The sequence below is a fragment of the Cherax quadricarinatus genome, chromosome 21 (genome assembly GCF_038502225.1).
Source record: "Cherax quadricarinatus isolate ZL_2023a chromosome 21, ASM3850222v1, whole genome shotgun sequence".
NCBI lineage: Eukaryota > Metazoa > Arthropoda > Malacostraca > Decapoda > Parastacidae > Cherax > Cherax quadricarinatus.
In genome coordinates, this window is record NC_091312.1 from 18,036,817 (window position 1) to 18,097,764 (window position 60,948).

The 60,948-nt window shown below is 38.5% G+C and overlaps 2 protein-coding genes across 2 annotated transcripts in view; both read right to left on the bottom strand.

The window, feature by feature from the left end:
- The window catches only part of LOC128689139 (probable cytochrome P450 49a1), a 16,664-nt gene extending 6,553 nt beyond the window's left edge, over positions 1-10,111 (bottom strand). The window contains exons 1-7 of the mRNA XM_053777271.2: positions 10,033-10,111; positions 5,250-5,454; positions 4,347-4,587; positions 4,097-4,213; positions 2,303-2,379; positions 1,651-1,852; positions 598-763 (exon numbers count right to left, since the gene is read on the bottom strand). Coding sequence (XP_053633246.2) covers positions 598-763; positions 1,651-1,852; positions 2,303-2,379; positions 4,097-4,213; positions 4,347-4,587; positions 5,250-5,451 — 1,005 coding nt within the window. The 5' untranslated portion in view covers positions 5,452-5,454; positions 10,033-10,111. The remainder of the gene's footprint in view (positions 1-597; positions 764-1,650; positions 1,853-2,302; positions 2,380-4,096; positions 4,214-4,346; positions 4,588-5,249; positions 5,455-10,032) is intronic.
- Positions 10,112-16,787: 6,676 nt separating this feature from the next.
- On the bottom strand, positions 16,788-52,118 carry LOC128705324 (probable cytochrome P450 49a1). The gene is made up of 11 exons (XM_070087275.1): positions 51,999-52,118; positions 42,920-43,148; positions 42,250-42,490; positions 41,956-42,072; positions 41,241-41,317; positions 40,732-40,933; positions 26,160-26,325; positions 22,728-22,897; positions 22,434-22,512; positions 22,074-22,277; positions 16,788-18,377 (listed from the first exon to the last, which is right to left on the bottom strand). The coding sequence occupies exons 1-11, from the start codon at positions 52,092-52,094 to the stop codon at positions 18,267-18,269; spliced, it is 1,692 nt and encodes a 563-aa protein (XP_069943376.1). The 5' UTR covers positions 52,095-52,118; the 3' UTR covers positions 16,788-18,266.
- Between the last annotated feature and the right edge of the window lie 8,830 nt (positions 52,119-60,948).

The following is a 60,948-nucleotide window of genomic DNA, read 5'->3' on the forward strand; positions in this document are numbered from 1 at the left end:
CATTTCATAAGACGCATTAGCCATGAAAGCTTGATGGTGCTGAAAGCTGTTTTTATTTTTTTTATCAGGGTAAAGCCTTAAATCTGTATAGGTCATATAGCGCCAGCCAAGTGAATGGAAAGCCACTCCAGCGTCGAGGCGCCTGCTCTCCTTTGAGAAGCGATACTCCAGTAATTTAGTGTAAAATAATATAATACATTACAAGACTAAAAGTGGTAAAATGGCACCCACACTCAAGTAACAATACTAGGTTTATGGGGTACAGGAATATCTTTTTCGAAATGAAAGGTGACTGAAATAATTTAGTTCTTATAACATTTATTAAGTAATGCACAGTTATATTAGAGGGAATATATCAAGGGATTGACAATGTTTAAGTGAGAAGAACCCTCCACGAACCTATTAATGGAAGTCATACTGAGTGTGGATCCATTGTGTAGCAAGCTCAGTGTAACACAATTAAGCATAGATTAGTTTAAAAAAAATTATTCGGTAAAGTTTTTCCTCATTAATAATTTGGCCCCATTAGACAGGTGAGCCGGTATTTTGTTCTATTACAGACCCAATAATTAATAAATCCTTGTATGTTTTTCTTACTGTATCAACGCCAGCGAAGAGCATGTCGAGGATGAGGGTGACCACGTCCTTGCGGGAGAGTCCTGGCTTGAGGAGCAGTCCCTCCATCAGTGTCAGTTCCCGGTCATCACTAGGCTCCTGCGCCAGCAACGCCGCCTCCGTCTCTCGGATGTTCTTATCCGCAATTCTGCACATGTCAAGACTTTCACTAATGACGTTTCAGGCAATATTTACTCGACGATGAGATATTAACAAGCAAAGGATATGTTCCATCCATTTATCAGCAGAGTAAACTCATCAGCTATATTAAATCTAACAGATATTTAGTATCACTCTTCAATAAATTCATCGTAACAGTTAATTTATCATAATAGGCAAAATGCTCGCAGAGCTGTTGCTAGCCACAACTCATTATGGTGTCAATTCATTCCTTAAAAAAACTCATTATTATTATTATTATTATTATTATTATTATTATTATTATTGTTATTATTATTATTATTATTATTATTATTATTATTATTATTATTATTATTATTATTATTATTATTATTATTATTATTATTATCAGCTTTCCTTCGCCTAGTGCTAAGTAAGGCATTTAACCTTTTTTCATTCAAAACATTAACAATCGGTTCTTTCTTTTCATCTGTGCTACAAATGGCCGAATTTTACAATTTCCTTCATTGTCTTTTTAACAATTGATTCTTGTCCCTTGCTCCTGGCATTTTAGTTGCATTTTACAAGTATTGCATACAGAGAAAGACCTCTATTTCACATCCCTATGGAATTAAAGGAAATACTATTAAAAAATTAGAAGGAAACTCAGACGAGTGTGCATACTCATAATGCACAGCTAGGCTTGAGGTATACACTCTGAAAATAGTAGTAGCCATTGTGTACAACATTTAATAGGTTTTCGTTTTACACTCATTTGGCAGGACGGTAGCACCTGGTTGATATGGGTGTTTATTATATAAATTTATTAATTTGTGGTTCCTGTTGATGGAGCTTTACCAAGATAGAATCTTCAGAGAACCAAGGAGACGTAAGACTTCGTGGAAGATCACTTACTTAAGAAATTCCTGATGTGTCTTCCTGAGTTTCCTGAAAGCTGGAGTTGGGAATAACTTCCAAATATGAAGAGAAATCTCTACGTCAACCAGAGAAGTAAAGAGTTCATTTACGAGCTTAATCATCCGTATGGGTTCTGAGTCCGGTGCGATGTTTGGATCCAGACACCCCAGCCGACGATTCAGGGCTACACTGCCAACAGCTGATTGAAAAAAAATATAATCTTAAGAAAAAAGTTGTCATAATTACATCAATTTAAGACAAAGTGAATACAAAGTAATTTTTATTAATATTGTTATTATGAGAGAGAAAAGGGATGGTGAAGGAGAGAGAGAGAGGGGGAGAGTGAGGAAAAAGGGGGAGAGAGAATGAGAGAGAGAGAGGGGGGGAGAGAGAGAAGGGAAGGGTAGAAGAAGGGGAGAGTGAGAAGGGAAAATGGGGAAGAGAGAGAGATAGATATTATATTACTGAAAAGCGCTAAACCTGATTATAATGTAAGCATAGACTTCCTCCATTGCCAAATATATTTTTTTTCTACCTGTTTTTTAAATATCTAGTATTACCGCACTAATATCTAATATTACAGAACTAATATCTAGTATTACAGGAATAAAGTAATGTTTAGTAGTTACTGGTTCTAGGAGATACGTACATTCAAGAGCCCACTTGTACATCTCATTTAGGAAGTCACTTGGCATCTCTCCATACTGTGATTGCAGTGAAGCGATTCTGGAGGACGAGAGCCAGAGGAGTTATCCAAAACTTGAGATCATATCATAATTAATTTAGAAATTGCTAAACACCTTAAGTTTCATATAACACCTGGAAAATAGAGGGTATTCAAATTTAATACGAAGTGGGAAAACAGCTGTAATTTCTTGGATCTTGGGCTCTATACCAGCGTCAAGAGACTTAACTAAATTTAAACCCTGAAGACCCCTCTTCAAAGAAGACCAGAAACCTAAAAAAAAGGTGTGATGTTATATAACTTGCTACGAATCAATTCAAACTATCGTCGTTGCCAACGGTTGCGAAGGTGCTTAGAAATTACAGCAAAATAATCTGAGAATGGAATACCCCTATATTAAAAGGGGACGTCATGAACAGCTGACTGCACAGCAGAGTCCTCCCGCTCGTTGCCCCGAACATCTACATGTTCAGGGACCAACAGAAAGCAATGTCTTTGTTTTTACTAGAAGTGCGGGTTCAAACGTGAGCCCTGAAGAGCCTACTTCGAAAACTATTTGATAAATTAACTACTGTTTTGTGGGAACTTTATCTGTCACCTTGCCTAGTGCAGGTGACTCGCATGACTGTCTAATTACGACTCGATTCCTGGATCTCTCTATGAGGAGCCCGTAGTCATTCCTAGACTCAGCTTCACTGAGAGAACAGTTGTGCTCCCTAGGTTGTATGAAGAACATACATCGTGTGCACTGTACATTGTAACATCTGGTTCCTGGATCCATTATCAGAATAACGTTCTAATACACTTCACTTTAAAGAAGAGATGCCCAACACGTAGATAAGACACACTGAGATGCTCTTGACGTAAAGATCACACTTGAGCCTTGTGACCCATCACCACTTTACCTTAAGTCTTTAACTATCCAAACCTTGCACAAACCTCTAGCTGCACGCCTGTCTAATTAGATGCAAGAGAGGTAAGGAGACTTTAACAGCACTCCTGGTGTGGTGCACACCTGAGCTCCGATGGGTGTCTTGGGCCTGTGGTCTCCTGGATAAGTGGTCCAGGAGCTTTCACAAGAGTCGCGTCCCCCAAGGCAGCTAATGAAATAAATGCCCAGTCCTTACGCTGATGCGAGGTTATCGAACATCTTAGTATTCGGTACTATTACGAATGGCTTAAACCCACCGATGCAGGTATTAAACTGTTAACTATAGCGGTCATAAAGAACTGGATGGTGGCAATAGGCTTTTGGCATCCCTCTTGGCTGGAAACGTTGCCTTAGGCCTGTATCTAGGAAAACAATTATCTCCCTTCTCCTTCAGAGAGGAGAAACAGTTACATAAACCTCTGGGAACTTTGTGACAGTCACATAGGCCTTAACAAAGGCCGTTACACTTTCTTAAACATTCTAGTCAAGGAAAACAAGATACTTAACACGTGCTGTTGATTTGTCTTAACATTTACATCACCGATGTTACCTACCCTGGACTTCTCTAGCATATCCAGGACCTACTTATCATATGAAGAACATCTCTAACATAGCCTGCACCGTCTTTTCATATACAATACTTTCCTAACATATCCAGGAATGTCCTAAGACATCCAACATCATTCTGGCATGTTTTGGCTCTTCCTCAACTATATAAGAATTCTCCGATATATCCTGGACATTTATAACTACATAGACCCTCCATCACTTAACCAGGATGTGAGTTACATAGCCAAGACGCGACTCTCCTAACCATGATGCTTTACCTGTCCATGAACTCCAACGAAATCTGATCCATGACAGGCAGGTAGGCCACCACCTCCTTGACCCTCAACATAGAAGACTGAACTCTGCTGCGTACCCTCCACCATTCCTGGCCATTCCTGGAACATGATCACTTAAATAATACTCATCATTGTGATTATGATAATAGAAGTACCTTTAGGAAATCAAATAATGAGAGAGAAAGACAGAGCGAGAGAGAGAGAGTAAAGATACTGATATATGTAAACCTACTCTGTCAATAGGCCAGTTTTGTTTTCAAAATAGTTGTCTGCATCCTCCTGTCTAATCTTCTTGAAGGATTCCAACACATGCCTCACTGGGTTGTCCATGGTGTCTCGTATGAAGGCCTCGACCTCGTTTGGGTCCGTAATGCATACCATCGGCGGATTGAATGGGACTTCCATTTTAATGATGGGGCCGTGTTCCTCTACCATCTTTCGGAAGTAGATGTGAATCTTGTTGTTAGCAAAGGCTGCGAAGAAAATAATGCTATTACAATTCTTTATTATTATCGTTATTATTTTTATTATTATCATTATTAAGAGCAGTCATAATAACGTGGCTGGAATAGTTGTCTTATTAAATAACAACATTTACAAAAAGAAAGCTAAGTCAACGTTTTGATTCGTCCTCGACCATTGTCAAGGACGGATCGAAACGTCGTCTTAAGTACCTTTTTCGCAAGTGTGAGCTATTTGCGAATGATAACGATTATTATTATTATTATAATTGTCAAAACAGCTCAAAAACCAGTGAGGATCATTGAGGGCAGATAGTGTTTTTTATGTTAATTTATAATTCGATAATATCAGTGTAGATTCTAATGGGAACGAGGGGCAGGTAGTGTCCATTTTTTTCCGTTCCTTGTTCATTACATAAACTGCAACCCATAATTTGTGTAAAGTAAGGGCTTAATATAAAGACAGCGGTGGTAGAAATGCTACCAATGAAAAGTCATTAGATTCTGGAGCATGTGAAACTTTTATATCCCCGTGTTATGTATGAACCCTTCGTGTACATGAGCGCTGGATCATTTATCTTGATAATAGACCCAGTAACAACGTAGCAGTGTCCAATGTACAGTGTTTTTAAGGTATCTTTTATTATACAGTCATCAATTGTTCTGTGACATACACTTGTTCAAGATCATGGAGAAAAAAGTGCCTATGAATGGGTAGGAACGCGGTCCTGGGATTTCAGATGCTGGTTTAGGTTCTGAGGTCCGCTGTTCTGCTGCTGCTACTTGATGAGATGCAGCTGTGGTAGTGAAGGCTCGGGACAGTGCCAGTGAGCGCCACGCTGGGCTCATTACCATACACTTCCTCACACCCGACATGACCTGTGAGCAGAGAGACCTTATGTTAGTATGATAAATAATTTTTTGAGTACATACAAAAAAATCGATTAGGAGATATGTTTAAGCCTGAAAAATCAAAGATTCTTCTATTTCATTATTAAAAACATATAATAATAATAATAATAATAATAATAATAATAATAATAATAATAATAATAATAATAATAATAATAATAATAATAATAATAATAAATTAAGCGTTATTAATTTATTTTTTTACATTATGAAGTAGCTTTTTTTTTTTTTTTTAAATTTTATCAATACTCATGGTACCTTGGTGGCGCTCATAACCTGTGTTATGTTCAGCTCTCTCATGTGATCCAATATCTCTACTTTTGCTGTTTTGATGCTTTATTTATTTTAATCAGGAGAAGCGCTAAGCCAACAGGGATCACGCAGAGCTTTGGAAATTAGAGGCATTTAGGTTCGAGTCAAGGAGGGGGAGGATATGTCCGGATCCTTGAATCAGCAGCCCTTTACCGGCATCAGTGGAGGAAAGGGAAGCCAATAAGTCATAGTCCTTTACACAGATTGATTTGACGATTCACTTCTCGGTTCAGGAATTGACCCCTACCTGGAGTCTACCTGGAGGGTATTCCGGGGATCAACGCCACTACGGCCCAGTCCACGACCAGGCCTCCTGGTGGATAAGGGCCTGATCAACCAGGCTGTTACTGCTGGCCTCACATAATCCAACATACGAACCACAGCCCGGCTGATTCGGCACCTACTTTAAGTATCTGTCTAGCTCCCTCTTGCAGGCAGCAGGGGTCTATTGGTAATTCCCCATATGCTTGGTGGGACGCTATTGAGCAGTCTTGAGCCCCGGACACTTATTGTGTTTTCTCTTAGTGTTCCAATGGCGCCCCTACTTTTCATTGGGGGTATTTTGCATGGCCTGCCCAGTCTTCTGCTTTAGTAGAGAGTGATTTCTGTATGCAGGTTAGGGATCATTCTTTCTAGGATTTTCAAAGTGTAGATTATATATATCTCTCGTCTGCGCTCCAGAGAGTACAAGTCAAGTGCTTCCAAGCGTTCCCAGCTTTCGTCTTTGTTCACCAAAACCTTATTCCTGAACAAAATCCATCCTTATCTAACACACAAGGATATATACAAGGAAACGTTTATGTCTGAGCATATGTGTTCAGAGTTAAGAACATAAGAAAGAAGAAACACTGCAGCAGGCCTACTGGCTCATGTGGGGCAGGTCCAAGTCGCCTACGGCTTATGCCACTGACCCAACCTAGTCAGTTCCAGGTCACATCCACTTAAGGAAGGAGCATGGCATCAGACCAACTTGCACAAGCTAGTCAGGTCCACTCACACCCACTCATGTTCCACTCATTCATAACTCTGTTACCAAACTAATGCTTTCTTACATCCTTGCTGAATTTGAATTTTTCGGACTTGACACCATTGCTGCGAGTCCTGTCTTGGATAGATATTTTTAGCACGCTATTTACATCCCCTTTATTTATTCCTGTTTTTCATTTATACACCTTAATCATATCCCCCCTAATTCTACGCCTTTCTAGAGAGTGCTGATTTAGGGCCCTCAGTCTATAAGAACATAAGAAAGAAGGAACATTGCAACAGGCCTACTGGCCCATGCGAGGCAAGTCCAAGTCTCCTACCGGCTTAAGCTAATGCCCTAACCTAATTAGTTCAGGTCACATTCACTTTTAGAAGGAGCGCGGAATCTGTCCTAGTACAACAAGCTAGTCAGGTCCAACTCACACCCACCCGCACCCATTCATGTATTTATCTAACCTATTTTTAAAACTACACAACGTTTTAGCCTCTATAACTGCACTGGGGAGTTTGCTCCACTCATCCACAACTCTATTGCCAAACCAGTGTTTACCTATATTCTTCCTGAATCTGAATTTTTCCAACTTGAAACCATTGCTGCGAGTCCTGTCTTGGCTAGGCATTTATAATACGCTATTTACATCCTCTTTATTTTTTTCTGTTTTCCATTTATACACCTCATCATATCCCCCCTAATTCTACGCCTTTCTAGAGAGTGCAGATTCAGGGTCCTCAGTCTATCCGCATAGGGAAGATTTCTGATACATGGGATCAACTTTGTCACCCTCCTTTGAACGTTTTCCAGAGCATTTATATCCATTCTGTAATACGGTGACCAAAACTGTGCAGCATAATCTAGATGAGGCCTAACCAAGGATATATAGAGTTGAGCAACCTGAGGACTCCTATTATTTATGCTTCTTGATATAAAGCCAAGGATTCTATTCGCTTTAATGCGAACATTTAAGCACTGTTGTCTTGTTTTTAGATTACTGCTAACCACAACTCCCAAATCCTTTTGCAATCAGTAATATTAAGATCTACACTATTTAGTTCATATGTGGCATGGCTATTTTCCTATCCAATGTCTAGAGCTTTGCATCTGTCTATATTAAACTGCATCTGCCACTTCTCCGACCACTGTATCAGTCTATTCAAATCATCCTGGACTGCTCTAATGCCCTCATCAGAATGAACTGGACGGCCTATTTTGGTGTCATCAGCAAATTTTCGTATGTCGCTATTAATTCCTTCATCTATGTCGTTTATGTAAATTGTGAACAACACAGGGCCCAACACTGACCCCTGAGGAACACAGTTTATACACAAAATCATATTCATTACCATGATCTACCTCCTCAAATACCTTAGTGGAAAAAAGTTGGTAAATTCATAAGGCAGGAATGCCCCTTTGTAAAACCATGCTGAGATTCATTAATCAATTTATGCCTTTCAAGATGGCTACGAATTGCCTCGGCAATTATTGATTCCATAAATTTTCCCACTATGGAGGTAAGGTCTACACATCGAAGCTAAGGACCTGTCACCTGCTTTGTAAATAAGTATTACATTTGTCATTTTCCACTTGTCTGGCACTATGCCAGTTTGTAGTGATATGTACTAAGTTCCTCTTTACATTCCTTTAAAACCCTTGCAAACAGTTCATCAGGGCCTAGGGATTCGTTGGGTTTTAATTTCTCTATTTGTTTGAAGATCATGTCACATTTTACCCTAATCGTGCATAGTTTATTATCGTGCATAATTTATTATTTCTGGAATTTTGCTAGTATCTTCCTGAGTAAACACTGAGAGAAAATACGTGTTGAAAATTTCACACATTTCCTTACCACTGTCAGTAATTGACCTGAGTTACTTTTAAATGGGCCTATCTTGTCCCCTATCAACTTCTGTATACCTGAAAGAACCCTTTTGGGTTAGTCTTCGAATCCCTTGCGACTTTAGCCTCAATCTCTTTTTGCTTCTCTTATTCTTTTTTTAATTTTTATCTTTAATTGAATATACTGATTTCTTAAATGCCCATCTACTCTTTTGATATGCCTATATATGCCTCTTTTTTGACTAATGAGATGTTTTCCTCTATTGTTCATCCATTCGGGATCATTTTTGTTAGATCTAATTTCCCTACTCGGAATATAAGTTGTCTGGGCAGCTAGAACTATGATCTGAAAAACTTCGTATTGGTAACCATCACCACCTACCTGACCCATGCTCAGGTCATTCCAATTCAGCCCACCCAGGTAATTTCTCAGTCCCACGAAATCGGCGAATAGGAAGTTTGGAACAGAGACTTGATTGCAGTTATTTGGGTAATTCCATGAATTATTGTCCTTTTAACAAACCTTCCAAGCATCCGTATCTGAACCAATATCTTCACCTTTACCGTAGCTCAGTGGAAATACTTCGGCCCACACTCAGAGAACCAAGGTTCAGTTCTGAACTAGGACCAACACACTTGCTGAACCTGTTTATCTAGCAGTTATTATATTTATTATTCATTTATTATTATAGTTTTGGGAAGCACTAAGTCTGTCAGGGTCATACACTGTTTGGTAGTGAAAGACAATCAGGATCTAACCAAGGCAGGGAAAGGTAGCCCAAGTTCCTCTGATCAAGAGCTTTCCCCTGGCAAGAAGACATCATTCCGAAATAATAAATAATTTGTTAATAATAATAATAATAATAATAATAATAATAATAATAATAATAATAATAATAATAATAATAATAATAATAATAATAAAATAATAATTTTGATTATTATTAGATAGCGTTAAACTCGTAAGGATCATTATTATTATTAGAAAGCATTAAACTCGCAAGGGTCATGCAGCACCTAAGGAATATGATGAGATTAAAATCTTCTAGTTTGGTATGAGGATGGGGATGAAAGCTTCAATTATTTGGATCAAAAGTTTTTCCCTAACTACGACGTACCCATCTAGAATTGAAAAAAAAAATCCTGTTTTTAGTCTAAGAAGATATGAGTAAGATAAGGCTCTATCGTGAATTATCATATAAATAATACCCTTCACGTTTTATCCTCTCAGTTAATACTTTTCAAGTGATTAATATGTGCGAGATAGCATCAATGCCAACATTATCACTAGGCTCTTGTTTACACTTTAGATATTCAACATTCAGTACCAGCTCACTGCCGTATAATGAACGGTCTGTCTGAAGGAAACATTTAGGTACTCTCATTCATACTTAAAACCACTGTTGACTTACTAGTATTCTAAGAGTCACAGGTATCTCGCTGAGACAACCCTCCCTCTCCTTCACACTGCACCAACCCTACTGACAGTAGAGACCTTGAGCAAGATTAAGAGACAATAACAGATATCAACAGATTCTTCACTCTCTCCTTTGGTTTTCGTGCTTTTTCAGTTTCTAAATGAGTGACTGCAAAATGAGAGCTATGACCGAATAATTAAGAGACAAATATAGTGGTGTGTTTATTTATTCAACATATACAGTGTACACACACACACATACACACACACACACACACACACACACACACACACACACACACACACACACACACACACACACACACACACACACACACACACACACACACACACACACACACACACACACACACACACACACACACACACACACACATACACACACACACACACACACACACACACACACACACACACACACACACACACACACACACACACACAGCCAAATGCAAAGTCATGAAGATTGGGGAGGGGCAAAGAAGACCGCAGACAGAGTATAGGCTAGGTGGACAAAGACTACAGACCTCACTCAGGGAGAAAGACCTTGGGGTGACCATAACACCGAGCACATCACCGGAGGCACACATCAACCAAATAACCGCTGCAGCATACGGGCGCCTGGCAAACCTGAGAATAGCGTTCCGATACCTTAATAAGGAATCGTTCAAGACACTGTACACTGTGTATGTTAGGCCCATACTGGAGTATGCAGCACCAGTCTGGAACCCACACCTGGTCAAGCACGTCAAGAAGTTAGAGAAAGTACAAAGGTTTGCAACAAGGCTAGTCCCAGAGCTCAAGGGAATGTCGTACGAGGAAAGGTTAAGGGAAATCGGACTGACGACACTGGAGGACAGAAGGGTCAGGGGAGACATGATAACGACATACAAGATACTGCGGGGAATAGACAAGGTGGACAGAGATAGGATGTTCCAGAGAGGGGACACAGGGACAAGGGGTCACAACTGGAAGCTGAAGACTCAGACGAGTCACAGGGACGTTAGGAAGTATTTCTTCAGTCATAGAGTTGTCAGCAAGTGGAATAGCCTAGCAAGTGAAGTAGTGGAGGCAGGAACCATACATAGTTTTAAGAAGAGGTATGACAAAGCTCAGGAAGCAGAGAGAGAGAGGATCCAGTAGCGATCAGTGAAGAGGCGGGGCCAGGAGCTGAGTCTCGACCCCTGCAACCACAATTAGGTGAGTACAATTAGGTGAGTACACACACTAATCGGCATGTGCCTAGGACAAAATGGTAACTAACACACACACACTCGGCCAGGAGCCGAGTCTCGACCCCTGCAACCACAATTAGGTGACTACACACACACACACACACACACACACACAGATGCACACATGCAGGCGCGCGCGCACACAAAACAGGCCAAGTATCTAAAGACAAGTGCTTTTGACAAATGGTAACTAACACACACACACACACACACACATTATTTTACATGATGGTAGGATTGCTGTTGTCTTTTCTTCTGTCTCTTAAACATGCGGGATACCAGTTATATCTTGCTACTTCTACTTACACTTTGACCACACAACACATGCATGTACACACACAAACATATATGCACTCTTCTGAGTTTTCTTCTATTTACTTCATAGTTCTTGTATTTCTTTAGTCTGTTGAAACAAAGAACATTATCCATGGAAGCTAAGATAGGAAGGTATGAGTGTATAGTGGTACCAATGCTCTTATAAGGGTGTGAAGCATGGGTGTTGAATGTTGCAATAAGTGGGCAGGAGGCAACGGAGATATCGAGATGTCGTGTCTGAGGGCAATGTGCCGTGCGAATATTATCCAGAGAATCCGTAGTTTGGACATTAGGAGGAGGTGTGGGGTTTCTAAGTGTTATTCAGAGGGCTGAGGAGGGGTTGCTGAGGCTGGAACGAAACAGAATGACTTGGAGGGCGTATAAATCTGTAAGGAAGGAAGGCAGAGTAGGAGTCTTTCAAGGAAACGTTGGAGGGACGGGGTAAAGGAGGTTAAGTATGAGAGGAGCAAGGGTGCCTGAGCCTGTTAGATAGAAGCGAGTGGAGGCAAATGACCTGACGAGCTGTTGGAGTGTGAGCAAGGTAACATTTATGAAGGGATTTAGGGACACCGGTTAGCCGGACTTTAGAACATAAGAAAGAAGGAACACTGCAACAGGCCTACTGACCCATGCGGAGCAGGTCCATGTCCCCCCTCCCCGGATTAGACCAATGGCCCACCCCCCGGATTATCCCAATGACCCACCCAGTCTGGTCATCCCCACTCAAGGATGGAGCACTGTACCAGACCCAGCAGCACAAGCTAGTCAGGTCCAACTCACACCCACTCACACCCACTCATGTATTTATCTAACCTATTTTTAAAACTACACAACGTTTTAGCCTCTATAACTGTACTCGGGAGCTTGTTCCACTCATCCACAACTATATTACCAAACCAGTACTTTCCTATATCCTTCCTGAATCTGAATTTTTCCAGCTTGAAACCATTGCTGCGAGTCCTGTCTTGGGTGGAAATTTTCAGCACACTATTTACATTCCCTTTATTTATTCCTGTTTTCCATTTATATACCTCGATCATATCCCCCCTAATTCTACGCCTTTCGAGAGAGTGCAGATTCAGGGCCTTCAGTCTATCCTCATAGGGAAGATTTCTGATACATGGGATCATCTTTGTCATCCTCCTTTGTACGTTTTCCAGAGCATTTATATCCATTCTGTAATACGGTGACCAGAACTGAGCAGCATAGTCTAAATGAGGCCTAATCAAGGATATATAGAGTTGAAGAACAACCTGAGGACTTCTATTATTTATACTTCTAGATATGAAGCCAAGAATTCTGTTAGCTTTATTGCGAACACTAATGCACTGTTGTCTTGGTTTTAGGTTACTGCTAACCAGAACTCCTAAATTCTTTTCGCAATCGGTAGTATTAAGATGTACATTATTTAGTTTATATGTGGCATGGTTATTTAACTGTCCAACATTTAGAACTTTGCATTTGTCAATATTAAACTGCATCTGCCACTTCTCCGACCATTGCGTCAGTCTATTCAAATCATCCTGGAGTGCTCTAATGTCCTCATTAGAATGAATTGGACGGCCTATTTTGGTGTCATCAGCAAATTTGCTTATGTCGCTATTTATTCCCTCATCTATGTCGTTTATGTAAATTATGAATAACAACGGGCCCAACACTGACCCCTGAGGAACACCGCTTGTGACGTGCCCCCATTCTGATTTCTCCCCATTTATGCAAACTCTCTGCTGTCTGTCAGCCATGCCTCTACCCAGGAAAAAAATTCTCCTCCTATTCCATGTGCCCTAAGTTTCCTCATTAGCCTCTGGTGTGGAACTCTATCGAAAGCCTTACTGAAGTCCATATACACAATATCATATTCATTACCATGATCTACCTCCTCAAACACCTTAGTGAAAAAAGTTAGTAAATTCGTAAGACAGGAACGCCCCTTTGTAAAACCGTGTTGAGAATCATTAATCAATCTGTGCCTGTCAAGAGGGCTACGAATTGCTTCGGCAATTATTGATTCCATAAATTTTCCCACTATGGAGGTAAGGCTTATTGGTCTATAGTTCGAAGCCAAGGACCTGTCACCTGCCTTGTAAATAGGTATTACATTTGCCATTTTCCACTTATCAGGCACTATGCCAGTTTGTAGTGATATGTTAAAAAGATTAGCCAAAGGTATGCTAAGTTCCTCTTTACATTCCTTTAACACCCTTGCAAACAGTTCATCAGGACCTGGGGATTTGTTAGGTTTTAGTTTCTCTATTTGTCTGAGGACCATGTCACTAGTTACCGCAATCGTACATAGTTTATTATCATCCTGTTCTACGTAATCTATTATTTCAGGAATATCGCTAGTATTTTCCTGGGTGAAAACTGAGAGGAAGTAGGTATTTAGAATTTCACACATATCCTTATCACTGTCAGTGATCTGACCAGAGTTACTCTTAAGTGCACCAATCTTGTCCCTAATCTTACTTCTGTATACCTGAAAGAACCCTTTTGGGTTAGTCTTTGAATCCCTTGCGACCTTAGCCTCATAATCTCTTTTTGCTTTCCTTATTCCTTTCTTTATTTCTCTCTTTAATTGAATATATTGATTTCTTAACTGCCCATCCCCTCTTTTGATACGCCTATATATGCCTCTCTTTTGACCAATGAGATGTTTTAATCTATTGTTCATCCATTTGAGATCATATTTGTTAGATCTAATTTCCCTACTCGGAACAAAAGTTGTCTGGGCAGCTAGAACTATCCTCTGAAAAACGCCATATTGGCAACCAAGATCACCTATCTGACCCATAGTTTGGACAACCCAATTTAGCCCACCCAAGTAAATTTTCAGTCTCATGAAATCGGCCAAGCGAAAATCTGGGACAGAGATTTGATTACAGTTATCTGAGTAATTCCATGATATATTGAAACTAAGTGATTTGTGATCACTTTCCCCAAGCTCATCATTAACCTCAAGATTATTAATTAGTGAATCTTTGTTGGCAAGAACCAAGTCAAGCAGATTTTTTCTCTAGTTGGTTCTGTCACAATCTGTTCTAAAAAGCAATCCTGAACCGTATCAAGAAAGTCACCAGACTCAAGATTTCCTGTCATATTGTTCCAATCAATTTGTCTAAGTTAAAATCTCCCATTATCACAACATTTTCGTATCTAGATGCCTTATGAATTTCGTCCCATAACAGCATACTGCACTCCCTATCAAGGTTTGGGAGCCTATAAATCACACCCAAAATTAATTTGTCACGACCCTCGAGAAACTGAAGCCAAACCAATTCTGTGTTCGATGTTTCTAATCTTATATCATGTTTAAGACAACAATTTAAATTTTCTCTGACATACATCGCCACACCACCACCCTTCCTGTTGACCCTATCAGTGTGGAATAGTTTATAACCCTGTATGTTGCATTCAGAAGGCATTTCTCTATCTTTCCGGTTGAACCAGGTCTCTGTTATACCAATAATATCTATATTACCTACACTTGCAAGTAATTTTAGCTCATCTATCTTATTTCTTAGACTCCTACTATCTGTATAGTAAACCATAAGGGAGCTAGTCACTCGTTGCCCTCTACTATCTCCCTTTGTTTGTTGATCAATTGATTTGCCATTGCTAGCAACTTTATTTTGAATATTGTCTTTTAAACATATCCCTGAGGTATCCCGGTAATAACTGCTGTTTTTAACCCTAATGCTGCAGCCTGATTGTTTCCCACAAACACCCATACCTCTATAATCTATCAGTTTAAATTCCTAGACAAGTCATCAATTACCCTCTCAATTGAATTAGCTAATGCAACCACTCCATCCCCAGAGAGATGAACCCCATCCCTTGCATACATATCACGTTTACCAAAGAAAAGGTCCCAGTTATCAATGAATGGGGTTGCAAGTTCCTTGCAGTACCTGTCTAGCCAGCAATTTATACCAATTGCCCTAGACATCCATTCATTTCCCACTCCCTTTCTAGGCAAGATGCTACATATGACTGGGATCCCTCCCTTAGACCTAACTACTTCTATGGCTGACCTGTACTTATCCAGCAGCTCCTCTCTCCTGCCCTTCCCAATGTCATTACCCCCAGCACTAAGACAGATAATGGGCTTGTTCCCATTACCTGCCATAATATTATCCAACCTGCTGACTATGTCGCCAACACCAGCTACAGGAAGACACACTCTCTGTCCGACCTTTCTGTCTCTGTTACAAAATGCACGGTCCATATATCTTACCTGAGAATCGCCTACTATTAAAATATTCTTACCCTGATTAGCAGAGGAATCAGTGGTACCTTCAACCTCACTAACCACTGAAGTACACTCGTCTTGGAGAACAGAGAATCGATTTCCTACCTTCACATCTTCACTATTAACTCTCCTCATCTTCCTTCTTCCTGAACTGTGAACCACTTGCCACTTAGAGCGGCTGCCACTATCACTGCTGGCGACCATTCCTACCTTACCAGCTAAATCCTTATCACACTCGCTCCCAAACTCATCTATTCGAAGCTTCAGCCTCCTATTTTTCTCCTGAAGAAGTAGAATCTCCTTCTTCAACACTTGAACCTGAGATTCTAAAGCACTACAACAAGCCATGGTATGGGTAACAGCCCACGCTAACTCTGAAGGAGGGGTGGAGATATGTTGCAATTTTTTAACTTTAGCGTAGGCATGCTTCTGGCAAGACAGTGATGGAGTTAATGATGAAAGCGATACTTTTTCGGGTCACCCTACCTCGGAGGGACACGGCCCATGTGTTAATAAGAAACAGTAATATGTATATATACATATATATATATATATATATATATATATATATATATATATATATATATATATATATATATATATATATATATATATATATATATATATATATATATATATATATATATATATATATATATATATATATATATAATTATTATTGTTTTCTGATATTTTTGTATTACTATTATTATTACAGTATTACTTTTTACATATTTTAATTACATTCATAGAAGAAGCGCTAATTAATTCCATCGGAGCCAAACAGTTTGTCAAATAGAAGGCAGTCGAATTTTAAAGACAAGGAAATCAGCTCCAATTCTTTGCATCAAGGGACGTTAACCAGCTTCAAGGAACCCCTATCAAGGTATGCACCATGATATAAGCTGACTCAGAGGGAAATGAACGAAATTTTTTTTTCATGAAATCATTTCCTTTTATTTAACAGAACTTTTTTCAATAAACGTATTTCTGAAAACAATTTATTCTTAAATCATATCCTTATTCTAGTAAATACACGAAAGCAGACCATACAGAGTCTAGACAACGGGAAATAATTTTGTGGTTCATGGCCCATACACGGGCCACTAGGCATCGAACTCCCCCACTCACACTGAAAGAAATAATATGCAGTGAAATGTGGATAATAGGCTTTCTAAAAAGTTTAATAATTTTTGAAATGCATAAGGAATACAAAGGTACAATTTCGTGACTGGATCAATACATAAATAACCCGCACATAGGAGAATGAAACTTCTGAACGACGTTTCTGTCCGACTAAGACCGTTTACTAGTCACACAGAAAAGCGTGTGTTTGATTAGTTAATGGTCCTAGTAGGACCGAAACGTCGTCAAAAGTTTCTCTCTCTTATGGGTTATTTGTGTATTGAAATACATTATTATTTTTATTTAACCATATTTTCTTTTATAATTTTCATTCTATTAACAAGCAAAGTTTTGTTTACAAATACATACATACATACATATATATATATATATATAAACCATACCCCCGGCCGGGATTGAACCCGCGGTCATAGAGTCTCAAAACTCCAGCCCGTCGCGTTAGCCACTAGACCAGCTAGCCACAATAAGATTCATCCAACTAGGTATATTTCTACACCATAGGTCTAGTGGCTAACGCGACGGGCTGGAGTTTTGAGACTCTATGACCGCGGGTTCAATCCCGGCCGGGGGTATGGTTTATTTGCAATCGTGTCATTACGATTTCTTGAGTCATGTTGACGGCAGTGAAGGGACTTGAGCTAGAGTTCGTCACGGCCACGCTAGCTGGAGATTCGTCTGTAAAAACTTGCATTTGTGGTCACAGAGGTGCCTGTGCTAACTTTCCTATGGTGTAGAAATATACCTAGTTGGATGAATCTTATTGTGGCTAGCTGGTCTAGTGGCTAATGCGACGGGCTGGAGTTTTGAGACTCTATGACCGCGGGTTCAATCCCGGCCGGGGGTATGGTTTATTTGCAATCGTGTCATTACGATTTCTTGAGTCATATATATATATATATATATATATATATATATATATATATATATATATATATCTATATATATATATGCAATAATTTTCTTAACAGTTGTGTATTTTTCGTAATGAAACTTTATGTTATATCTGATAATGCCTAATTTGAAATTTATTTATTTTGCAGAGTATTCAGGCTTATACATACATAAAATGATGTTTTTCATATACACATCTACATAAGGTATAATGTATTAAAAAACAAATACATCTTATAAATGCAAAAAAAAAGTACATAGTATTTTTATAAAAAAAAAAATCGAGTAAAAATAACACTTCAAGTTTGAAAATGTCGTAGTTGTTGAATCAGCGTTTCTGACAGCAGTTGGTCAGAGTCTCTTACAGTGGAGTCAGCGCCTCTCCGTGACGCTGAACTTGAGTGGTGTAGCAGAGGAAAACACCAGGCGACACACAACTTCAATGTCTTCATACTTGTAATCAATTGTGAAGCGCTGCATCGCCTGCACGCAAATAATTATTAGAATTTACACACACACACACACACACACACTCACACACACACACACACACACACACACACACACACACACACACACACACACACACACACACACACACACACACACACACACACACACACACACACACACACACACACACACACACACACACACACACACACACACACACACACGCACATACACACACACACACACACACACACACACACACACACACACACACACACACACACACACACACACACACACACACACACACACACACACACACACACACACATATATATATATATATATATATATATATATATATATATATATATATATATATATATATATTATATGAAAAATCGCAAACAAGCGATACAAGATGCAAAACAAGGGGAGTTGAATGATAGCTCTAGGTATTTCGTGTTGCAATCAACACATCAGGAACTTGCAATGTTGCAGAAATGAGTAGGAAGTCCAGGTAGATCCGTTCAAGGGAACGACTAGCTAAAATGAGATGGCATCAAACCGGCCAGTGCCAGGTGCCAAAAAGATGAAGGCATGATAATAAAACAGTAACAGAAGCATATAGAAGCCCATCAACATTAAACATTAAGTAATGATCTAGCAACCACAACATTGGTGAAATGACAACTATCACCAACATGCCGTCAAATGTCATATCGTATCATTATAAAAAACTTTAATATTCTGATCTCAAAGATATCTGGCCCCTATCAGCAGGGAAAATTCCAATGCAGAGAAAATGGGGAAGCAGCAAAAAAAGAAAAACTCTCCTATTTCCAGAGACTGGCCCAATTCACCCTAGGTAAATGCTGTTTTATACATAAGGTTGAGTGGGAGCAGCAAATGTTACACAGTTCGTGAGGGCAGAGCTGCATGTACGACAATCTAACGAATTCTGGTAGGAATTCAGCTTAAGTTTGTGTACTATGACTTTAATTACGAAGTTGTCGAGTATGAATAAGCCGCCCCTATTATTATATAATGAACATTTGTCATGTTTTATAATTGCCGATTCTACAGTATTTCGTTCAAGTCAAGAGGAATAAGGAATGACAACTCTGGCTTCTGACCAATTTGCAAAGTTATTGCAGAGTTTAATGTGGCTGAAAATCGCATTTGATTCTTGTACAGTTCGTACCGAATATTGTTGCTGTAATATCCTAACATCTAGACCTTTGTCGGTCTGCCCCACGTAAGATAAGTGCAGACATTGCAACAGATCCTATAGACACCATCAACAGTGTTGAGGATAATTTTTTTTATCAAAATGTTCTTAACAGACTGAATTCTTAAAAAAAACTGTTAGTATGCTGAATCTTTATATACAATTCTTCGGGGCAGATAATTTTTCATTGTGTGGAAGAACCATCACATTCTTGATCTGAGGTGTTATGATGGGTTCAGGTTCAGCCCTATGATAAGCTTTCCTAGCTGCCAGCAACGCTAATTCTACAAACTACTTAGGGTACCGCAGTTTCGTGGCAATATCAAATATTTTCCTAATTTCTTTATCAAGAAACTCTGGGCTGTACGTTCGATAAGCTCTCAGAAACATAGTGAAAAAAGATACTCCTTTTTCCTCTTATTTCATGGTTGGAATAATAGTGAATGCATGAGGACATAGTGGCCTTCCTATATCTGCAAACTTGAACTTTCTATCAACCCGGTGTATCCCCATATCTAAGAACGAAAGTTTAGATTCCACTTCTTTCTCCACAGTGAATTTAATAGATGGGCCCAGAGCGTTAAATCTCGGTAAAAATGTATCCAGGTTCAAATCATTCGGCTAGACACAAGATGTCATCCACATATCTGAACTATTTAGTTTTACAGGGCAGGATATTTTTCAACATCCTAGCCTCGAAACCCCTATATACAGATAGGGAAGACAATGAATTTCCCATAACCATTCCCTACTTTTGAGCGTAATATTTCCCTTCAAACTGTAACTTGCAATCAACTACACATGCTCTAATCAGCTCAATAATGGTGTTCTTATCGAATGGCATGGGTAAATCACTTTATTCTTCTTCCAGATAAGATAACAGACCGGGAACAGACACTTGGGTGAACAACACCGTGACGTCCAAACTTACTAGTGTAAAATCATGACATGTTAACATTTGCAATTTGTCAATAAGATTAATATTGTTGTTTATATGGACTTCAGAACTGTTGCCAAGCATTTGAGTTAATAAATATTTTTACCATTCTGACAAGTCATAACTCGCCGATCCCACGGAGCTAAGCTGGAAAACCAAGTTTGTGGGTTTTAATCAAACCGTACTTTTAAGGGAGCATAGCCGACCAAGCTGATAACTGTTTAATCAGCTCCTCATTACCTCAGTAAGGTTCTATGTTGCTTATTAAACTTACTATTCCAACTGGTTCTTATTAAAGGACACGTAAGTTTTCGTCTTCTAATAAAGTACTCATTTTTCCACTACGATCTACCTCGTCCATAATTACTATCGTATTTGCTTTGTCTGCTTTCGCAAGTCTAGGAAGGTGAAGTCTAGGATCTTTCCTTAATTCATGGTAAGACTTAACAAAACTTTAAGGACAATTCGGTTCCCATATACCATGGCTTTGCAAATGTTGAACGTTTCAGGGGATAGGTTCCCTTGTTTTTCCAGATTGAAAAAAAGACTTAGCAAGGTCAACATAATTAGTGCCATCATTCGTAAGCGCGAAATTTAACCCATATCTCAGGGCTGTCTGTTGGTCACGGGTAAGTTCAATACTCGACAGGTTAATAGGGAAATCCGAGTTAGCATGTGTATAGGTTATGCATAGTCTTTATTACCCTCGTACAGTTTACACGCATAAAACCCAATATACGAATATGGGTCATCACTTACACAAGAATTTTAAAGAATTACAACCTGAAGTAATTTTGTCTTTATTCAAAGTGTGTTAGGGAATTTGATAATAATTTCAAAAGAGTAGCATACGTGTTCCTAACTGAAGAGCTCTAAGTTTATAATCTTTCCTATTAACATATTTTCAGAGACTCGTATTACAGGTGTTCTGAGTAAACTCTACGATGCAGTCTAATCGTTATTGTAAGCATAATGCTAAAACTTCAAAAAATGGGCTAAATATGGAATAGGTGTAAGAAAATACCATACTGACGTTGTGCTCATTAAAACTATTTCACTTACTCACCACCACTATCCCAGGATGCATTAACCCTTAAAACAGGGATTAAAGTGAACGCTCAGCACTCGTAATACTATAAGATGTTTCAAGTATCAGCGTGATCCTCTAGTGCATAATACTTGAATCAATAAATTGTTCCTGGAGATATTTTCGTAGTGAGAAAGGCATTTATTAGTAAAGTAGGAATAATATTCCTTGTGGATTCATGGAAGTGTGAAAACATCGAAGGTGAATAATGAATAATACCTTAGGGATGGACGGAATTGAGCATTATTCATGGTTAATGAATCAACTCATTACTCTTTTACACAGTATTTCCAACACGCATTCTTCACTACCACATTCTTCACCGTCCTTCATAAAACTGAATAGTAAGTATTGCTGAATTCTCATAACTATATATAATTTCCTTTCAAGTATCTTATTATTCAGTATTAAAACTAGCCGCGGAGTTATAATAGTCAGAACCACCAAGAGGTAAATAAAAGGATTACTTACTCTAGCGAGGAAGGTGTACATTTCTTGCTCAGCGATGCGTCGACCGATACACATCCTAGTGCCAGCGCCGAAGGGAAATGTGGCGTAAGGATGAATGGTGCCGAGAGACTTGTTCCTCAACCACCGCTCAGGCAGGAATTCCTTCGCTTGAGGGAAGAGCGATTCATCCCAACCCATCATCATGCTCAATGTCATAACTGACCACTATGTAAATAATAAAACACGCTTGATGATGTTTTGACCTCTTCTTAATTATCAAAATGCAATTATTGGCAATAACCTGCATTTTTTTGTTGATTAAATGACTTTGTTAAGGAAAACATTACATTTTTAACTGTACATAAAGTGAATATTACGAACCCCTTTAGGAATTAAGTATCCACTGATAACAAGTTCCTTATCCAAAGTTCTTGTTATGCCAAGCACTGTAGGTAGCAGCCTAAAATATAATAAACTGCGTGAGCCACTTGTCAAAAGCTATTATAATGTATATTCATATTTGAATGATGCATAATAGATAATGCACTAAATAATAAACAACTGTACGTACAGCAAGAAATGTTTATAATATCTGCTATTACAATATTGTTGCAAATGTATTTACCAACATAGTGGCAAATTAAAACAATGCCAAAAATAATGAGTAGGTTATACCTCATGGATTCTTTAATGACAGCCTTGAGGTAGTGGAGCTTGGCCAGGTGATGGTGAGTGAGTGGACCCTTGTGGTCCCCGAGCACAGTATCCACCTCCTCTTGCAGTCTAGTCTGCACCTCCGGGTTTCTAGCCAATAAGTACAGTACGAAACCCAGAGTGTGCGATGTCTTCATGTATTTTAGAAACATTCACAGATATAGATGGAGGAATACAGATTATACTGTAAATGTTGTTTCATCAGCAAATAATAAATAAAAGGAAAGAGATAAGCACACATTCTCCCCCGTCTGCCTCCCACCACAAAAAAAAAAAAAGTGGTCCCCTTCAAGGTTTCTTACCCAGAATACAAAGAATCCATAGCTAGGATGTCTTTAGGAAACTTGTCAATTACTTAATCAAGAGCTGTACAAATAAGTGGGAACATTCTAAGTGATACTTTTAACAGAGGAAAGCATTGGACAGATGGGTCATCCTTCAGTTAAATAATTAACACCATCCGTATTATGGCCATCTGCCAGACAACTGAAACAGCTTGAAGCATCACCTGGGCACATACTCAGCAATAATTTTTATTTTAATTTATTCAGGGTGAAGCGCTGAATTCACATGGGTCATTTAGGGCCCATGAAATGGGAGGTACGTATTCAGGTTCAAAGAAGGGAAGTATAAGCCCGGTTCCTTGGATCAAGATCCCATCACCGGATCATGGGGTACTCGCAACAACAGGGATTTCACTGATCTTGAAACATAAAGTTAATCTTTCAGCATTTCATCATAGAAATATTGGAGGGATTTGACCTGACTTGGTTTAACCTGACCTAAGCAGAGAAATAGGCAGCAGAGAGTTTGCATAAATGGGGAGAAATCAGAGTGGGGAAGCGTCACGAGCGGTGTTCCACAGGGGTCAGTGTTGGGCCCCCCGTTGTTCATAATCTACATAAACGACATAGATGAGGGCATAAAGAGCGACATAAGCAAGTTTGTCGATGACACCAAAATAGGCCGTCGAATTCATTCTGACGAGGACATTCGAGCACTCCAGGAAGATTTGAATAGACTGATGCAGTGGTCGGAGAAGTGGCAGATGCAGTTTAATATAGACAAATGCAAAGTTCTGAATGTTGGACAGGACAATAACCATGCCACATAAACTAAATAACGTAGATCTTAATATTACGGATTGCGAAAAAGATTTAGGAGTTCTGGTTAGCAGTAATCTGAAACCAAGACAACAGTGCATAAGTGTTCGCAATAAAGCTAACAGAATTCTTGGCTTTATATCAAGAAGTATAAATAATAGGAATCCTCAGGTTGCTCTTCAACTCTATATATGTATATATATAGAGTTGAATATATACATACATATATATCTATATATGTATGTATATATTCTCTAAACAATAGTTAATTTTTCACACACCATATTATGGTGTATCGCTTCTCAACTCTATATATCCTTGGTTAGGCCTCATTTAGATTATGCTGCACAGTTTTGGTCGCTGTATTACAGAATGGACATAAATGCACTGGAAAACATACAAAGGAGGATGACAAAGTTGATCCCATGTATCAGAAACCTTCCATATGAGGATAGACTGAGGGCCCTGAATCTGCACTCTCTAGAAAGATGTAGAATTAAGGGGGATATGATTGAGGTGTATGAACGGAAGACAGGAATAAATAAAGGGGATATAAATAGCGTGTTGAAAATATCTAACCTAGACAGGACTCGCAGCAATGGTTTTAAGATGGAAAAATTCAGATTCAGGAAGGATATAGGAAAGCACTGGTTTGGTAATAGAGTTGTAGATGAGTGGAACAAACTCCCAAGTACAGTTATAGAGGCTAAAGCGTTGTGTAGTTTTAAAAAATAGGTTAGATAAATACATGAGTGGGTGTGGGTGGGTGTGAGTTGGACCTGATTAGCTTGTGCTACTAGGTCAGTTGCCGTGTTCCTTCCTTAAGTGAATGTGACCTGACCTGACTAGGTTGGGTGCATTGGCTTAAGTCGGTAGGAGACTTCGACCTGCCTCCCATGGGCCAGTAGGCCTGTTGCAGAGTTCCTTCTTTCTTATGTTCTTATATGTTTCTAGTTTGTTATAGATCTTAGTCTAAGACATTTTTAACTATATTTCATAGTTCTCTTTTTTATGAATTGCTGAAAGTGATTCCCAGCAGTCATTATTCCAACTTTCGAGCGACTGAGAGCCACCCGCTCCACGGTCTGGAACTACAAAATTCCACATATCTCCGCACTCCCTTTGAGAAGGAGTTACGACTATCTGACTGGTTACCTGAGCATGACAGTGAGCACTCCTATTAATCAGAGGTAATTTCAACAATTTCATGTGTCAATTTTGGGCACTGGAACTTTTCAGATTAAGAATCAAAAGAAAATAGATGAAGTAAAAAAAATTTTAAAGCCACCTGCAGTTTAAAAATTGGCAACATATAAAACAGCAATGGGGCGTTTAACATAACACTCCCTGTTGTAAAATTACTTGTCATTGTTAAACTACTTTGACCTCACTATCCCGACGAACTCTTTGCTGCCTTAAAAAACTTTCCAAGTGCTTCATTACAAGTAACGGGTCTTGTCCGGAGTGGAACTTCTCTTACCTGAGTCACTGACAGCAAGGCTGTTATAGATAAACACATCTTTGGATAACTTACCAATGTAAGATGGTTTTTATCGTTTTGTTTCTACCAATACCTGCTAAAACCTATGCTATTAAGTATAGTCAAGCCAATTACAAGATAATGTGAGATGAGAGACATACATTTACATTGGCTCTATCCAGGGCCGGATTAAGGCATAGCCTTCAAGAACCTCCAAGGGCCTCCGCCAGCTGGGGGCCTCCAGAGATGTTCTCAACAACTTATAATTTACTGATGTTTTGGAGAACTTTGTTTTCAAGAAATTACACAAAGCAAATGTTTGAATTTTAACATTTCTTTAACATTTTTTCTTTTTGAAAATATCACTTGGAGTCTCAGAGTACGTGTAGTCCAGGGGCTTAAAAAATCTTAATTCGGCTCTGGCACTATCATGGGTGATTTACAATTGTTTCTAGTATTATATTCCAACATAACTACACGTAAGGTTTCCTCTATAATATCTTTATTTCTAGAAGTACATATACAAGGTATACAGGCTTAGCTGATGTCAATGACATACTACTATATAGAAAGCCGCTTGTTTTGCAGAACAAGTTAGTTTAGTTTTGTCCCAGGATGCGACCCACACCAATTGACTAACTCCCAAAGAACCCATTTTACTGATGGGGAACATAGACAACTCGTGTAAAGAAACACGCCCAATGTTTCTACCCTCGCTGGGACTCGAACCCAGACCCTCGCCGTGTGAAGCGAGAGCTTTAGCCACCAGAAGAAAGGAAGAATCAGAGAAATCATTTAAGTTATTCTTACCGTATCAATGCCAGCGAAGAGCATGTCGAGGATGAGGGTGACCACGTCCTTGCGGGAGAGTCCTGGCTTGAGGAGCAGTCCCTCCATCAGTGTCAGTTCCTGGTCATCACTAGGTTCCTGCGCCAGCAACGCCGCCTCAGTCTCTCGGATGTTCTTATCCGCAATTCTGCACGGTATCAACACATTCAGCAACGAAATTCAGGCAGTTTTTTTGATCGATTAAAGTTCATTGTACTTCCGTCTTACTCTAAGATATAAAAAGGCAAACATCACGTACCATTCATCAGTGTACAGGGTAAGCTTATTATCCAACTCATACCTTATAGATATTTATATCTCAAAATACCTTTCAATAAATTCACCATAGCACAACTAAAAAGGAAATGCAAAGTTAAATGAGCGCAGATGTGTTCCTAACTAATTCATACATACTACTAAATAAATCTATCTCTAAACTGTTGATAAACAACTGCCATAAATTATCTTAATTTGTGGATCTAAAATAAAAGCCTACTGGCAAGGCGGCGTGTATCAGCATGTACTCGGAAAAAAATAGGATGGCCTATTCTGAAATAGGGGTAAGAAAAATCAATCGAGCTTCTGGATCATTATCGACTGATTCTACATCATCACTTGCGGAAAATAATTCCACAAAATTATGCTGTATAATGTAAATATACCTGATTAATACATTACTATTGCTCTAAAGTGTATTTTAAGGAAGTGAACTGACAGGGAAGCTCTGCGCCTGCTCTGACGTAACGGTAAAGGCTGTGGAAAAGGCATGTTAGTGAAATGTACATAAATTTTTGTCGCTCTAGGGGTTATATTGGGCTTAAAACCTCTCAAATAGAAGCCGAAATTGTTGGATTTGCAGTCCTACATAACGTGAGCATTAAGCAAATGGACAGGACAGCTTCAGAACAACAGCTAAGTCATGTCTATTTTGTGTTGAAATTCTGGTCAGTATTTTCTTCATAAATTTAGGCAGGGGGTTTTGAGTATGACACACCATAATCTCCAGACTAATTGGTTAGTCTTATTATTATAAATTCTCCTTCAATGTATATGTATTCACATTTTAAATTTAATATACAGTCCACGTATTTATATTAATGTTTTTAGCAGAATTCCTGGTGATGTATATTTCATTTGAAATTAATATAGGTCCAGAGTGACTTGTGGAGAGATAGATTATCGTAGGTATCGAAGGAGGACATTTTTTGCGACCTAGGTGTCCTAAAATTCCTACTTGTCTCTGTATCCCTGATAAAGAATAATTACCTTTGTTACCATTTACTGGTATGTATCTTATGAGTTACATCCAGGTAAATTTAACTTTCCACAAAAGTTGCTCATTGGTCCTTGATCAAACTGGATGTAATTAGTGAAGTCATTAATTAGTGAATTAATTACTTAATAATTATAAGTGAAACGACAGAAGGAGGTGGATGTTAGGTCCACACATTTAATTTATGTGTAGTGGATTATAATTATTACAATACTAAATTTGCTAAGCCAAAATCTGGCTATGATTTATATTAGTGTATTTGTATATTAATTTTGTTAAGCCAAGCCTGGCAAGGATTTATACTAATGTATTTGTATAATATTAATTTTGCTAATCCAAGTCTGGCAAGGATAAGCCAAGTCTGGCTAAGATTTATATTAATGTGTATTTAAAGTTTGTGGTTACAGGAAAGTGGGTGCGGGAGGGAAGAGGAGCGATTGGTGGAATGATGATGTAAAGAGAGTAGTAAGGGAGAAAAAGTTAGCATATGAGAAGTTTTTACAAAGTAGAAGTGATGCAAGGAGGGAAGAGTATATGGAGAAAAAGAGAGAGGTTAAGAGAGTGGTGAAGCAATGTAAAAAGAGAGCAAATGAGAGAGTGGGTGAGATCTTATCAACAAATTTTGTTGAAAATAAGAAAAAGTTTTGGAGTGAGATTAACAAGTTAAGGAAGCCTAGAGAACAAATGGATTTGTCAGTTAAAAATAGGAGAGGAGAGTTATTAAATGGAGAGTTAGAGGTATTGGGAAGATGGAGGGAATATTTTGAGGAATTGCTAAATGTTGATGAAGATAGGGAAGCTGTGATTTCGTGTATAGGGCAATGAGTAATAACATCCTGTAGGAGTGAGGAAGAGCCAGTTGTGAGTGTGGGGGAAGTTCGTGAGGCAGTAGGTAAAATGAAAGGGGGTAAGGCAGCCGGGATTGATGGGATAAAGATAGAAATGTTAAGAGCAGGTGGGGATATAGTTTTGGAGTGGTTGGTGCAATTATTTAATAAATGCATGGAAGACGGTAAGGTACCTAGGGATTGGCAGAGAGCATGCATAGTTCCTTTGTATAAAGGCAAAGGGGACAAAAGAGAGTGCAAAAATTATAGGGGGATAAGTCTGTTGAGTATACCTGGTAAAGTGTATGGTAGAGTTATTATTGAAAGAATTAAGAGTAAGACGGAGAATAGGATAGCAGATGAACAAGGAGGCTTTAGGAAAGGTAGGGGGTGTGTGGACCAGGTGTTTACAGTGAAACATATAAGTGAACAGTATTTAGATAAGGCTAAAGAGGTCTTTGTGGCATTTATGGATTTGGAAAAGGCGTATGACAGGGTGGATAGGGGGGCAATGTGGCAGATGTTGCAGGTGTATGGTGTAGGAGGTAGGTTACTGAAAGGAGTGAAGAGTTTTTACGAGGATAGTGAGGCTCAAGTTAGAGTATGTAGGAAAGAGGGAAATTATTTCCCAGTAAAAGTAGGCCTTAGACAAGGATGAAAAGGGTGAGCGGTGCACTTAGGAGTCTGTGGAGACAAAGAACTTTGTCCTTGGAGGCAAAGAGGGGAATGTATAGTTTTACCAACGCTCTTATATGGGTGTGAAGCATGGGTGATGAATGTTGCAGCGAGGAGAACGCTGGAGGCAGTGGAGATGTCATGTCTGAGAGCAATGTGTAGTGTGAATATAATGCAGAGAATTCGTAGTTTGGAAGTTAGGAGGAGGTGCGGGATTACCAAAACTGTTGTCCAGAGGGCTGAGGAAGGGTTGTTGAGGTGGTTCGGACATGTAGAGAGAATGGAGCGAAACAGAGTGACTTCAAGAGTGTATCAGTCTGTAGTGGAAGGAAGGCGGGGTAGGGGTCGGCCTAGGAAAGGTTGGAGGGAGGGGGTAAAGGAGGTTTTGTGTGCGAGGGGCTTGGACTTCCAGCAGGCATGTGTGAGCGTGTTTAATAGGAGTGAATGGAGACAAATGGTTTTTAATACTTGACGTGCTGTTGGAGTGTGAGCAAAGTAACATTTATGAAGGGGTTCAGGGAAACCGGCAGGCCGGACTTGAGTCCTGGAGATGGGAAGTACAGTGCCTGCACTCTGAAGGAGGGGTGTTAATGTTGCAGTTTAAAAACTGTAGTGTAAAGCACCCTTCTGGCAAGACAGTGATGGAGTGAATGATGGTGAAAGTTTTTCTTTTTCGGGCCATCCTGCCTTGGTGGGAATCGGCCGGTGTGATAATAATAAAAAAATGTCCTTACATGTAATTGCTAAGCTCAAGTGTAGCTAAGATTGTTAATGTATATTTAAAGTTTATAATATAATTTCCTTACATGTAATTGCTAAGCTCAAGTAGCTAGGATTTATTTAAGATAAGTTGTAATATTTACCTTTATAAAGGGCATAATTGGGTACATAATCAATGTTATTAATTAAGTTGAATTTAATACATTGCATCATGGGTGAAAATGAGGAAATTAATGTAGATGACAAACATCTGGAATATAGAGCAAAAAGATCATCATTGCAGGCTAGAAAGGGTCATGTAACAAAGGCATACAATAGATGTTTGGAATTAATGAATCAAGAAACTGTGAATACTGATGATTTAAAACTGTATTTAAATGCTTTAGGGAATAGATATGATTCATACAAATTATATTATAACGAATATGAAGGAGATTTGTTAGTAAATTGTACAGATGAGACAGAAATAGATCTTATGATTAACCAGCATTATGAACTCGAAGAAAAGATTCTTTCTTGTAAAAGTCAGGCCTTGAATAAATTAAAAGGTGTAAACCAGGCAGTTAATCAATCTATTCCAACAAATAATATGTCTTTGCCAAAACTCCCAGAATTATGTTTACCTGTATTTAATCCTGGAGAAAATTGGGAGGTGTTTTGGTAAATTTTTAAAGCAGCTGTGCATGATAGGAGTGACCTAGCCTGTGTAACTAAATTATTTAACCTAAAAGGACAGATAAGAGGAGATGCTCACATACCCATACAAGCCTTTCCCAATGTAGATGATTCTTACAAAGAAGCAATTGACTTGTTGAAGGTCACTTATGGTAATATAGAACAAAGTAGGATGGATCTAGTGACTATCATTGTTAATTTAAAATCTCCATATCACACTTACAAAGGTTTACAGCAGTTTAGAGTTAAACTGGAGAGTACTCTCAAAACTTTAAGTAATAAATATAATCTGAAGGAATCAGATAGGTTATTGAGTGCCATTTTACAGAATAAATTAAACTGTAAAACACTTAAATGGCTCTCGAACAAGTATCACAAAGGTTATTTTGGTCTGGAGGAAATAAGACTAGGTCTACAAGAATTAATTGTTCAGTTGCAGACCAGCCAACCAACTCATTTTAAAGATGCAACACATAATAACTCTGAGGTATCTGTCAAGTTTCACAAAGGGAAAAATTATCTCAATGTTAATAATCAAAATTCATTTCCAAAAAGAGTTGCATATCAATTAGCAGGAATCAGAAATAATGATTCCCCAAAAGGTAAGAAGAATAAGTATCCTCATAAGAGTAGCTCAGTTAATAAGAAACCAGTCAAAGAAAAGAGAGATTGTCTTTTCTGCAAGGGTACTCGTTTTTCTAAGAATTGCAATGCATACAATTCATGGAATGATAAAGTTGAAAGATTGGAAGAACTTGACAGATGTATCAGATGTCTAGATAAGCACAATGTAAAGGATTGTCATGCCAAATTAAACAACTGTTATCAATGTCACAAAGGAAGACACCATATAGTCATTTGTAAGGGTCTATATGATAATGTTGACAATAATGATAATGTTGACAATCCTGACACAACAGTAGCTAATGTAAAAATTACTGCCAATGTTAATAATGATGGTTTTGCTGTAGTAGCCTTACCTGTGTTACAGGTAAAAATTGATGATAAAAGGCATAAATCAAAAAATGTAACTGCATTATTAGACCAGGGATCACAACGTACTTTCATTAAACGAAAATGTCTTAATGGGATGAAAGTACAAATGGGAGATCCTACAATTCTAAAATTATCTGGTTTTCTCTCAGATAAAAGGGCTCAATTGTATGACACTGTTTATGTAACTGTCAGTTTGGGCAATGAGAAAAAACTTGTTAATGCAGTAATTGTAGATAGACTCTCAGAGAAAATATCTACAGTAGGGCTTAGTAAAGCTACATTAAGACTTTTACATAATGTAAATTTAGCACCTTCTGGTGTAAATGATGATTCCGTTGGCCCAGTAAATATTTTGATAGGTAGTGACTATTATGCCTTCTTTGTAAAGGGTATGGTAAAGAAATGTGGTGTCACCCTTTTGAAGACTGCAGGAGGCCATGTAATGTATGGTAGGATTCCTCGTAATAATAATTCATGACTAGAGGAAACTATAAATACTATAAATGTGTGTCTTACTCATGAAATCGTGCCCCAATATAATTCTTCCATAGAGGATGGTGTTGAGCCAGTGCATAAATTGTGGGAATTAGACAGCATTGGAATAAATGTAAATGAAGAAAGTCCAGACGATTCTTTTACTCAGGAACAGTACCTGAGAGATGTAAAATTTGAATTTGTACAATACTGAATACGTCTTCCGTGGAGACTGAACCATCCAGAATTGCCCACTAATTACAGAATGGCATATGGACAATTAAAGGCTCAGCTCCTCGAACTGAGTAAGACACCAGAATTGTTGACTGCCTATAATGATATAATTACTGAACAATTGATTAATAAATTTATAGAAGAGGTACCTCCTGTGCAAGCCAAAATTTATGGACACTATTTGCCACATCACGGAGCGAAGAAGGATGCTAAGACCACTCCTCTGAGGATTGTGTTTAATCGTAGTACCAGGAGTAACAAAAATGTACCTAGTTTAAATGACTGATGACAGGTCCGTCGTTGACGGAAAAATTAGGAGGTATCTTATTAAATTTCAGGGTGAAGAATTATGCCTTTACGGCTGACATAAGTAAAGCTTTCCTAAGAGTGGGTTTACAAGAGGCTGACCGGGATTGTACCCGCTTCTTATGGCCTGAGAATCCTAATGGCCCACTTAGCCCTCTGAAAACCTTCCGCTTTAGGAGCTTATTATTTGGTGCTACATCCAATCCGTTCCTACTTCAAGCAACGATAAATGCACACCTTAAACGTACGGGAAGTCCATTGAGTAAAGTAATGAGCAAACAATTTTATGTGGACAATTTCCTGGGTGTGACGTCAACTGAAGAGGAACTGTTAATGACTTATGGAGATGCTAATAAAATAATGCAAAGTGCAAATATGCCTCTGAGGGAATGGAACAGTAATTCGTCCAAATTAAAGGACAAAATAAGTAAAGATTACCCTGGAGATGAAGTACCAAAATGTAGTAATGTATTGGGTTTAAATTGGGATACTGAGAGAGATTTGTTAATGTTAAAACCTAATAATTACAGTATGCCCAATAAATTAACTAAGAGAGTCTTGCTTGCTGAAGTTTCTAAATGTTTTGATCCACTAGGTTTAGTGTCACCCCTTACTTGGCAGACGATGCACCATCCCCCCAATGAAAAGCAGGGGTGTCACTAGCACGTTAAGAGACCATACAATAAGTGTCAGGGGCCCGAGACTGTTCAACTGCCTCCCAGCACACATAAGGGGGATTACCAACAGACCCCTGGCAGTCTTCAAGCTGGCACTGGACAAGCACCTAAAGTCAGTTCCGGATCAGCCGGGCTGTGGCTCGTATGTTGGTTTGCGTGCAGCCAGCAGCAACAGCCTGGTTGATCAGGCTCTGATCCACCAGGAGGCCTGGTCTCAGACCGGGCCGCGGGGGCGTTGACCCCCGGAACTCTCTCCAGGTAAACTCCAGGTAAACTATAAGAGGGAAATTATTAATACAAGAAACATGGAAGCTTAAATGTGCTTGGGATGAAACTCTACCTGAGGAATTCATTAACAGGTGGGATGAATTAATTGGTGATTATGAAAAAAAATTCAGTCTTGGAGCTCCCACGCCAGGTGGCCAATCCAAATGGGAGAAATATACTCCACATTTTTTGTGATGCTTCAAAATTGGCATATGGAGCAGTTGCTTACATTCAATGTAATAGTGTTATTTCTCTTGTTATGTCTAAGGCTAAAGTGTCTCCAATTAAATCACGTACCTTACCTCAGTTGGAATTAACAGCCACTTATGTAGGTGTCAAATTAGCTAATTATATAAGAAATAAGTTGCAGGAGATAAATATTAGCGACACTGTAATTTTGTATGATAATGAGGTATCCTTACAATGGATTCATAATGGAAACAGAAAGATTGTGTACATACAAAACAGAGTCACTGAAATTAATCAGATGCAAGAGAAGCATAATAGTTTGGGTCAGCATATGTTAACATTTAACCATATACTTGGTGAGGAGAATCAAGCTGATTTCTTGTCTCGAGGTTTACCTTATGCTAAATTCATAAATGCTGTATCATGGTTTAAAGAACCGAGCTGGTTGGTAAATAAAGCTAATTGGCCTGTACAAAAGACGTATATTGCTCCTGTTAAAATTACTGTGGCCACTGGTCCAATAGTTTGTACTTCCTTAGCCATTGATATAAATAGGTATTCTTCTTTACTCAAACTAATCAATGTAACTAAGCTGGTGTTTAAATTTCTAAACAAGATGAATATCTCATATAAGTTTTTACATCCTCTTGAATATTGGATACAGAGGGTACAAGAAGAAATCTATGGAAATGAGATTAAATTGATGATGGAGAGAAAATTTGTGAAAGATTCCAGAATAGAGAAATTGGGGCTGTATTTAGAGAACAATGTAATTAGGTGCAGAGGTAGGTTACAAAATGCTGAATTGGGTGATTATGCTAAACACCCTATCTTGCTGCCCAAAACTCATCATCTAACAAATTTAATTGTTATAAATGCCCATAAAAATGTAATGCATGGTGGGGTACAAGATACCTTAAATTGTATTAGGGAAACTTTCTGGATTCCACAAGGACGGCAAAGTGTAAAAAGGGTGATTAAATCTTGTGTAATATGTTGCCGTGTGGATGCCTGATCCTATATGTACCCAGGTCCTCCACCACTGCCAAAGGAGCGTGTACAATTAGTGAAACCATTTGTTGTAACAGGTGTAGACTATAGTGGCTCAATCATTTTAACATGTATTTCAGATGGTGTTCCACTGAAAGTGTATGTATGCTTGTTTACTTGTACTGCTACTAGGGCAGTTCATTTAGAAGTGGCTCAGGACTTGTCTGCAGAACAGCTTATATAGCTGTTTCGAAAATTTGCAGCTAGAAGACCCTGTCCGAGATTGATGATTTCAGATAATGCCACTAATTTTGTAGCAGGTGCTCAGCACTTGATGGAATTAAATAAGAGTAACGATGTTCAATCTCTGTTAACCCAGCGAGGGTGTACCTGGAAATTTATTACTCCTAGAGCCCCTTGGGAGGGGGAGGGGCTGTACGAAAGACTGATAGGCACAGTGAAGAGGTGTCTCCGTAAAGTACTACACCGGAAGAGAGTTAATTTGGAAGAATTCCGTGCAGTGTTAGTGGAGGCGGAGAATCGTATAAATAATAGGCCTCTCTCGTACATGAGTGATACACCTGATGCAGATGTATTAACACCTTCTCACCTAATATGTGGAAGGAAATTGGAAGCTGCCTCTGTCTATAGAAATAATCCTGAAGAAAGTGATGAAGATTACAATGATGCAGCAGTGTTGTGTGATAAATTTAAAATTTTAAATAAAGTAATTGATTATTGGTCTAATGTGGGGCGTAAGGAATATCTTCTTACACTACCATTGCAGACACTTCCTGTCATCTGTCATTGCAGACACTTCCATTGCAGACACTGCAAGGCTCCAGGCGGACATCAACCAAATCTTTCAGTGGGCTGCAGAAAACAATATGAAGTTCAACGATGAGAAATTTCATTTACTCAGATATGGTAAACATGAGGAAATTAAATCTTCATCAGAGTACAAAACAAATTCTGGCCACAAAATAGAGCGAAACACCAACGTCAAAGACCTGGGAGTGATTAAGTCGGAGGATCTCACCTTCAAGGACCATAACATTGTATCAATCGCATCTGCTAGAAAAATGACAGGATGGATAATGAGAACCTTCAAAACTAGGGAGGCCAAGCCCATGATGACGCTCTTCAGGTCACTTGTTCTATCTAGGCTGGAATATTGCTGCACTCTAACAGCACCTTTCAAGGCAGGTGAAATTGCCGACCTAGAAAATGTACAGAGAACTTTCACGGCGCGCATAACGGAGATAAAACACCTCAATTACTGGGAGCGCTTGAGGTTCCTAAACCTGTATTCCCTGGAACGCAGGAGGGAGAGATACATGATTATATACACCTGGAAAATCCTAGAGGGACTAGTACCGAACTTGCACACGAAAATCACTCACTACGAAAGCAAAAGACTTGGCAGACGATGCACCATCCCCCCAATGAAAAGCAGGGGTGTCACTAGCACGTTAAGAGACCATACAATAAGTGTCAGGGGCCCAAGACTGTTCAACTGCCTCCCAGCACACATAAGGGGGATTACCAACAGACCCCTGGCAGTCTTCAAGCTGGCACTGGACAAGCACCTAAAGTCAGTTCCTGATCAGCCGGGCTGTGGCTCGTACGTTGGTTTGCGTGCAGCCAGCAGCAACAGCCTGGTTGATCAGGCGCTGATCCACCAGAAGGCCTGGTCACAGACCGGGCCGCGGGGGCGTTGACCCCCGGAACTCTCTCCAGGTAAACTCCAGGTAACGTGAACACTTTTATGGTGCGACAGAGGCAGTAAATCGACAGAAGATTCAACCAGGTGACATTGTGTTAATTGATACTGAACAACATCGAACATTGTGGCCTCTGGGCAAAGTATTGACATTGTACCCAGATGCACAAGGTGTTGTCCGGAATGCTAAAGTGTTGTGTCGTAGCCAGGAAAGTTTACACACAATTAATAAATTGATTCCCTTGGAACTAAATGGTATTCAATGAAACGTAAATGAAAATCTAAGGGAAAGTGACATGAGTGATATTTAAGGTAATGCTAACCAAGTGATGCAGGAAGATGAAATTGTAGTAAACCTACTAGGAGAACAGCCATTCAAGCCAGAACTAGCTGGAATTGTCTCGTAAAGGAAGGAGTAATTTGAGTCATTTGGCAACGACCTCTGCCCAGCTGCAGTGTGGAAAATATTTTCCCAAAATTATGCTGTATAATGTAAATATACCTGATTAATACGTTACTATTGGTATAAAGTGCATTTTAATGAAGTGAACCGACAGGGAAGCTCTACGCCTGCGTTGACAAGCAGGGAAGGGACGCCATTGTTTTGAATGTGGTAAAGGCACGTTAGTGAAATGTACATAAATTTTCGTCGCTCTAGGGGTTATATTGATCTTAAAACCTCTCAAATAGAAGCCGAAATTGTTGGATTTGCAGTCCTACATAACGTGAGCATTAAGCAAATGGACAGGACAGCTTCAAAACAACAGCTAAGTCATGCCTATTTTGTGTTGAAATTCTGGCCAGTATTTTCTTTATAAATTTAGGCAGGGGGGTTTTGAGTATGACACACCATAATCTCCAGACTTTTTGGTGAGTCTTATTATTATAAATTCTCCTTCAATGTACATGTATTCACATTTTAAATTTAATATACAGTCCACATATTTATATTAATGTTTTTAGCAGAATTCCTGGTGATGTATATTTCATTTGAAATTAATATAGGTCCAGAGTGACTTGTGGAGAGAGAGATTATCATAGGTATCGAAGGAGGACATTTTTTGCGACCAAGGTGTCCTAAAATTCCTACTTGTTTATGTAACCTTGATAAAGAATAATTATCTTCGTTACCATTTACTGGTATGTATCGTATGAGTTACATCCAGGTAAATTTAATTTTCCACATCAGTAGTTGTGCTTCACTTGCATGATGAATATTGTAATTTCTGGAAAAGCTAGAAACGGATACTAAAATATCTTTGAAAAGTATAATATAATTTTTATACTATTCTTACAGATTTAGTTCCTCAATCATAAGGTAAGATAGTACTTAGAAAATTATATATATATATATATATATATATATATATATATATATATATATATATATACACACACACACACACACACACATATATATATATATATATATATATATATATATATATATATATATATATATATATATATATATATATATATATATACAAATATATATATATATATATATATATATATATATATATATATATATATATATATATATATATATATATATATATATATATATATATATATATATATATATATATATATATATATATATATATATATATATATATATATATATATACAGGTCTTTGTGGCATTTATGGATTTGGAAAAGGCGTATGACAGGGTGGATAGGGGGGCAATGTGGCAGATGTTGCAGGTGTATGGTGTAGGAGGTAGGTTACTGAAAGCAGTGAAGAGTTTTTACGAGGATAGTGAGGCTCAAGTTAGAGTATGTAGGAAAGAGGGAAATTATTTCCCAGTAAAAGTAGGCCTTAGACAAGGATGTGTGATGTCACCGTGGTTGTTTAATATATTTATAGATGGGGTTGTAAGAGAAGTAAATGCGAGGGTCTTGGCAAGAGGCGTAGAGTTAAAAGATAAAGAATCACACATAAAGTGGGAGTTGTCACAGTTGCTCTTTGCTGATTGATGACACTGTGCTCTTGGGAGATTCTGAAGAGAAGCTGCAGAGATTGGTGGATGAATTTGGTAGGGTGTGCAAAACAAGAAAATTAAAAGTGAATACAGGAAAGAGTAAGGTTATGAGGATAACAAAAGATTAGGTGATGAAAGATTGGATATCAGATTGGAGGGAGAGAGTATGGAGGAGGTGAATGTATTCAGATATTTGGGAGTGGACGTGTCAGCGGATGGGTCTATGAAAGATAAGGTGAATCATAGAATTGATGAGGGGAAAAGGGTGAGTGGTGCACTTAGGAGTCTGTGGAGACAAAGAACTTTGTCCTTGGAGGCAAAAAGGGGAATGTATGAGAGTATAGTTTTACCAACGCTCTTATATGGGTGTGAAGCATGGGTGATGAATGTTGCAGCGAGGAGAAGGCTGGAGGCAGTGGAGATGTCATGTCTGAGAGCAATGTGTGGTGTGAATATAATGCAGAGAATTCGTAGTTTGGAAGTTAGGAGGAGGTGCGGGATTACCAAAACTGTTGTCCAGAGGGCTGAGGAAGGGTTGTTGAGGTGGTTCGGACATGTAGAGAGAATGGAGCGAAACGGAATAACTTCAAGAGTGTATCAGTCTGTAGTGGAAGGAAGGCGGGGTAGGGGTCGGCCTAGGAAAGGTTGGAGGGAGGGGGTAAAGGAGGTTTTGTGTGCGAGGGGCTTGGACTTCCAGCAGGCATGCGTGAGCGTGTTTGATAGGAGTGAATGGAGACAAATGGTTTTTAATACTTGACGTGCTGTTGGAGTGTGAGCAAAGCAACATTTATGAAGGGGTTCAGGGAAACCGGCAGGCCGGACTTGAGTCCTGGAGATGGGAAGTACAGTGCCTGCACTCTGAAGGAGGGGTGTTAATGTTGCAGTTTAAAAACTGTAGTGTAAAGCACCCTTCTGGCAAGACAGTGATGGAGTGAATGATGGTGAAAGTTTTTCTTTTTCGGGCCACCCTGCCTTGGTGGGAATCGGCCAGTGTGATAATAAAAATATAATATAATATAATATATATATATATATATATATATATATATATATATATATATATATATATATATATATATATATATATATATATATATATATATATATATATATATATATATATATATATATATATATATATATATATATATATATATATATATATATATATATATATATATATATATATATATATATATATATGTCGTGCCGAATATGTAAAACTGGTCAATTTGCAAGAACTCATTTAAAATTAATTCCTTTCTGAAATTTTCTATTATACGTTTAAAGATATATTTTTTTCATTAATGTTAATGTAAAAATTTATAATTTTGCACCAAAAGAATCTTAGAAAACTTTCCTAACCTTATTATAACAAGAGCAATTTATTTTAGCCTAACCCAACTAAATATATTTTAGATTTGTTTACAATAATTTAATACTAAACAAACACAGTGAAATATATTTTTTTCATTAGATTCAGAATGATTTTGGCGAAATTATTGCATACACAAATTTTCGCTTGCCCTATATGGCAAGATGAGCGTTGCTATTTAAGCCAAGATCGCAAGTTCTGCCTATTCGGCACGACATATATATATATATATATATATATATATATATATATATATATATATATATATATATATATATATATATATATATATATATATATATATATATATATATGTATATAAGATTGTGTGTGTGTATATAACAATTATTTCTTGAAACGTGAGACAGGTTGACTATGATTATATTTAATTTCTTTCAGAGAGCTTTATTTTTTTTTCGGGGTGGAGGGGGACAATTTATCAACTTTGTTAGCCTCTTTGGAGCTCACTTTATAGTTCTTTTAACAAATTCTCTGGCGCTTCCGCCTACAAGATGAATATGGTGTCCACATCATTATGAGCATTAATACATTCTTAGGGCAGCGCTGACTCCGAAAGGGATCAAACATCACCTGGAGAATTGGAGGCAATCAGGCTCGATTCAGGCGAGGGAACTACAAGTCTAATTCCTTGGATTGTGAGCTCCTCACCGACATCAAATTCCTTGTTTTTGGAGGTGGGGGAAGGAAAGGAAAAAGTGGCACAATAAACGTGTTGGTTTGGGGGGGCAATACATTAAAATTAAGAAGTACATGTTTCAACTGTTGTATTTCCGGATACAAGGGCATGCTGGCCACAAATATATGAGAAACGTCACAGAGGAAAGCAAGGTTTCAGTGTGATAACATTTCGTTCTATGTAAAGAATCATTAAGTTATTAGCTTGATAAAACTATACATAAAAAGAAAAGTTGTCACAATAAAAGCTTGCTCACTGATGTACATATCTTGAATTACTAGATATTAAAATGTAATATTGCTTATAAAAATAAAATTAAGAAACATGTTTAGGAAGCTATTAAATGTTTCTTAATATGGGCTTTTTATATATAAATCATTTAATTTGCTGTCCCTGGTGATGGAACTTTCTGAAGCCAAAAATTTCAGAGTACCAACAAGATTCAGATTCAGTGAAAGATCACTTACACAAGGAACTCCTGGTGAGTTTTCTTGAGTTTCCTGAAGGTTGGGGTTGGAAACACTTCCCATAGGTGAGCACTGAATTCTGCGTCATTCAAAGCAGTAAAGAATTCATTGGCGTGGCTTATCATCCTCATGGGTTCTGAGTCCGGTGCGATGTTTGGATCCAAACATCCCAGCCGACGATTCAGGGCCACACTGCCGACAGCTGTACACATAAACAGAAAACACGTGTCATTCTTTTTTACGGAAACAGGAAATATAATTTTTTACAAGAATTTAAAGGAAGATGTTTTGTTGCTTTTTTTGCTATCGTATCACAAAACTCTAATCTCGATAGGACCGTTCAGCATTAAACTTAAAGTAATGTTTTTTCGAAGGAAATATTCACTTTTTCCAAAGCCAATATATATACATAATTTTCATGTTATATAATCATCTATTAGATAGCAGTCTTATTCAAAACTCGGAATTAAACAATTATTTTGTGATTATTGCTTCTGAGAGTTACATACATTCAAGAGCCCACTTGTACATCTCATTCTGGAAGTCACTTGGCATCTCCCCGAACTGTGACTGCAGTGATGCGATTCTGGAGGACAAAAGGCAAAAGTGTCAACCCAAACTTCAGACCATCTCCAGATCTACTTTGAAATAATCATTAATATACTCATGGGGAAATGTTAAATCCATAAGGATAGTAGGGGATTATTCGAGTTTGATCCGAGGAAGGGGAGGATAGCTCCAATTTCTTTGATCAAGAGCTTTTCACCAGCATCAAAGAGGTTTTCCTCTCCTCTGTACTCAACCTCTGAAAAGCATTTCTTGAAAAATAATTGACAAATTCACTAATTTTCTGTTGATTTATCACTTCCTTGTCCATGACCACGTTTACTTATAAAAAACTTTCTAATATGTCCATGAATTTCTTATCACTTCCTTATCCATGTCCAGGCTTACTTATAAAAATCTATTTAATATGTCCATGAATTTCCTAACAAATCTATATAGCAAAAGTCTTTATTAATACAGTACATTCAAGATTTCCTCTGGAATATATCCATGACCCTGTTACATCCAGGACCCTTATAACATACACAGGATCTACATCATGTTTCCGATATCTCAATAACACATCCTGTACCTTCCTAACATATCCACATCATCTCTAAATGATCTAGTTTTCTAACACGTTAAGAACATCCCTCACCTCTCCAGGACATGCCTCACCTATCCATGAACTCCAAAGAAATCTGGTCCATGACAGGCAGGTAGGCCACCACCTCCTTGACTCGCATCATGCTTGTCTGAACTTGGCTACGTACTCTCCACCATTCCTCGCCATTTCTGGAGTATTATAATGAATTAACACCTTAAAATGACATCAACTGTTGTTGCGATTATCCCAGAACCTTAAGGGCATAATTATAAAACTCAAATATTTCGAAAGAGAGAGCGAGAAAGGAGAAAAAGTGACAGAGAAAAGTGTAAGCGATCAGAAACACTTGACAGTTGTAAACGTACTCTGTCAATATCCCAGTTTTGTTTTCAAAATAGTTGTCTACAGCGTCCTTTCTAATCTTCTTGAATGACTCGAAGCTATTCCTGATTGGGTTGTCCATGGTGGCTCGTACGAGGGTCTCAGCGTCGTAAGGGTTAGCTACGAATACCATGGGCGGTGTGAACGGGGCGACAAACTTAACGATGGGGCCATAATCCTCAATCAGTTTTTTGAAGTAGAGATGAATATTGGAGCTATTGAAGGCTGTCAGGTGAAAAGTCGATATTATTATTATTATTATTATTATTATTATTATTATTATTATTATTATTATTATATTCGTCTGATAATCGTTAATTTTTAATTCAATAATATCAATAAAGATACTGACAGGCACTATTATTATTTTCCTCAATAATATCGGTAAAGATGAACTGCAATGCAATTTAAACAGGGGTAAGGCGTTAATATGCAATGATGTTTTGGGGTGGAAGCTCAAAAAGATTCTAACTGTCATGAAGACCTTTCAAGAGTCTTGGGAAGAAATTGTGCAGTGTTTGTTTATGATTAAAATTACTCAATCATTCAATCTATCCACTGCTTTTCCTGTTGTGATGTCAACCCTTCTACTACTGTTCCTGTTGCCCTCTTATGGAATCATCTAATTCAGCCATCAGCTGTTCTATAACGTACACCTGTTAAAGATCATAGAGTGCAAACTGCCCAGGAATGGCAGCACTCTGGGCCCTGGCACTTCAGATACTGGTCTAGGCTCTAGGTTCCGCTTCTCTGCTGCTGCTGCCGCCGCTCCTGCTGCTGTTACTTGATGAGTTGCAGCTGAGGTCGTGAGAGATCGGGACAGTACCAATGGGTGCCACAGGTCCCTCATCCCCACTATAGACCTGGCCACACTCGACATGATCTGTGTGCAAAATCATTACATAACTGAGAAAAATAATTTGTTTTACAAATAAAGAGTAGTCGATCAGGAGTTAGTTCATTAATTAGGCTTAAAGATACTCAACTGCATGAGGGTAACTGAAACTGTAGAAAATACTGTATATTTTCCAAAAATACAGTGTATTTTGTATGTAAATTGATGGAATATATTGTAGGTAATAAAAATTAATTTGTAAATAAATAAAGAACCAGCGACGGGTGAGCGTCGCTGGGGAGGAGTCGCCATTGTTTTGAATTGACCGAGACAAACGTTAGTGAGTGAAAATCGGAAGAATTTTCGTCGCTCTAGGAGTTATATTGGGCTTAAAACCTCTCAAATGGAAGCCAAAATTGTTGGATTTGCAGTCCTGCATAACGTGAGCATTAAGCAGATGGACAGGGCAGCTTTGGAACCCCAGCTAAGTTGTCTATGTATGTTGAAATTCTGGCCAGTACTTTCTTCATATTTTAGGCAGGGGGTTTTGTGTATGACGCACCGTAATCTCCAGACTAATTGGTGAGTCTTATTATTATAAATTCTCCTTCATTGTATATGTATTCACATTTTAAATTTAATATACAGTCCACATATTTATATTAATGTTTTTAGCAGAATTCCTGGTGATGTATATTTCATTTGAAATTAATATAGGTCCAGAGTGACTTGTGGAGAGATAGATTATCGTAGGTATCTAAGGAGGACATTTTTTGCGACCTAGGTGTCCTAAAATTCCTACTTGTCTCTATAACCTTAATAAAGAATAATTATCTTTGTTACCATTTACTGGTATGTATCTTATGAGTTACATCCAGGTAAATTTAATTTTCCACAATAGTTGCCCATTGGTCCTTGATCAAACTGGATGTAATTAGTGAAGTCATTAATTAGTGAATTAATTACTTAATAATTATATGTGAAATGACAGAAGGAGGTGGATGTTAGGTCATCAAATTTACTTAATGTGTAGTGGATTATAATTACTACAATAATAATTTTGCTAAGCTCAAGTGTAGCTAGAATTCATATTAATGTATTTAAAATTTATATTATAATTTCCTTACATGTAATTGCTAAGCTCAAGTAGCTAGAATTTATTCAAGGTAAGTTGCAACATTTACCTTTATAAAGTGCATAGTTAAGTACATAATCAGTGTTATTAATTAAGTTAAATTTAATACATTGCATCATGGGTGAAAATGAGGAAATTAATGTAGATGACAAACACATGGAATTTAGAGCAAAAAATTCATCATTGCAGGCTAGAAAGGGTCATACAATAAAGGCATACAATAAATGTTTGGAATTAATGAATCAAGAAACTGTGAATACTGATGATTTAAAATTGTATTTAGATGCTTTACGGAAAAGATATGATTCATACAAATTATATTATAAAAAATATGAAGGAGATTTGTTAGTAAATTGTACAGATGAGACAGAAATAGATCTTATGATTAACCAGCATTATGAATTAGAAGAAAAGATTCTTTCTAGTAAAAGTCAGGCTTTGAATAAATTAAACGATGTAAACCAGGCAGTTAATCAATCTATTCCAATAAATAAGATGTCTTTGCCAAAACTCCCAGAATTATGTTTACGTGAATTTAATCTTAGAGAAAATTGGGAAGAGTTTTGGTCAATTTTTAAAGCAGCTGTGCATGATAAGAGTGACCTAGCATGTGGTACTAAATTATTTTACCTCAAAGGACAGATAAGAGGAGATGCTCACATGCTCATATAAGCCTTTCCCAATGTAGATGATTCTTATAAAGAAGCAGCTGACTTGTTGAAGGTCACTTATGGTAATATAGAACAAAGTAGAATGGATCTAGTGACTATCATTGTTAATTTAAAAACTCCCGATCACACTTACAAAGGTTTACAGCAGTTTAGAGTTAAACTGGAGAGCACTCTCAAAACTTTAAGTAATAAATATAACCTGAAGGAATCAGACTGGTTACTGAGTGCAATTGTGCAGAGTAAATTAAGCTGTAAAACAATTGAATGACTCTCGAACAAGTATCACAAAGGTTATTTTGGTCTGGAGGAAATAAGACTAGGTCTACAAGAATTAATTGTTCAGTTGCAGACCAGCCAACCAACTCATTTTAAAGATGCAACACATAATAACTCTGAGGTATCTGTCAAGTTTCCCAAAGGGAATAATTATCTCAATGTTAATAATCAAAATTCTTTTCCAAAAAGAGTTGCATAGGTACATATCAAGTAGCAGGAATCAGAAATAATGATTCTCCACAAGGTAAGAAGAATAAGTACCCTCCTAAGAGTAGCCCAGTTAATAAGAAACCAGTCAAAGAAAGGAGAGATTGTCTTTTTTGCAAGGGAACTCACTTTTCTAAGAATTGCATTGCATACAATTCATGGAATGATAAAGTTGAAAGATTGGAGGAACTTGACAGATGTATCAGGTGATTAGGTAATCACAATGTAAAGGATTGTCATGCCAAATTAAACAACTGTTATCAATGTCACAAAGGAAGACACCATATAGTCATGTGTAAGGGTCTATATGATAATGTTGACAATAATGATAATGTTGACAATCCTGACACAACAGTAGCTAATGTAAAAATTACTGCCAATGTTAATAATGATGGCTTTGCTGAAGTAACCTTACCTGTGTTACAGGTAAAATTTGATGATAAAAGGCATAAATCAAAAAATGTAACTGCATTATTAGACCAGGGATCACAACGTACTTTCATTAAACGTAAATGTCTTATTGGGATGAAAGTACAAATGGGAGATCCTACAACTCTAAAATTATCTGGTTTTCTCTCAGATAAAAGAGCTCAATTGTATGGCACTGTTTATGTAACTGTCAGTTTGGGCAATGAGAAAAAACGTGTTGATGCAGTAATTGTACATAGACTCTCAGAGAAAATATCTACAATAGGGCTTAGTAAAGCTACAGAAAGAGTTTCACATAATGTAAATTTAGCACCTTCTGGTGTAAGTGATGATTCTGTAGGCCCAATAAATATTTTGATAGGTAGTGACTATTATGCCTCCTTTGTAAAGGGTATGGTAAAGAAATGTGGTGTCACCCTTTTGAAGACTGCAGGAGGCCATGTAATGTATGGTAGGATTCCTCGTAATAATAATGCATGACTAGAGGAAACTATAAATACTATAAATGTGTGTCTTACTCATGAAATCGTGCCCCAATATAATTCTTCCATAGAGGATGGTGTTGAGCCAGTGCATAAATTGTGGGAATTAGACAGCATTGGAATAAATGTAAATGAAGAAAATCCAGACGATTCTTTTACTCAGGAACAGAGATGTAAAATTTGAATCTGCACAATACTGGGTACGACTTCCGTGGAGGTTGAACCATCCAGAATTGCCCACTAATTACAGAATGGCATATGAACAATTAAAGGCTCAGCTCCTCTAACTAAGACACCAGAATTGTTGACTGCCTGTAATAATATAATTACTGAACAATTAATTAATAAATTTATAGATGATGTACCTCGTGAGCAAGCCAAAATTTATGGTCACTATTTGCCACATCACGGAGTGAAGAAGGATTCTAAGACCACTCCTCTGAGGATTGTGTTTAATTGTAGTGTCAGGAGTAACAAAAATGTACCTAGTTTAAATGACTGTTTGATGACAGGTCCGTTGTTGATGGAAAAAATAGGAGATATCTTATTAACTTTCAGGGTGAAGAATTATGCCTTTACGGCTGACATAAGTAAAGCTTTACTAAGAGTGGGTTTACAAGAGGCTGACCGGGATTGTACCCTCTTCTTATGGCCTGAGAATCCTATTGACCCATATAGCCCTCTGAAAACCTTTCGCTTTAGGAGCATATTATTTGGTGCTACATCCAATCCGTTCCTACTTCAAGCAACGATAAATGCACACCTTAAACGTACGGGAAGTCCATTGAGTAAAGTAATGAGCAAACAATTTTATGTGGACAATTTCCTGGGTGCGACGTCAACTGAAGAGGAACTGTTAATGATTTTTGGAGAGGCTAATAAAATAATGCAAAATGCAAATGCACCTCTGAGGGAATGGAATAGTAATTCGTCCAAATTAAATGACAAAATAAGTAAAGATTACCCTGGAGATGAAGTACCAAAAGGTAGTAATGTACTGGGATTAATTTGGGATACTGAGAGAGATTTGTTAATGTTAAAACCTTATAATTACAGTAGGCCCAATAAATTAACTAAGAGAGTTTTGCTTGCTGAAGTTTCCAAATGTTTTGATCCACTAGGCGGCTTAGTGTCACCCCTTACTATAAGAGGAAAATTATTAATACAAGAACTTGGAAGCTTAAATGTGTTTGGGATGAACCTCTACCTGAGGAATTCATTAACAGGTGGGATGAATTAATTGGTGATTATGAAAAAAATCCAATGTTGGAGTTCCCACGCTAGGTGGCCAATCCAGATGGAAAAAATATGCTCCACATTTTTTGTGATGCTTCAAAATTGGTGTATGGAGCAGTTACTTACCTTCAATGTAATAGTGTTATTTCTCTTGTTATTAAATCACGTACCTTGCCTCAGTTGGAATTAACAGGTATTTATGTAGGTGTCAAATTAGCTAATTACATAAATAAGTTGCAGAAGATAAATGTTAGTGACACTGTGATTTGGTCTGATAATGAGGTATCCTTACAATGGATTCATAATGGAAACAGTAAAATTGTGTATGTACAAAACAGAGTCACTGAAATTAATCAGATGCAAGAGAAGCATAATAATTTGGGTCAGCATATGTTAACATTTTATCATATACTTGGTGAGGAGAATCCAGCTGATTTCTTGCCTCGAGGTTTACCTTATGCTAAATTCGTAAATGCTGTATCAAGGTTTAAAGGACCGAGCTGGTTGGTAAATAAAGCTAATTGGCCTGTACAAAAGGCGTATATTGTTCCTGTTGAAATTACTGTGACCACCGCTCCAATAGTTTGTCCTTCCTTAGCCATTGATATAAATAGGTATTCTTCTTTACCCAAACTAATCAATGTAACTAAGTTGGTGTTTAAATTTCTAAACAAGATGAGTATCTCATATAAGTTTTTACATCTCTTGAATATTGGATACAGAGGGTACAAGAAGAAATCTATGGAAATGAGATTAAATTGATGATGGAAAGAAAAATTGTGAAAGGTTCCTTAATAGAGAAATTGGGGCTGTATTTAGAGAACAATGTAATTAGGTGCATAGGTAGGTTACAAAATGCTGAATTGGGCGATTATGCTAAACACCCTATCTTGCTGCCCAAAACTCATCATCTAACAAATTTAATTGTTTTAAATGCCCATAAAAATGTAATGCATGGTGGGGTACAAGATACCTTAAACTGTAATAGGGAAACTTTCTGGATTCCACATGGACAGCAAAGTGTAAAATGGGTGATTAAATTTTTGTGTAATATGTCATCGTGTGGATGCCAGATTCTATATGTACCCAGGTCCTCCACCATTGCCAAAGGAGCGTGTACAATTAGTGAAACCATTTGATGTAACAGGTGTAGACTATAGTGGTCCAATTATTTTAACAGGTACTTCAGATGGTGTTCCACTGAAAGTGCATGTATGCTTGTTCACTTGTACTGCTACTAGGGCAGTTCATTTAGAAATGGCTCAGGACTTGTCTGCAGAACAGTTTATACGTCTGTTTCGAAAATTTGCAGCTAGAAGATCCTGTCCAAGATTGATTATTTCAGATAATGCCACTAACTTTGTAGCAGGTGCTCAACACTTGATAAAATTAAATAAGAGTAACAATGTTCAATCTTTGTTAACCCAACGAGGGTATACCTGGAATTAATTTGGAAGAATTCCGTCCAGTGTTTGTGGAGGCGGAGAATCGGATAAATAATAGGCCTCTCTCGTACACGAGTGATACACTTGATGCAGATGTATTAACACCTAATATGTGGAAAGAAATTGGAAGCTACCCCTGTCTGGATAAATCCTGGAGAAAGTGATGAAGATTACAATGATGCAGCAGTGTTGTGTGATAAATTTAAAATTTTAAACAAAGTAATTGATCATTGGTCTAATGTGTGGCATAAGGAATATCTTCTTACACTATGTGAACATTTTTATGGTGTGACAGGCAGTAAATCGACAGAACATTCAACCAGGTGACATTGTGTTAATTGATACTGAACAACATCGAACACTGTGGCCTCTGGGCAAAGTATTGACATTGTACCCAGATGCACAAGGTGTTGTCCAGAATGTCAAAGTGTTGTGCCATGGCCAGGAAAGTTTATGCACAATTAATAAATTGATTCCCTTGGAACTAAATGGTATTCAATCAAATGTAAATGAAAATCTAAGGGAAAGTGACACGAGTGATATTGAAGGTAACGCTGACCAAGTGATGCAGGAAGATGAAATTGTAGTAAGACCTACTAGGAGAACAGCCACTCAAGCCAGAACTGGCTGGAATCGTCTCCTAAAGGAAGGAGTAATTTAAGTCATTTAGCAACAAAATCTGCCTGACCGCATTGTAGAAAATACTGTATATTTTCCAAAAATACAGTGTATTTTGTATATAAATTGATGGAATGTATTGTAGGTAATAAAAATTAATTTGTAAATAAATAAAGAACCAGCGATGGGTGAGCGTCGCTGGGGAGGAGTCGCCATTGTTTTGAATTGACCGAGACAAATGTTAGTGAAAATCGGAAGAATTTTCGTCACTCTAGGGCTTAAAACCTCTCAAATAGGAGCCGAAATTGTTGAATTTGCCGTCCTGCATAACGTGAGCATTAAGCAGATGGACAAGACAGCTTTGGAACCCCAGCTAAGTTGTTTATTTATGTTGAAATTCTGGCCAGCATTTTCTTCATATTTTAGGCAGGGGGTTTTGTGTATGACACACCGTAATCTCCAGACTAATTGGTGAGTCTTATTATTATAAATTCTCCTTCAATGTATATGTATTCACATTTTAAATTTAATATACAGTCCACATATTTATATTAATGTTTTTACCAGAATTCCTGGTGGTGTATATTTCATTTGAAATTAATATAGGTCCTGAGTGACTTGTGGAGAGATAGATTATCGTAGGTATCGAAGGAGGACATTTTTTGAGACCTAAGTGTCCTAAAATCCCTACTTGTCTCTGTAACCTTGATAAAGAATAATTATCTTTGTTACCATTTACTGGTATGTATCTTATGAGTTACATCCAGGTAAAGTGAATTTTCCACAGAAGCTGCAATTTACCTGTATTCTACTACTCATTTCTTATTGTTATTATAATAAATATGTTGGCCTTTTTCCTTGCAGTTTTTTAACTGCATGGTACACTTAGCTGGAGCGACTCACAGAAGGCCTGTGATTAGTCAGAACAAGAAAACGGGAAGGCAGAGATGCAGTGGGAGTAGCAAGACATGTGCAAACATGCTGTGAGGCCAATAAATTTATGGGCTTGCCCCGTACAGGATTCATATGATTTCTAGCAAGCCTGGAGCTTCTAACACATTTGCATAGCAATTTTTGAAGAGTGAGTTGTACATGAAATACTAGGAGTCTTTATTTGTGAAATGTTTCATTGGTCATCAGATGAAGCCTGCAGCAAAAGCAAAACGCTTCATTAATAAAAGCTCCTAGTGATGCACATGTCTTACTCCTTAACTTACAGGTATTTATGTAGCATTTATAGAATAGTTGTTTTCTCTGGCTGAGACCAATACCAGTCACCTAATTTTACTGCTGGGCGACCCTTCTAAGGAGCTGGAGCTACCTTTCCTTTCCCCTGATCAAAATTACTTTCCATAACCCAGATGTTGTATGACCCTTGCCTTCTTAATGCTTCCTCATGGATATGATAATAATAATACTTGGTGAGAAGGGACATAAATGGTTTGAGGAAAACCTACCCAAAAGTTCTAACGACTCCCAGTTCAAATTTCGGCGATATCGCTTGTAAGTGTAAGGATCTCACAGGTGAGCTCCTGAGATGAAGAAAGTTGAGGGATGGGCAATGGGGTGTGCTTGTGTATCTGCAGGAACAGCGGGAGATCAGCATATGGGAAGAAATAGCAATGTTATAAACAAGTAATTACCCCTTTATGAGATAAGTGTGGGAAAAAGCATCCCATCACAAGTAAACACTAGTGAGGGTCCAGGGAGGTAAATTAGGATCCACTGAAGACACATAGGCTTTAAATAAACTTGAATTAGACATCACGTCGTTATTATCTTATCAGGTCTTTGTTTATCATCTGCCATAGCATTGACATTCCTCTACAATAAAAATGCATATAGTATATATCACTTATAACACTCTAGCCATCTCCTACCAAGACAGAGTTTTCCAAATTAGAGAAACAGTATCTCTCCTACTCTCATTGTCTTTCCACAAGTATACTTACATCACCCGTCATCACCTATACATCTCCGATGTTTCATATAATAAGAATAATACCAACATATTAACAAGAGTTTAAATATGGAAGTAATCAGGTTTTTATCTAAAGAAGGCGGGGGAAGCTCCAATTCAATATATCAGCAACACTTCACCAAAATCGAAGTACCACCACTGCCACTTAAGGGAACAAAATCATAGTGTCGAGATTTAATCAACAAAATGTTTCCAAGATTAGCTTCCATACTGCGTTTTTATAAATGACATAATTCATTAAGAATTTTACTGTAATTTATTTCTACGAAACTAGAGTAATGTCAATAAAATCACAGTTGCTTGGTTACATCTTAAGTATTAATATTGACTGGCGCCTTGCTGTACAAAGGGCAGCTCATTTAATGCGATCAATTTCGTACTCATATTCATTATAAAAAAAAAGCCGTTTTTAACTTACAAGGATAGAAGTAATGTAGGTATATTGCCAGGAAGAGAGCCTCCCTCTCGCATCGCCTGCACAACGCTCACTGATAGCGAGACCTTGAGAGAACATAACTAGATATTTCGATCTGCTTTTCCTGCAACTACGTAGTGAATATTTGATGGTAGTAAAGACTGCAGGCACCAACATTTTTGAATACTTAATAATAAATTTTATCTATAAAGAACCTATGGGTAAAATTGCATACTCATTATAACGTGATTATATTGCTGTTGACCCTTCTCAAGTAGGATGCAAGTTAAATACGATGTTTTTGTACTGTGATGTACGCTGACTTATGACGTAACTGTTCTATACTTGAATATTATCTGACCTAAGAGGGAAGCTTATTTACGGTGTGGCACTTGTAGAAAGTATATGCGAACAAAACTTAATCTATCATACCATGGAACTTAATTGCAGACAAAATATTCTATCACCCCATTGCACCAAACATGGCCGACACAGCAGGACGTGTAGTGGGCTAGCTGCGGGATTTTCAAGGATAGCTCCTGATCCAAGAGGCTGACCAGGGTACGACTGAGCAGGACTCCGTGTTAATGCCTTGAGAAGATTCCAGAGCAGTGAGAGGACATCCCAGTGCATCGTTTCAGCGTAAATCGTGGAAGTGTTGTGCAGTTTGTGAGAGTTGGGTGTGGTGAGAGTACCCAGGTTGGGACCAGGCAGTGCTTCACCTCACGCTGCCGGGGTGGAGGGGACAGTGTGTGGATGGGGATGAAGCGAACATTGTTGGTTTTGGAGGAGTCACATGCCCATGTCTTTCATGATGTTCATGGGAAGCGAATGCCTATTGTGTTTGTTGTTGGCAGGACGGTGTGAACAACAGTGCACAATCAGTGTGTAGGGAAGTGCCCCTCACCCCCCTCCCCGGGCCTTGCCCCATGTGTAGTAAACAATGACCCTCTGTAATCTTTTGTGTATGAGTGTGTGTGTGTGTATGAGTGGGTGTGTGTGTGTACTCACATATTTGCACTCACCTATTTGTGGTTGCAGGGGTCGAGTCTTAGCTCCTGGCCCCACCTCTTCACCGGTTGCTCTTCACCGGTATGAGTGTGTGTGCGTGTGTGTGGATGAGATTGTGTATGTGTGTGTGTGTGTGTGTGTGTGTGTGTGTGTGTGTGTGTGTGTGTGTGTGTGTGTGTGTGTGTGTGTGTGTGTGTGTGTGTGTGTGTGTGTGTGTGTGTGTGTGTGTGTGTGTGTGTGTGTGTGTGTGTGTGTGTGTGTGTGTGTGTGTGTGTGTGTGTGTGTGTGTGTGTGTGTGTGTGTGTGTGACTCAACAATCAATATTTGCACCAATAACTCACTACAGTTGTGACCGGGTGTGGAAGTGTGAATTGCTCATTACACTATAATTTGTTCATGATTGTAGCCATGTATAAACGTAAGTAACCATTCTTACAGTATTCATTACCTTTGTAACTTGTGAGTTCATTACCTTGTACCTAGTTCAGCCATCCAAACTTTGGGGCCCAGTCCCTGGATCCATTACGTACCTCTGTAATCTGTAAATACCTTTGTAACTTGTCATGATTGTGACTAGACCTACCCGGAGTTCATTACCTTTGTAATTTGTGAGTTCATTACCTTTGTAAATTGTGAATTCATTACCTCTGTAACTTGCTCAGCTATCAAAACTTTGGAGTCCAGTCCCTGGACCAATTATGTACCTCTGTAATCTTTTGACTACCGCCCACAGGATGGGTATGGGGTGCATAATAAACATTAAACTAAAAAAAAACTAAAACTAACCACGGGATGGGTGTGGGGTGCGTGGTAAACATCCTCTCTCCACTCGCACCTCAACCATTCAACTCCCCCAGCCTCACTCACCCAACTCCCACGTCAGCGATGGCACTGCAGGGACAGCGCCGTGGTGGTCGACCGCAAGGCAGCTGTCAGGTGTGCCACAGGCAGTGTGCATTCAGTTCCTCAAGCTTCAACATCCGTGCACACGGGGGGTGTCTGGGCACCCGGAGGGCTCCAGGTGGCAACAATCAACAGTCCCTCCCAGCAGACATAGGTGTCAGCTGCCGCGCCTTCACCTTTACAGAGGTACTGGGATCTTCAATCAACTTGGCGTCCACCAGGACGTGACACGTCCCCAGGGCGGCTCTCCCTTGGGCTGCTAGCGGAGTCGCTGGCCTCTCCTGCAAACAACAGATCCCAGGGCAACTTGCTGCTGTTTGCAATGGCTGTCTGGCTGTCCTGCCGAGGAGGGACAGGCACTAGCAACGTCTGTTGGCAATGGATGAATTACCTACAATGTTTGTTAACTGATCATTACTCTGAAAATTGTTCATGATTGTAATCATGTGTTCACGATTGTGACCAGCTCTACCTGGAGCTCATTACCTTTGTCAATTCTCATTATTGTACCAAATCTAGTTCATTAGCTTTGTAATTAGTCATGAGTGCTACCAGCTCTACCTGGAGCTAGATCTGGTCACGATTTTGACCAGATCTAGTTCATTACATTTGTAACTAGTTCAACTATCAAAACTTTGGAGTCCAGTCCCTGGACCAATTATGTACCTCTCTAATCTTTTGACTACCGCCCACAGGATGGGTACGGGGTGCATAATAAACATACTAAACTAAAATTAACCCATCGCCCCCAAACACGTACCCATATAATTTCCACAAGTACTGATTGACTTTAAATTGTCACATGTGACATGTTGATATAACACTGACTATTTCATGTTGTAAGATGTAAATCGGTAACTGTAAATAATCAAGTTAACTGGTGGACTGTATATACTCACGAAATGATTATTAGTAACAATATCATCAGTCGCTATCAGTGAATCTAACACAATTTTAAACATGAACTGACTAAAAATGTGGTGGTGAATAATACCACCTCATAATCCCCAAGACCCCAACTCGTGAATTAAGTAAGGGGTAGTACTAGGTAGTGATTTGATGGATTCAGTCACATATGTGGTATGAACTACTTCAATATGCATTTTTCTAAACCCAAAATATTTGAAGGATTGATTACCTCCTCTTCCACTATTTCCAATTAAAAACCTTTGTAATGAGACGATAAATCTACTGGTTGGCGAAACGTCTTCAGATATTCAGGTGTTTCACAGGTGTCAAATTCTTCAACTTGTTGGTACTATACAATTAATGTAATGATATTTGTTTAACACAGCAGCACTATGGAATCGTGTGACAGAGGATATCTTCTGCTATTTCTGGCCCAGTTCTTGGACATGACCTGTTTCTGCCAGTGGGCCCCGTCCCAGTAAAGTAGGCCTTGGACAGGGATGCGTGATACCATGGCTGTTCAACATATAGATGGGGTTGTAAGAGAAGTGAATTCCCGGGTGCTGGCAAGATGTGGGATTAAAAGTTAAAGAATCTAACACAAAGTGAGAGTTGCCACAGCTGCTTTTTGCTGATGACACAGCTTTTGGGAGATTCTGAAGAGCAGTTGCAGGGGTTGGTGGACGAATTTGGGAGGGTATGTAAAAGAAAGAAATTAAAAGTGAACTTAGGAAAGAGCAAGGTGATGAGGATAACAAAAAAATTAGGTAATGAAAGATTGGATATCAGATTGGAGGGAGGGAGCGTGGAATAAGTGAATGTATTCAGATATTTAGGAGTGGACTTTTTAGCAGATGGGTCTATGAGAGACGAGGTGAACCATAGAAATGATGTGGGAAAAAAAGGTGAGTAGTACACTGAAGAGTCTGTGGAGACAACTTTATCCATGGAAACAAAGAAGGGAATGTATGAGAGTATAATGGTACCAACGCTCTTAAATGGGTGTGAAGTATGGGTGGTGAATGTTGCAACAAGCAGGTTGGAGGCAGTGGAGTTGTGTCTGAGGGCAATGAGTGGCGTGAATATTATGCAGAGAATACGTAGCTTGGAGATTAGGAGGTGTAGGGTTTCTAAAAGTATTATCCAGAGGATTGAGGAGGGGGTTGTTGAGATGTTTCCGACATTTGAAGAGGATGGATCTGCATTTGTAATCAAGGCTAGGTATAGGAACCAACTCTGAGCTTACTGTGTTTTATTTATTTTGAATCATATCTTATTGACGTCGCATTTTACCCTTTCTGTGCATCCCTTTCCATTTTCTTCACAATTGTGTGTGTCCTATTCAGCTTTCCAAATTATATATGCTCCACAAAGTGGTGGTGGCTGCTGTGTAATATTACCCTTTACTTTCCTCATTAGTTGGTGAATGATTATTATAATTATTATCAAAACTAAGTGCTAAACCTACCAGGGTCATACAGCGATAAGTTGATTATTATTATTATTATTATTATTATTATTATTATTATTATTATTGTTATTATTATTACATTTGTGGAAAATTCTGTATATTTTCCGGAAATACGGTAATTTATAGGTAAATAGATGGCCTATATTGTATATAATAAAAATTATGTTATCGAAAATGGGAAACCCTGCGCCTGCGCAGAGGGGACTCGCCATGTTTGAACGAGACAACACAAATGTTAATTAATAATGGGAAGAGTTTTTCGTGCTCAAGAGGTAAAATTGGGCTGACACCTCTCAAAAAGGAGGCGAAATTATTCCTGCATAACTTGAGATATCAGGCGACTGGACAAGACAGCTCCAGGAACCTCAGATAAGTCTGTTATGTTTAACTCTGGCCAGTGTTATTTCATGTTTAGACAGTGAGGTTTTCTGAGTATGATATATATTAATCTCCAGTCAAATTGGTGAGTGATTTTAAGATATATTCTCCTTCTGTTATGTAAATGTGTGTATATATAATCACTTATTAATTTTAATATACAGTCCACAAATTTATATGTTTACCAGCATTCCTGGTGATACATATTTCAATTGTAATTAATAGGTCCAGAGCAACTTGTGGATATGACAGTGGTAGGTATCGAAGGGGGACATTTTTTGCGACCTAGGTGTCCCAAATTCCTACTTGTCTAACTGATAAATAATAATTATCTTTGTTCATTTACTGTTATGTAGATAATGATACATTCAGATAAATGTAATTTTCCACAACATTCATAGAGGAAGCACTAATTCCACTGAAGCTAAACAGTTCCTCAAAGAATAGAAAACAGTCAAATTTGATACACAAAGGAAGTCAGGCCCAATTCCTTAGATCAAAGGCCGATAACCAGCCTCAAGGAACCCCCCCCCCCCCGTCAAGGAGTGTACTAGGATGCAAGCTGACTTATAGTGTAACATCCTACCAGTTCCTATAGGAAAATGAATTACAATATTTTTTTTCCCTGAATTTTTTTTTTTTTATTCATCAGATTTTTCAAATTAACATGTTGGCTATTACAGTAATAATACACATCGATGATTTTTGAAAACAAATTATTTTTAAATTACATTTTTATTCTAATAAATATAATTCAAAGTATCACATGAAAGCAGACCATACTGAGTCTGGGGAACGGAATATAATTTTGTGGTTCATGAACCACACGGGCCACTAGGCATCTAACTCCCCTCACTCCAATTGAAACAAATAATATTCAAAGAAGTGTGCACAATAGGCTTCTTAAAAAGTTTAATAATTTTTGAAATACATAAAGAATAAAAAGGCACAATACCGTGACTGGAGGAATGCAAAAATAACCCGCACAAAGGAGAATGGAACTTGTGAGTATGTTTCTGTCCGACTAGGACCATTTACTAGTCTCACAGAAGCGCTTGTGTGTGATTAGTTAATGGTCCTAGTAGGACCGAAACATCGTTATAAGTTTCTCTCTCCTATATGTATTTGTGTACTGAAACACGTAATAATAAATTTATTTTTAAGGATATTTTCTTCACAATAATTTTTATTTTATTAACAAGAAAAGTTCTGTTTACAAAAAAAAAAAAAATAAGAAATACATTTTTAAATAAAAAAAAATGCAGAGTTGTATATAAAAAATTCTAGCAATAATAACCATTACAATTTGAAAACTTCGTAGTTGGTGAGTCAGCGCTTCTCATAACAGTGTCAGCACTTCTCATAACAGTGTCAGCGCTTCTCATAACAGTGTCAGCACTTCTCATAACAGTGTCAGCGCTTCTCATAACAGTGTCAGCACTTCTCATAACAGTGTCAGCACTTCTCATAGCACTGTCAGCACTTCTCATAAGTCTGTGTCAGCGCTTCTCATAACAGTGTCAGCGCTTCTCATAACAGTGTCAGCGCTTCTCATAAGTCAGTGTTAGTGATTCACATAAGTCAGTGTCAGTGCTTCTCATAACAGTGTCAGCGCTTCTCATAACAGTGTCAGCGCTTCTCATAGCACTGTCAGCACTTCTCATAAGTCTGTGTCAGCGCTTCTCATAACAGTGTCAGCGCTTCTCATAACAGTGTCAGTGCTTCTCATAAGTCAGTGTTAGTGATTCACATAAGTCAGTGTCAGTGCTTCTCATAAGTCAGTGTCAGTGCTTCTCATAACAGTGTCAGCGCTTCTCATAGCACTGTCAGCACTTCTCATAAGTCTGTGTCAGCACTTCTCTTAAGTCAGTGTCAGTGCTTCTCATAAGTCAGTGTCAGTGCTTCTCATAATAGTGTCAGCGCTTCTCATAAGAGTGTCAGTGCTTCTCATAAGTCAGTGTCAGTGCTTCTCATAAGTCAGTGTCAGTGCTTCTCATGATAGTGTCAGCGCTTCTCATAGCAGTGTCAGCACTTCTCATAAGTCAGTGTCAGTGCTTCTCATAACAGTTTCAGCGCTTCTCATAACAGTTTCAGTGCTTCTCATAAGTCAGTGTCAGTGCTTCTCATAAGTCAGTGTCAGTGCTTCTCATAAGTCAGTGTCAGCGCTTCTCAAAACAGTGCCAGTGCTTCTCATAAGTCAGTGTCAGCGCTTCTCATAAGTCAGTGTCAGTACTTCTCATAACAGTGTCAGTGTTTCTCATAACAGTCAGTGTCAGCGTTTCTCATAACAGTGTCAGCATTTCTCATAAGTCAGTGCCAGTGCTTTTCATAAGTCAGTGTCGGCGCTTCTCATAAGTCAGTGTCAGCGTTTCTGATAAGTCAGTGTCAGTGCTTCTCATAAGTCAGTGTCAGCGCTTCTCATAAGTCAGTGTCAGTGCTTCTCATAACTGTCAGTGCATCTCATAAGTCAGTGTCAGTGCTCATAAGTCAGTGCCAGTGCTTTTCATAAGTCAGTGTCAGCGCTTCTCATAAGTCAGTGTCAGTGCTTCTCATAAGTCAGTGTCAGCACTTCTCATAAGTCAGTGTCAGCGCTTCTCATAAGTCAGTGTCAGCACTTCTCATAAGTGTCAGCACGTCTCATAAGTCAGTGTCAGCGCTTCTCATAAGTCAGTGTCAGTGCTTCTCATAAGTGTCAGTGCGTCTCATAAGTCAGTGTCAGCACTTCTCATAAGTCAGTGTCAGCGCTTCTCATAACAGTGTCAGTGCATCTCATAAATCAGTGTCAGTGCTTTTCTTAAGTCAGTGTCAGCGCTTCTCATAAGTCAGTGTCAGTGCTTCTCTTAACAGTCAGTGTCAGTACTTCTCATAACAGTCAGTGTCAGCGCTTCTCATAAGTCAGTGTCAGTGCTTTTCTTAAGTCAGTGTCAGCAATTCTCATAAGTCAGTGTCAGTGCTTCTCATAACAGTCAGTGTCAGCGCTTCTCATAAGTCAGTGTCAGTGCTTCTCATAACAGTCAGTGTCAGCGCTTCTCATAACAGTCAGTGTCAGCGCTTCTCAAGTCAGTGCCAACGCGTCTCATAACAGCCAGTGTCAGCACTTCTCATAACAACCAGTGTCAGCGCTTCTCATAAGTCAGTGTCAGAGCATCTCATAAAAGTCAGTGTCAGCGTTTCTCATAACAGTCAGTGCCAGTGCTTCTTCTTAACACTCAGTGTCAGCACTTCTCATAACAGTGTCAGTGTTTCTCATAACAGTGTCAGCACTTCTCATAACAGTGCCAGTGTTTCTCATAACAGCCAGTGTCAGCACTTCACAACAGTGTCAGCACTTCTTGTAAGTCAGTGTCAGTGCCTCTCATAAGTCAGTATTAGTGCTTCTCATAAGTCAGTGTCAGTGCTTCTCATAAGTCAGTGTCATTGCTTCTCAAAACAGTGTCAGCACTTCTCATAACAGTGTCAATGCTTCTCATAAGTCAGTGTCAGCGCTTCTCATAAGTCAGTGTCAGTACTTCTCATAACAGTGTCAGTGTTTCTCATAACAGTCAGTGTCAGCGTTTCTCATAACAGTGTCAGCGCTTCTCATAAGTCAGTGTCAGTGTTTTTCATAAGTCAGTGTCAGTGCTTTTCATAAGTCAGTGTCAGCACTTCTCATAAGTCAGTGTCAGTGCTTCTCAACAGTGTCAGTGCTTCTCATAACCGTCAATGTCAGCACTTCTCATAACTGTCAGTGTCAGTGCTTCTCATAAAAGTCAGTGTCAGCGTTTCTCATAACAGTTAGTGTGTGATGTAGTCCAGCTGGGCTTGTGAGGTCTCTGGGGAGACCTAATTTAACCAATTATATGGTCACACCTTGCCTTGGCAAACGTCTGTAGCCACGCCCACGTCTGAGGTCTTTTGTTCTTGACGCCTCAGACCTAGGCGTCAGGTCGTACACGTGGTTGTGGAGGGTGCTTGGACCACCATAAAAGCCCAAGGAAGAGCATGATCATGAGATTGGAGCGGAGCTGCTGCTGGGGCGCAGAGCTCCTGAGCAGAAGATTCGGGCAGAGCTCTGGCCTGGGTGCAGAGCTCTGAGCAGAGACATTTCGAGAGGAGCTGCTGCTGGGGTGCAGGGCTCGGGAGAAGGCTGCTGAAGTCTCTGGAGGAGACTGTTGGAGGCATTGGGCAGAGTACTGGCTTGGCGCAGTACTCGTGCTGTGTAGGTCTTGGGACCTGTGGCTTAGTTCCTGTAGTGAACTGTCCTTTGTGCTATATTGTAAGTTACATTCATTTTGGTCAAGT

Coding starts and splice junctions, on each gene's coding strand:
- LOC128705324 (XM_070087275.1), bottom strand. CDS start 52,094: ATGTTCTCTCAAGGTCTCGCTATCAGTGAGCGTTGTGCAGGCGATGCG. Junction 26,326..40,731: donor ACTCACCAGGAGTTCCTTGT/GTAAGTGATCTT, acceptor GATACCGTGCAG/AATTGCGGATAAGAACATCC. Junction 22,513..22,727: donor GTCATTAAAGAATCCATGAG/GTATAACCTACT, acceptor ATTATATTTTAG/GCTGCTACCTACAGTGCTTG.